We start from the raw sequence: 72,089 nt of genomic DNA, 5'->3' as shown, positions 1-72,089 counted from the left end.
TTTTTTTGGTGAGATAGCTGGGGTGCCTCCACGAGGTTTTCACCCTCACTGTCTACCCTGGGCACCTCTAAGAGGTTTTCAGCCAAGGATATTTTTATTCCATTTCTGTCCTTTTTTTTTTATGCTCAAGGTCTGGGTGGAGTAGAGACAGGGCCCTGCTCCACTACCAGCACTGATTTTTCCAAAGTTTCAATGAACTCCTGCCTCGAAAGGGGTTTCCTGTAGATTTTCAATCGATGCCCATTAACGAGCATGGGGATGACTTCTTCATCAATGGTCCTGATAAGGACTAAACCATTGTCGTTGGATTTCTCCACTATGTATGGTCCTAACCACCTTGTCCTCAGCTTCCCTTTGAAATCCTTGTATCTTGAGTCATACAACAATGCCCAATCTCCTGGTTGGAATTTCTTTTCATTAAGGTGCCGGTCATGCCATATCTCTCTCTAGAGTTGAACTACTTCTGAGTGGAGGAGGGCCTGCATTCTCTGTTCATATAATCCATTCAACTTCAGTAATCTTTCCCGTTGCGCATGGTTGAGATCTAGGTCCAATTGAGCTGCCACCCTCAATGTGTTGTACTCGAATTCTATGGAGAGTAGAGCCTTCTTCCCGTAGACTAGCTCATAAGGTGTGAAACCTGTTGTAGTTTTCCAAGTGGTGTTGTAGGCCCAGGTGGCCTCAACCAGGTGATCTACCCAATCCTTTCTGCTGCTGCTCACCACCTTAGTAAAAATCTCTTCCAACGCTCTATTAGTGACTTCCACCTACCCATTTGCTTGTGGGTGATAGGGGGTGGAAGTTCTGTGCTTGATCTTGTGATGAGCGAGTAGGTCTTCAATCAGGTTGGAGGTGAATTGGCTTCCTTGATCGGTGACTAACTCTCTTGGGTAGCCAAACTTGTAGAAGATATTTTCCCTTAAAAACTCAGCCACTTTTTCTTCTGTCACTGCCTTGATTGCCTTTGTTTCTACCCACTTTGTCAGGTAGTCGGTGCACACAATGATGTAAGACCGTTGCTTTGAAGGAGGGTTGATAGGACCCACAAAATCCATGCCCCACTTCTCAAAAGGCTCGAAGGTCACTTTAGGTTGGAGGGGCATTTCATCCCTTGGAGTCGGTTTCCCCATCCTCTGACATCGGTCACACTGGCTGATGTATCTTCTGACATCTTGATGAAGAGTAGGCTGATAGTAGCCTGCCTGTAGAATTTTGAAGGCAATCCTTTTTGCTGCAAAGTGGCCTCCACAGGGCCCATCATGAAAGATTAGGAGGATGTCAAAGACTTCCTCCTCCCTAACACCACCTCAAGATCTGATCTGGGCCAAGTTTAAACAGGTTGCCTCTGATCCATGTGAATGGGGCACTCTTCCTCACAATTTTTCTCTTCTCCTTTGAGGATAGGTGCGGAGGGAACTGTGCTGAGACCAAGTAATTTGTTATATCAGCAAACCATGGAGAGAGTACTGAGATAGAAAAAAGGTGTTCATCTGGCATCTGGTCATCCACCATCCCTTCCTCACCTGTAGGCAAATCCAATCTAGATAGGAAGTCAACAACAACATTTTCCTTACCTGGCTTGTCGACAATGGTCAAATCAAATTGTTGCAACAAAAGTAACCATCTAATGATACGAGCATTTACTTCAGGCTTATTCATTAAATATCTAATCGCAGCATGATCAGTGTGTACAAATGTTTGATAACCAGTGATGTAGTGTCTAAACTTGTTTAGGGAATGGACTACAACCAGGAATTCTTTTTCGGTTACGCTATAGTTCATCTCTGCCTTGGACAGGTTTTTGTTGACAAAATATATGGCATATGGTAGTTTCTCCTCAACTTGTCCTAAGGCTGCCCCTATGGCTTTGTTCGAGGCATCAGTGTGGATATGGAAAGGTAGGGCCCAGTTTGGACCTCTCAAAATCGGGGTGGACACCAGCTTATCTTTCAACTCATCCAGAGCCCCTTGATAGTCGCCAGTCCATTTAAACTCAACATCTTTCCCCAAGAGGCCAAACAATTGTGAGGCTAGCTTACTGAAATCTTTAATGAATCTTCTATAATATCCTACTAAGCCTAGAAAACTTCGAACATCTCTTACCTTTTGAGGAGGTGGAACCTTTTGGATGATAGAAATTTTGTTGGGATCCACCTGTAATCCTTGTTGAGAGATTGTATGACCTAGCACGGTCCCTTCAGTCATCAAGAGTTCACATTTTTCAGGACTGAGGGACAGGTTCATTTCAATACACTTGGTTAAAACTTTTCCCAGGTTAGCCAATGCTTCTTGGAAGTTGGACCCATAAGGAGTAAAGTCATCCATATAGATTTCCACTGAATCGTGAACCAGCTCAGAAAATATGCTCAATACTGCTCTCTGGAAAGTGGCAAGAGCATTGCATAGCCCAAAGGGAAGGACCCGATAGGTAAAGGTACCCCATGGACAAGTGAAGGTGGCCTTATCTTGGTCCTCCTGACTGATTTGGATCTGATTATACCCGCTAAAACCATCTAGGAAAGAGAAGAACTTCTTTCCTACCAGTCCATCAACACTTGATCTATGAAAGGCAAAGGGAAATGGTCCTTCTTGGTGGGTTTGTTAAGTTCACCATAATCTACATAGATTCTCCACTTCCCATTTTTCTTGGGCACAAGCACCAGAGGTGATACCCACTCACTGTCAAAGATAGGGTAGATGAATCCTGCATCTAACAATTTTTGCAATTCTTCTTTGACAATGTCTTTAAGGGCTGGATTCATTCTCCTCTGAGGCTGCCTGACTGGTTTACAATCCTCCTTAATGTAAATGTGATGGGTACAAACCGAAGGGTGGACTCCTTTCATTTCCTTATAACTCCAAGTGAAAGCATCCAAATGGTGGTTCAATAAGCTACACAGCTCCTTCTCCTGAGAGGGAGATAGGGATGAGCTGATCTTTAAGGTTCTTTCAGGGCCGAATTCCACATTCTTAACTCTGGGTGAGGTCGGATCAACCACACAGAGGTCCACTAAAGCGCCGGCTTGGGTACCTTCCACCAACTCCTCTAATGACAGTGCATCGGGAGGTGGATTTTGAATCAAATTCTCAATCAAGTCATCCTTGGTTTGAGGACCTCCCCTGGTGGCTTCCATGGTGCACACTGGTGCAGAGTAGACTTCGTCCTCATCTTCCTCCTCCAACCAGAGAGGTAATTCGTGCTCAAGCAAAGGTTGGGTAGGAGGATAGAGGAATAGCTATTTGGACATAGGCCCATTCTTGATGGTCATACTCCCAACTCAACAACTGATGTAAGCATCTGCAGTAGCTAACCAAGGCCTTCCCAAAATGAGGGGATATCCAGTGAGTTTTGCCTTTGGCTGAAGGACCAGGAAGTCCGCAAGGTAATTCCAAGAATCAACAGAGACAAGGACATCTTCCACAATCCCTTCTGGAGTCACAGTGGAGCGGTCTGCTAACTGCAGTACTGTTGAGGTCTTTCTTAAGGAAATCTGAAGGTTAAGTTTGAGCATAGTGTCCCTGGTCATCACATTAATGGCAGCCCCTAGATCAATCAGGGTGTGGGGGATTATGGTGCCATTGATGTGGACATCAACTACAAGACTTCCAGGGTCCAAATATTTTGGACAAATCACTTGCCCCAACATTAGATTGGATAGTTGTCCTATAACATTGATAGTAGGGGCATCTCTCTTGCGCCTGCCTAGGTGCCTGAAACACTTCTTCTTGATCAATTTGTTGTAGATTGGTACATCTTTTATGGCCTGGAGAAGTGGTATTTTCACACACAACTGCTTAAGTTCTCCCAGAAGTTCAGTCTCCTCTGGGTTTGTTTGCATGGTTACTATTAGTCGCTCAAGAAAGGGTGGAATGGCTTTGGGTTCACTTTCTTGTTTCTATTCCTCATCCTCCGGGGGAGGAGGTTGGTGATCTGGAAGGACCTTCCCAGATCGCAGGTTGATCTCCTGGATCTCCACAGCATAGGTAGGGCATGTTGTCTCCCCAGTGTATACCTACTTAGCCTGTCTGTTGTTGGGGTTTAGGTTCAGTTGAGCAGGCATCTAGGGTTGTCTTGGAGGAGCAGGAGGTAATGGTTGTGGTTGAGCAGGTGGTGGAGGCAGAATGGCGGGAAGAGAGTTGTATTGGGGCCTCCACCCCGGCTGAGGTGCATTCCACTGAGGTTGTGGCTGGACATGTGAGTGAAACGAATGAGCAGTAGGTTGAGTATGGTATTGAGATGGATAAGACCACGGAGGAGGTGCAGACCAGGAAGGATGAGCAGGGGGACCCCAAGAGGGTATGTGAGTGGATTGGTTGGGGTGGTAATATGCTTGGGATGTCCCTGGCATCCCTTGCTGGTAAGGTCTGGATCCATGTGGCCTCCTTTGGTTGAGGAAGTAGAGTGGTTCAATGGCTCCTTCAGCCCCTTGGTACACAGCTTTAAGTCCTGGTAAGGTTGGGCACTGGTTTGTAGGGTGGTCTTCCTCACAAACGAAACATACCTCTACTGAGTGCAATGGACACTCATTCTTAGGGTGCTTCCTCGTACATTTGGGACAGAAAATGGCCAAATCCCTCTCATCTTCCTCTTTCTTTTGTTGGATTCAGAAAGTATCTAGTTGGATGGCAATGGTCTGTCTCATCTCACTTTTGAGATCTTCCATCTGATTAGCAAACTCTTGCTTGGAGAAGGTGGCACTAGCTGAAAGTGGATTTCCCCTACCACTTTTCCGAGCTGCCCTAGAATGGTTTCTAAACACCGTCTTTATGTCCTCATAAGGTATTTGGTAGATGTCTCCCCCAGCTAGAAAATGGAGGGTATCTAGAAGGTCTTCAGGGACTCCTTGGAGCAGAACCAGCTTCAGAGATTCAGGGTCAAGTGTGCACCTAGCCCGCTTATAACTAAGTTGGAACCTTTCTTCATAGTCTTCTAAAGACTCATCACTTCCCATGGTCATTCGAAAGATCTCTCCCTTTGTTTATTTTGACCTACAGTAGTCCCGGTATTTGCTGTTAAAGGCTTGCCACATCTGAGCCCAAGTTGTGATGTTGTTTCTAGGTAACCCCATGAACCAGTGTAGTGCTGCATCCTTGAGGGTAGAAGGAAAGAGTTTCAACTTTTGCTCATCCTTTGCATAGTCATAAGTTCGACAAAGGACAGCAAACTCAAACAGGAAGGTATCTGGGTCTTCAGTGGTCAGTCCATGGAAGTGAGGTAAGGTTGAGGGACTTATGTTCTTTATTTTCATGTCCTCGTTGGTCTCTCAGATGGGAAAGGAACCTTCTATTCTCTCCTCATCTCCTATACCGTTTCTGTGTTCAGCCATGGTCTCGAGAGGGATGTTCTCTTACTCTTCTTCTGTTATAGGATCTTCGTATATCTCAGGAGGTTCACCTATAGGTTCTTCTGGATCATGGCCACCAAAGAAGAGAGAAGGGTGACTTAGTGATGTGGTGGGGGTGTTGGGTAAGAATTTTACGATATTGTCTCTGTTCCTACGAGGAATGAAATGAAATATTTTTGGCTGCTTTTTTTTTTTTTTTTTTTTTTTTTCTGCTTGTACCTGCAAAACTGAAATAGATTGAACTACAACTAACTAAAATCTATCTTGCTGAAATGAAAATGCGGAATTGAAATGAAAGCAGGAAAGGACTAATCTATTTTGCGGAAATGAAATTGCAGAAATGAAATGCTAAGCTACGCTTGTAGAATGGAAATTGCAGAATTGAAATGCTAATATATGAAATCGGGAAATGTCTAATCTACTTTTGCGGAAATGAAATTGCAAAATGGAAATGAAACAACTACTCTACGCTTGCTGAAATAAACTACTACAGAAGGTTGTAGTAGAAAATAGAAGAAAAGCAGCAATCACAAATATTCTGACGCTTCCTCGGCAACGGCGCCAAAAAGATGGTGGGCTCTAGTATTGCAGCAATAATGTTGCAACTCCTAGGACTCCCTTCTTTACTTTTATCAACCTGGTAGTTCGTAACAAACTTGGAAGCGATGGTGCTATATGCACAAGTACTAGCTCTTGCCGCGGTTGTCACTTGATCAGTTGGCACAAGTCCACTAGGCGCTTAAGCCAAATTCTATGAGCTCTTAGAAGAAGCTTTTAACTGTGATGGATGAAGGTTAACTCAAAGGAGGCTAATCTACTTGCAGAAAGAAACTAAGAAGCTGAAAGAAATGCAAACCCTAACAAACCCTAGTTTTACCAACTAACCCTACTGGTGCAAGGAAGAGGATGAAAGCTACAGAAAGGGATGCCATTGATTCTAACAAGGTAAAATGCATGTGACTAAGCTACCTCTGAAGTGAAATATGGAAAAAACATCTTTTTGTACTTTTGAGCAATCTTGTAGAATTGTTATGCATGCATTTTAACTGTTTTGACTGTGCAGAGGTGAAAGGAAACGGAGTGGGTGCTTGCAGGAGGTTGGGAAGGTGAGAAGAGGGCCTAAGGGGTCCCTAGCACCCTTCCAAAGAGTTTCACAATGATTGGATCTCAAGAAACTGCTTTCGTGAGCTTCTACAAGAAGTCTGCAGGGGTTCTACAAGATGTTCTATAGCTTCTACAGGATGTTCCGAAAATAGGATTTTGGAGGGTTGATGGAGGAAGAAAGGTGAAGAGGTGGGTATGGAGGTGAGGTAAGGGTGTGAGGAGGTCTAGGACTTGGTGGATGGAGCTGAGGAGTGGTGAGGATGGTTGGATTTGTTCAAGGAGGGGTAGAGAAATGCTGCACAAAAATATGGAAATTAGGTCAAAGTGAGGGAACGTCGCAAATGAGGGACAAGAATCTGAGTTAGAGGATGAAGCAGGTGGTATTGATGGATTAGGGGTAGGAAAAGAGGTATTACAGGTGCTCTGCAAGTTATTTTCCAAACTAAGCAGTCATGAACCTGAGCATGTAACCACAACTGGTATCAACTTCTACAAATGAGAATCTAACACTAATAATTGCATGATGAAGCAAAGACAGTGTTTTTCGTGGCGGCAAGGACACCTTGGTCTCATCTCATGGTCCCACTGAGGGAGAGGTGAGATTAGGGGTGCTTGATAGCCTTTTTCTGAAGATCTTCTCTATTATCAGTCTATCAAATCAATCTGAACATGAAAAACCTGTGTAATCATCAACAATGACCTAGGTAACCAAGCAAGATGTTAATCTACTCAACAGAAATTATTTTTATAAAGACATCAAAAACATATAACAATACACGAAGGAGGCCTTGGCACTTGGGTTGGGCCCAACCCCAAGAGCTACAGGCTCCTAAGAGGAAGCTCAGAACTGATACCAAATGAGATTGCTTTCCATTACTCAAAAATAACCATGTCACAAAGAAAGTTTTACAGCAGAAGCTACAAAATGAGCTTGAGAACCAGCAGCACTATAGTGCGTAATACAAACTGTTCAAAAAGTAACCTACGAAGGCTGGAAGCCTTCCTTCTTATACACTACGAGGGCCTCCAACAGCCCTCCTTAACTCAAGGGGCTCGACTATTCAAACTGCCAGTAAACAGTCACTTTTCACAAAACTGCTCGGCTGCCTTTGGGAATCATTTTTGGTGGCCTGCTGAACTCCGAGCTGAGGATGGAGAATTCGAGGAAGGGGCCATTTAGTGCAGGAGACACGCTTCCTACGAATCCTCACCCTTGTTCCCACGTGCTTGGCTGTCATCCAGCTCATAAATGCTTGGCCTTGGTCCAAAAGTTGTCCAAAAATCTGCGATAACCACGTGTTAGCCTTCCTAGTAAAGTGACTATCCTCATTCGTTCAACTAACATAAATATACTCAAAAAACATGCATGAACTATGAAAAATGGTGGATTAAATGGAGAAAAATTAGGCAAAATGAGCTCAATAAGTTACCCAATGTTGGGGCTCATCAAGTCTACCTGACTACTGTTGAAGTGTTGTAATCCCTTGATTCATGGCCCACTTAGTTGCATTCCATATCGTTTTCTTAGCCCAATTAACTGCGTTTTAAACACTCCCGTTTAGTGACTGGTGGCATAAATAAACTAAAATAAATGATAGACAGTCCCATTGAAAGATCTCGGCAAAAAGAATCCCGATATTTCCTCTACAATCCCTCATCGTATTAAAGAAACGAATTAGATTTTTACTTACCTCCGTTCTCCACAAGATTCTTGCTAACTGACTCCACTTCCTCCATCAATCTACTCGACTTACCCTTATTATCTCTCCAATTCCTCAGCGCTATATTCTTACCTCTATTTCCTTTGTCAAACCATTTTACTTCTCTCAATTGCTTTCCAATGGCATCTACCATCTTTCCTAAGCCTCCAACAGCTATGATGGAAAAAAAAATTACGGTTCTGAGGTATCTGGCTTCAACAATGGTGGAGCTCTTCTCTGTTAAATGCACAGGGTTTGTTTTCTGCTTGTTTCAAAATGTTTTGACCGTTTCACTATTTGGTTGCTATCCTTTGACCATTATGTCGTGTATAATCCTCATTGGACAATGCCCTCGTGGTCGTCCCTTTGACCGGATGCCATGCATATACCATCAAAATGATAGAATGGAACCATTTATAATTATTTGAACCATGCTGTCGACACTATATAGTTTATCATTTCTACATTTGCATTCAGTTTTATTATGATTTTAGCTTAGGTTCACTTATTATACCTCCATCTATTTGCCTTACCTTATGCTTGATTCATTTGAAGCCGTCCTTCAATCCATACCATGGCTGTCCTCCTACATACCAACTCACCCTACCTTTGACTATTATATGTATTGTTTGTTGCCACGTCACTTGCATGAATGTCATATATCACTTTGTGGGTTATTCATTCATCATGTTTTTCGTTGGGTTTGCAATGTATTGCCACCGCCTTTACCATAATGACCTTACACCATTGTATTATCATAAGGCTTGGTATAATAACCTTGCACCATCACATCGTATTTCCATAAAGTTTGCTATGATAATATCGTATTACCATTTGCCATGATAACCTTACACCGTTGAATCATATTACCATCTCATGCGCTATGATATGTTTAATACATTAATTATTTTGATTTTGTATTTTCTTGCAATATATTTCATAATGCGCATATCCCTTATGTTTTACAATGTATCTCTTTAATTTTAAAATGACCATTTAGGTCATGTTTAAAATTATCTCCATATTACTAATATTTGATTTGTTTGTGCAGGTTCAACTTGTTGCATCCTTTTTAATCCCTTTTGCTTTGAGGAAAAATACTTAGGGTTATGGAATTTTAGGGTCATGGATTTAAATATAGGATGTATATAGGATTAGGTATAGGGTAAATGTAGAATGTAAATGTAGGATATACATAGGATAATGGGTATAGGATGAAGGTAATGTAATGAATATGCATTCAAGTACTAATCTTAATTTTAACAAGCTTTAAAAATTTCCAAAAAAAATCAAATTTGCAAGAGCAAAATTTTGTACTCACAATACTTGTACTTCCTTGACAATATTGGATGATGTCTTCTAATCAAATGTCTTAGATAGATTGAAACATAGAATTTATTTATGCCTTCTATTCTAGCATTCTTCATTGATTATGGTTCTTTTATTGCCGATGTCGTTCAGGCCCCTCTGCAATTGATTCATAATAACTCAAGTCCCAACTTTCATGTACATTTGTATGCAATATATACATGCTTTTGGTAACATTTCAGGTCCCTCTGTAATTAATTCATAATAACTCAGGTCCCAACTGTCATCCAATGTATACATGATTTTTTAACATTTCAGGTTCATGCAATATATACATGTTGTTTTCTAACATTTTAGGTCCCCAACTGTCATCAATTTCAAAATATTTCAGGTCCCAATTGACATTGGTTTCAAACATATTTCAGTTCCCAATTGACATTGGTTTCAAAAATATTTCAGGTCCCAACTGACATTGGTTTCAAAAATATATCAGTTCCCAACTAACATTGGTTTCAAAAATACTTCAGGTCCCAACTGCAAACAATACAAGTTCAGTCATCAATTCAGCTGCACAACTAAGTTTCTTGTGCGACCTTCCCCCTTGCTTAGCTGAAGACTTGTCCTCAAGTCATGTTTCTTTGGAGGATTTTCTGCAAAACAAAGCTGTTGTAAGAATAGAACAAGAAGTTGTGAATTCATATAGTCCAAAACGAGTTGGTTTTCCTCTATGAATTCTTGTTTCCTTGGTGCCAGTTCACTGGATTTCACTAGCAAATATATATATATATATATATATATATATATATATATATATATATATATATATATATATATATATATATTATTCTTCTAGGGTACTGGAAGGTCCATGGCTATGTTGTTCCATTACTTCGAGATATTTCTCTTGTATCAGTTGTTTCATAAATTCTTCTTTGTTGATAGGCTTATTGTAAACTTTAAGCCTATGTCCATTTACCAAAAATGATGTAGATTCTTGATCAATTGTTTTGATTTGAACAGCTCCATTGTCAAAGATTTCCTCTATCTCATATGGCCCTAACCAATGTGTTGTGAACTTGGCCTTGAAATTTTTGAATTTGGAGTCAAACAGTAATGCCCAGTCTCCTTTGTTGAATGTTTTGTTCTTGACGAATTTTTCATGCCATTTCATTCTTTGTTGTTGTACCAATGTTCTGTGTTCTATTGCCTGCTGTCGATGTTCATCCAGTTGGTTTAATTCCATTATCCACTGCTGTTGTGCTTTAGACAGTTCTAGTCCTAGTTTTGTTGCTAACTTAAATGTGTGTATTTGAAACTCTATGGGCAGTAAGACTTCTTTTACATACACTAATTGGTATGGACTAAACTCAGTTGTGTTTTTCCATGTTATTCTGTATGCCCATAGTGCATCTCTTAACTTTTCTGACCAGTCCTTCATTTTCAGCTGTACTATTTTTGTCATTATGTTTTCTAGAATTTTATTTGTTGCTCCCACTTGTTCGTTTGCCTGAGGATGATACAGTGTTGATTTCCGATGCTTTATCTTATACTTTTTAGTAAGATCTCGGAAAAGTTTTGAAGTAAACTGTGCTCCCTAATCAGTTATAGTCTGTCTTGGCATGCCAAATCTCACAAATATTTCCTCAAAGAGGAAGGTGACCACTGTATTTTATATTTCCTTTGTGACTACTTTTTCTTCCACCAATTTAGTTACATAATCTGTACATACCAAGATGTACTTCTTTCCATTTGATGGTGGATTTATTGGTCCCACAAAATCTAGAGCCCATTGCTCGAATGGTTCTATGAGAACTTGTGGTTTCAGTGGCATCTCATTTGATACTATTGGTCTCCATATTCTTTGGCAATTGTCAGATCTCTTGACATAAGCCTTGGAGTCTTTGAAGATTGTTGGCCAGTAGTAGCCCAATTGCAACACCTTATAGGTTGTTCGCTTGTCTGCAAAATGACCACCACATGGTTCATCATGACATGCTTTCAAGATTTCTAATATCTCATATTCTCTCACACATTTTCTTATTATTAAATCAAAACTAGTATAAAATAGATCACCATTTACCCAACTATATATAAAGCTTTCTCTAATGATCTTTCGTTTTTGTTTCTTTGTAAACTGAGTTGGGAATTTTCCAGAGGATAGATAGTTTGCTATGTCTGCAAACCATGGTGTTTTTACTGTTATTTCAAACAAATGTTCATCTATAAAATTATCTGCAACAGGATTTAGATCATTGGGTGTATGTAATCTTGAAAGAAAATCGACCACTTGATTGTCTTTCCCTGGTCGATCTTGAATTTTAATGTTAAATTCTTGCATTAACAGTAACCATCTTGTTATTCTTCTGTTTTTGATTGATTTGTTCATTAAGTATTTGATTGTTGAATGGTCTGTATGAATGAATACTTGGTATCATGTTATGAAATGCCTGAATTTGTTCATTGCATGTACTACAACTAACATTTTTTTTTTTTCTGTGACAGTGTAGTTCAATTATGTTGGTGTTAAGTTTTTGCTTATGAAGTATATAGCATAATTGAACAAGTTTTCCTTTTGTCAAAGTGATGCACCTATAGCAGTATCAGATGCATCAGTTGAAATGTGAAAGGGAAAAGACTAGTTTGGTCCACAAAGAATGGGTGCAATTGATATTTTTTCCTTCAATTTCTGAAATGCATTTTGACAATGATTTGTCCATTGGAATTCAACATCCTTTGCTAGTAACCTGAATAGAGGTTGTGCTATTTTGTTAAAGTTTTCTATAAATCATCTATAATAGCCTGCATAACCCAAGAAAATCCTTACTTCCTTTTGAGTTGTAGGTGGCATTAAATTCACAATGACTTGTATTTTAGTTGGATCCACCTTAATTCCTGATGAGGATATATGGTGTCCCAAAACTATCCCTTCAGTTAACATCATGTAGCATTTTTCATTACTCAGGGACAAATTTGTTTCTATGCATCGTTTTAAAACTTTCTCAAGATTTTTAAAGCAATCATCATATGTGTTTCCATATACCGTGAAATCATCCATATAGACTTCTACACATGCATGGATTAGATCAGCAAATATTGCAAGTAATGCTCTTTGGAAAGTTGCAGGTGCATTACATAGTCCAAATGGAAAAACATTATATGCATAGGTTCCCAATGGGTAGGTAAATGTTGTTTTGTCCTGGTCTTCTGTTGCTATTCTAATTTGATTATACTCACTAAACCCATCTAGGAAAGAGAAATTTTTTTTCCCAGCTAATGAGTCTAGAACCTGGTCAATGAATGGTAGCGGAAAATGATATTTTAATGTTGCTTTGTTCAATTCCCGGTAGTCCACACATATTCTCCACTTCCGATTTTTCTTTGGCACAATCACCAATGGAGAAACCCATTGACTATTTGAAATAGGATAGATGAACCCAACCTTTAGTAGTTTCTGTAGTTATTCCTTCACTATTTCTTTCATCAAGGGATTCATTCATCTTTGAGGTTGTCTTACTGGTTTAATATGTTCATCTATATAAATGTGGTGAATACATGTGTTGAGATAAATTCCTTGCATATCTATATAATCCCAGACAAAAGCTTTTGAATATTTTTGTAGTAATGCTATTACCTCTTGCTCTTGTGACAATTGTAAATGGTTCCCAATGTTCAAATGTTTTCCTGGATATATCTCAATTGTTTTTGTTCTTGAATTGGTAATTGTGTTTATGGGAAAAATGTTAGTAAAGTATTCTTGCAAAGGATTGGATTGTACAAGTTTCCCAAAAACACTGATTCAAAAGATTACTTGCAACTTCATATTGAATTTCTCTAAGCTACTCTGAAATATTTGGTTATGAGATGAAAAGATCCATTAAATCTTCATTCTCTTCTTCTTCTTTAAGATCAAAGACTTGATTGATACTTAAAACTAATTTGGTTTTCTGTTGTTCTTGTTCTTCAAACATTGATTCTAAAGAAGGTGATTGTGCAGGAGAATAAAGTGTATTGTGTTTCCTCTCATCTCCATGTGCAATAATCATACTTCTAGATCTGCATCCTATAAAGGAATTAGCAGTGGCTAACCATGGTCTGCCTAAGATTAGAGGATGTCCTCCCAAATTTGTTTTTGGCTGCAAGATGAGGAAGTCAACATGATATTCCCATGAATCCAAGGAGACTGTAATATCCTCTAGTATTCCTTCTGGTACAACTTTAGATCTATCTGCTAACTCTAGGATTGTAGAAGTAGATCTAATGTTGTTTAAATGCAGATACTTCATTGTCTCCATAGTCATTACATTGATAGCAGCTCCCAAATCTATGAATGTGTTTGGAACTGAGAAATTATTTATTGAAATAGTAAGCATAGGGATACCAGGATCAATATATTTTTCTACTGCTATTTTTGTAGACATGAGGCTTGCTAATTTTCCAATGACTTGGATTGTAGTAGGATCCTTCTTCTTTTTACCAGTTTTCTTGATGCATAATTCCTTTATTGTTTTAGCATATATTGGTATTTATTTGATTTCTTTCAATAAGGGAATTTTTTACATAATCATTTTTCAATTCATCCAAAATGTCAAATTCAGGAAGGTTCATTTCAACTTGCTGCTCTACTAACCTCTTAGGATAAGGTGGTGTTTGAGTTATAATAGTTTTTCCTTTCTGAATGTGATGTTTCAAGTTGTTCTCCTTTCTCATTTGGTTCTTCTATGATAGGAGGAGAATACTTTTTAAGCACCTTTCCAGACCTTAAATGGACATCATTTATGGGAAGAATAGAATATGTTGGAAAATATGTTGCTTCTTCAACATTGTATGTAGGTTTATCCATTTTATTGCTTGGATTTTCCATTGGCTGGGCTGGTAATTGAATTTTTCTAGGTTGGTTTAAAGGTAGTTGTAACTGTTGTGGTTGTGTTACTAGTGGTGGAGAATTCTGTTGCAGAAATGGCATGGATAATGGATATGTAGAATTCTATTGCGGAAATGGCATGGATTGTGGACATTATTGGTATTGTTGGTATGGAAATGGCTATTGATATTGTTGTTGGTATTGTTGAGGTGACTGATTTCCATAACCATATCCTCTCCAACCTTGTACAGGTTGGTTTTGATATTGTTGTGGAGGCCAAGCTTGCCATGTCATTGGAGTATTCCAAGAATTTTGAGGTGGATACTGACAGTTGTTTTGAGGGAATTGTTGTAGATTTTGTTGAGGAATACTTGGTTGCCAAGGTCTTCTTGGTGCCACATAGTAGAAACCTTATGTTCCTTGCACTTCTTCCATTGGATTCATTTGCAATTCCTTCAACCTTAGACAATTTTCTGTTGAATGATTTTCTGTACAAAGACCACACACTTGAACACTATCCAAAGGACATTCTCTTAATGCATGTTTCTTTCTACATTTGGGACAAAAGATTGCTAAAATTTGTTCTTGTTCTTCTTTCTTTTTGTTTTCTTTTAGAACATCTACTTGTGTCCCTAATGTACTTAGGAGATTAGTTTTGAAGTTTTCTAGAAAGCTTCCTATCTCTGCTCTTGTTACTCCTCCTACTGCTGATTTTGCTGCTTTTGAACTAACATCTCTCCTTCCAGTTTTTGATCTTCCTCTAGAATATTTTTGACATAAATATGCAATTTCATTAAATGGCAAGTTTGAAATGTCACCCTTTCCCATTACATTTAGAATGTCAAGGTATTCATCCCTTATACCTTTGAGAAAGATTGTTGGAATGGTGTCCTGGTTTAGAGAGTGGTGTTTAGAATTTTGGAGATTATATGCAAATCTTTCTAAGTATTCTTCTAGACTTTCATCTTCTTGTTGTGTCATTTTGAAAACATCCTCTTTTGAGTCTCTAGGCCTACAATAGGCTTGATATTTTTTAAGAAATATTGATTTCATTTCATCCCAAGAAGCTATTGTTTGTTCTCCTAAACCCATGAACCATTTTAAGGTTGCTGCTTTCAATGTAGTAGGAAAGAGACGAAGTTTGTGTATGTCATCGGTGTATCCATAAGTTCTACACAAGATATCAAATTCAAACATAAAGGAATCAGGATCTTCCGTTGACATTCCATAAAAATTTGGCAATACAGGTGGAATATTTTTCATTTTTACATCTTCTCCTAATACTGCACTTGTATCCAATATTGGAAAGCCAAAAGCAGTTTCCTGATCACCACCATCTTCTTGTCTTTTCCTATCCTCTTCTCCTTTCCTATCATTTTCTCATTTTGCCTTTTCCTCTCTGTGTCTTCTCCACTCTCCTTTTTGTCTTTCATATTCAAGTCTTTGTTCAGGAGTAAGAATAATAGATCCATGTCCCTATTCTGCCATAGCTTCAATTGTTTCAATGTCAAATTGAGGCTCAAGTTGTTCAAAAATGGGTTGATCTATGGATTCAAAAATGGGCTGTTTTTCTTTAACAATTTCTTTTTGTTTTCTTCAAATAGGTGCTGTTGTTGAAGGTTGTTTTGTTTTCACCTCCCAGGCTAACAAAGTTTGCCTTTCAATTAAAGTTAAGCTTTGTCCTGTTCTTTGTTTTTCTTCCAATTCCTCAATTGTTGGTTTACCAACAACTAGTGTTGTTAGCTTTGATGGTCCTACTTATATTGATGGGGGGTTTTGTTTAATAAATCTACCTTGAGGATCTCTATTTCTAGGCATAAAGAAACATAACCAAAAGAAATGTATCTTAACTAAATTTTTTTATTTTTGTTTTATCAAATTTTTAGTGTTTTTTTTTTATCTTTCTATTTGACTACGATGATAATTTCCTCCCTGGCAACAGTGCCAAAATGTTGAGCTAATTTATTAACACAAATTAACACAAGTATTCATTATCAATCCAGGTTTGTAAAACTTGGAGGCAAGTCCATAGTATATGGATATCAGGTATAGCCAAGCTTAGAAGATGAATTTTGAAGAACTAAAGAACTGCATATTACAAATATAAGCCTATATCAACAATTTCTAACTCACTTTTACAATGTATGAAATATGAAGTGGCTCTTAACCTAAGAGATCCATTTGTGTCCTTCTCTCTCAATTATCACTTAATGAATAGAAATCAGAAATCATGAATTAACAATAGTTTAAGATGCATAAATCAACAATGAAGGAGACTCTTAACTTAAGAGATATTTGGGCATTTGTCATCATAATTCATTCATCATTATGCTATCATTGGAAAACTGAAAATACATAAAAAAAAAAACTGCTTGCATGTAACAAAGATGAATTCTAGTTTTGATCTATTAACTCAATAGAAGGAGAATTCAAATTGAACATTTTGTTGTCCCTTCTTATTAAAGTGATAAACAAACTAAGATTCACCAATAATATAAATCATCACACATTAATTCATAAGAAAATTTGAAACAAAGCAAGTAAACAAATTCTAAAGTAACTAGTGCATGACAATTAAGTTAATCTAACAATGAAGTGTACTTAGCTTGGAGTGGGGGCCCTCCACCCTTGCCTTACACACTTGAGGTTTCTATCAAATTCTGAAACTTCAGTCACTCATCCACATCAATGAATAGAAAAATGAAAGTAGAACAGGTTCTTCAAATTAATCTCCAAAATCCAAATGTCTCAGCATAAAGCTATACAGAAATTACATATCATAAACCTTCAAAGTCTTGGCTTAAACAGAAGTTTATGAAACAAACTGATCTAAAGCCTCTCTAACAATCATATCTATTCATATCCATCTATCTAAGTCGAATTCATTAAATCATCCAAAGAAATATGGAAAAACCCATGAAATCACAAAACTGCCCTATTTCCTAGGGATTTTCTGGGTGATTAGTCATGTTTGACTAGCTTTGACCAGGCCTAATAAAGCTTGTTTTGATCGAACCAAGTGGAATTAGTTCAATCCTAGTTCCCAATCTTTCCATACATGCATCTAACTAGAGCCCAAGTGTCCTTATTATAGACATATTTGGGAACTACAACCCCAATCACATATGTTGATAAACCAAGGGCTCTTAAACCCCTAAAAGTGTTGTTTCACACCCTAAAGGATCATGGTCAACTGATTATATCATTTCCCAGAAGTTCCAACTAAAAAACTACTCAGAAATGGCCAAAACTCGACCATACTGACTGCTCCTTGCTCAAGGTGGGATGCATCTCACCTATTACACACGAGGGGTGCGATTGTTATCGGGAAAACTAGTGTCCATTCAGAGTTGCTAATCCCACTAAGACAGGTAGCTATCTTAGAAACAAACAAACTAAAGTTACTTGCATTTTCCTTTATGAGAGATAGATGAGAGAGAAGCAGAGAGTACCAACCTCAGTCTTTCACTTGGCCCCTTGCTTGTTTCCTCCCTCCTTTGACGGAGCTTCACCACTCCTTTCTTACTTGTCCCGCTTCAAAGAACACCTGTAGAGTCTGTTATCACTGACAAAATTTCAATGACAAATGTCTTACATTTGTTTGATGGTAAAGAACATAAATCCTTTTTATCAGTTTCGCAACGCAACATCTTTTAGGTGATTTCGTAGCGCGCTGCGAAACCCCTGTAGCAGCCTGTTTTAGCAGAAAAACTCTGTTTTCTGCTTTTACTAGTAAATTTCTAAAAGCTTTCCTGAGCAGCTGAGAACTTAATTTTTCAAACTGAAAGCGGCTTTTCTTCCTAACATACTTCACTACAAAAACCTCTTTCAGTTTATTCAAATTCGTTCTGAGGTGGGAGGAATTTATGGTTAAACTTGCGCTACGAAACTGCAGAAAGTCAAGCTTTGTCTACTGGTTTTAGCAGTGTTTGTCAAAATCAGTTTCTGGTCACATGAAAGGCTATTTTGGAATTCTGAAGGAGGTTTATCTTCATCAACTCTCCTCATACAATAACCTATCTCAATTTATTAATAAGTGTTTTCAGTTGGGAGATACTAAGCTTTCATTGAGACCCTACTTTCAGAAAACGGATTTTTTCCTGTTTGCCACGTGTTTTTCAAGGACAGATTCTGAACAGCTGGAGGAATGTTTTAAAAAACCAGGAGAGGTTTTTGTTCTAGACAACATGGGCTACAAAAACCTCCTTCAGTTTCGTAAAATGTGTCATGGATGAAGAGATAAAGGCTCTGCAATGTTCAAGGATCTAAACCTAAAAACAGGGAAACATGTTCCCTAATTTCTAGGGTTTGTCATCAGCAGTTGGGTGACCACGTGGGAGGCTTCATCAAGTTCGACTTCATGGAGTCTTAGGTGTCAAAGAATGTTTTAAATGTTTAGATAAGGTTGTTTTAGTCATAATAAGGAGTTACACTCCTAGTTGTATTAGGTCTCTAGGACTCCTAGTTAGCTGTCCTTTGCATTTAATAGTTAGTTTTGAGTGTCATTAGGTGTCAGGTCAGGAGGAATTCGAATTCCCCTCATGCTGGAGGAAGGAATCTACATGAACTCTATATATGGGAGAAGAACTGATGTACAAAGGGTTGGAAAATGTTAGAGAAAAAGACTACTTTTGTAAATGCTATGCAGGGATTGATATATACAGAAGCAGTTGGACTTTTCTGAAGCTGAGATTCTTAGTGTACTTCAGTGAGCTTCATCTTTTATCTTTGATATGCTTTACTTCCATAGTCTTAATGCTTATTACTCATAATTCATGGAGGAACATGCTCTGACTTCCTTTAAGTGTTAAACTATGGTGAATTGAGTTTTTGAGTCCTATCTTTGGATGTTTTTCTTCAATGTTTTAATACTTATTACTCAGAATTCATGGTTACTCATGCTCTGACTTCCTTTAGGTATTAAACTCTGATATCACTTTAAATTCTGTCCTTTTAAATACCTTGATGTATCATTACTCAGAATTCATGCCCACATGCTCTGACTCCTATGAACATCAAGTTATTGAGATTTCTTGAATGTGTCACTCTTTCATTGAAGTATATACAAGCCTCAGTTTTATAAGAAGAGCTATTTGTTATCCTTATCCCTGTCACTGACTCCATAGCCCAATGGTAGCAAGTCTTCATCTTCCAATCTACAAACATATAAAATCACAAACCATAGAGTTAGCCATCTATCCATATCTTTAATCAATATCATTAACCCTTTGAGAGAACCCTCTCAGGCTAAGGCTAAGCCTTAGCTAAAAGATTGGTTTGAAATAGTTACTTGAAGTCTTCCTGGTCTGCAGCCTTCCAGTGCTTGATTTTGAGATAACATTTTGGTGCGTCTGCCGGGAGCCTGAAGTCTATTCATTCTCGAAATCAATGGTTGAACTTCTGAAGGTAGCAGGAGCTCCGACATCTTTTTGAGGTTGCAAAACTACCTTGGCGACTCCACACATCAAATAACAAATTAGAAGGTGACTCCACTGCTAGAAGATCAGTAGCTTGATGAAGTTTCAAAATGAGTTCCACTGCAAGAATGAATGCCAGGTATGCTCCTATGAATCGGTCTCATATCCCTGGTTTTTCAAATCCTATGCCAAAGGTTGATTGGTTAGAGGATCTTCCGATATTCAAAGATGAAAAGAAAGACAATGCTTCTCTTCATTTGGTTAGGTTTCATATGCATGTACGCAGTCTTAAGGTTCACTTTCCTGAGGATTGTCTCATGAGGATGTTTATGGCCACTTTAGAAGGAAAAGCATGGCCTTGGTATAAAAGTTTGGAAAATGGTTCATTATCTTCTCTTGCTGATTTCCATGATGTGTTCTATGACATGTATAAAGAGTGTCATCCTTCCTTATTGTTGCTCAAAGATTGTTGTAGACATTCTTTAAGTCTTATTCAGTACTTGGAGGATTGTTATGATGATGATGAGTTTATGGATGAAGAAATTTTAGAGGCTCTTCATAACAATGCATTTCAGCACCAAGAAGAAAGTACAACATCTCATGAAATGCAGCATGAAGATCAGCAAGGGTTTACTTATGAAAACCATGTTCAATCCTCTGATATTGATGTAGAGATGAAGCAGACTTGTCAGTCTTCGGATCATTATCAAAATGAACATGATTACAAACAACAAGAAGAAATGTTGGAAGAAATTTTTTATGACCCTCAGGCAGAGGAAAAGATTGTTCATTTTTGTAATTTCTTGCAGCAGCTTACACCAAAGAATGATGATAATAATGAGGAAAATTCCATTGTTTGTGGGCATCATGCAGAAAGGCAGTTGGATAGCACATCAAAGGAATTTTGTGTGGCTAAGGATCAGTTGTCTAAAGAGATAGAATGTTATGATGATTATCAAACTAACCATGTGTTTTTTGACCCTATAGCTGACTACATGGAAAAGATTTACTGTTCAGGCTTCCAATTATATGTTCATCTTGAAGAACAGTTGCACCTCATGCTTCCTTGGTTATTTCAGTATCTGGTTTATTTATGCTTCAAGCACAGTAAGGAGATCCAAGTTTCAAATCAGATTGATGATTGGCTTCATTGGAAGTTTCATGTTCCTTGAGCTACAATTGGAGAATGCAGCTGATAGGGTAGGTAGGAATATGCAAATAAGCTCAAGGTTGACTGAGCATTTTTTCAGTAGTGGTAGATTTCTTTTTCCCACAGTCATCATCAAGCTTAAGCCCGAGGTGAAGGCTCAAGAAGCTGAAAGAAGATGTTTGTCAAATAAATTTTACAAGGCACTGGAACTGCAGGTTCTTAGTGTACCACAAGGGCACACTATCCCAAGTGGAGCCACTGTTATCACTGACAAAATTTCAATGCCAAATGTCTTACATTTGTTTGATGGTAAAGCACATAAATCCTTTTTAGCAGTTTCGCAGCGCAACATCTTTTAGGTGATTTCGTAGCGCGCTGCGAAACCCCTGTAGCAGCCTGTTTTAGCAGAAAAACTCTGTTTTCTGCTTTTACTAGTAAATTTCTAAACGCTTTCCTGAGCAGCTGAGAACTTAATTTTGCAAACTGAAAGCGGCTTTTCTTCCTAACATGCTTCACTACAAAAAACTCTTTCCGTTTCTTCAAATTCGTTCTGAGGTGGGAGGAATTTATGGTTAAACTTGCACTACGAAACTGCAGAAAGTCAAGCTTTGTCTACTGGTTTTAGCAGTGTTTTTCAAAATCAGTTTCTGGTCACATGAAAGGCTATTTTGGAATTCTGAAGGAGGTTTATCTTCATCAACTCTCCTAATACAATAACCTATCTCAATTTCTTCATAAGTGTTTTCAGTTGGGAGATACTAAGCTTTCATTGAGACCCTACTTTCAGAAAACGGATTTTTTCCTGTTTGCCACGTGTTTTTCAAAGACAGATTCTGAACAGCTGGAGGAATGTTTTAAATAACCAGGAGAGGTTTTTGTTCTAGACAACATGGGATACAAAAACCTCCTTCAGTTTCATAAAATGTGTCATGGATGAGGAGATAAAGGCTCTGAAATGTTCAAGGATCTAAACCTAAAAACAGGGAAACATGTTCCCTAATTTCTAGGGTTTGTCATCAGCAGTTGGGTGACCATGTGGGAGGCTTCATCAAGTTCGACTTCATGGAGTCTTAGGTGTCAAAGAATGTTTTAAATGTTTAGGTAAGGTTGTTTTAGTCATAATAAGGAGTTACACTCCTAGCTGTATTAGGTCTCTAGGACTCCTAGTTAGCTGTCCTTTGCATTTAATAGTTAGTTTTGAGTGTCATTAGGTGTCAGGTCAGGAGGAATTCGAATTCCCCTCATGCTGGAGGAAGGAATCTACATGAACTCTATATATGGGAGAAGAACTGATGTACAAAGGGTTGGAAAATGTTAGAGAAAAAGACTACTTTTGTAAATGCTATGCAGGGATTGATATATACAGAAGCAGTTGGACTTTTCTGAAGCTGAGATTCTTAGTGTACTTCAGTGAGCTTCATCTTTTATCTTTGATATGCTTTACTTCCATAGTCTTAATGCTTATTACTCAGAATTCATGGAGGAACATGCTCTGACTTCCTTTAAGTGTTAAGCTATGGTGAATTGAGTTTTTGAGTCCTATCTTTGGATGTTTTTCTTCAATGTTTTAATACTTATTACTCAGAATTCATGGTTACTCATGCTCTGACTTCCTTTAGGTATTAAACTCTGATATCACTTTAAATTTTGTCCTTTTAAATACCTTGATGTATCATTACTCAGAATTCATGCCCACATGCTCTGACTCCTATGAACTTCAAGTTATTGAGATTTCTTGAATGTGTCACTCTTTCATTGAAGTATATACAAGCCTCAGTTTTATAAGAAGAGCTATTTGTTATCCTTATCCCTGTCACTGACTCCATAGCCCAATGGTAGCAAGTCTTCATCTTCCAATCTACAAACATATAAAATCACAAACCATAGAGTTAGCCATCTATCCATATCTTTAATCAATATCATTAACCCTTTGAGAGAGCCCTCTCAGGCTAAGGCTAAGCCTTAGCTAAAAGATTGGTTTGAAATAGTTACTTGAAGTCTTCCTGGTCTGCAGCCTTCCAGTGCTTGATTTTGAGATAACAGAGTCAAAGTAGAAAAATACCATCAAAGCATAGAGATCTATAATCATAAGCAATATAGGATCAGATGTACATTAACCATACAAATGCATACACAAATACAAGATTCAGATATATACAAGTATATGGAGGAAAAATCAAATATCTTTATTGATAAAAGTAGTAGAAGAGAGGATTACAACCCATTGGTCTGACCCAGTGCCATCCTCCTAGCATGAAATCCCTCTTCACCTCATGAAAATCTTAGATCACCCAACAATAAAATGTTTCACAGAGAAACCAACAAAACTTCCTTACAAATTACAGAATTCCAGCCTTTGGATCTCTAGGACGAGGGATCCATATATAGATATTTGCAGGTGGGTGATTTAGCTTCTGGGATTTTGATTAGTGTCATCTCTTTGATAGTTCTTCGTTCCACTTGGAGATTTCATGATCTCTTACTCATCCTTGGGCGAATTCAGAGAAGCAAGTGTCAAATGGGCAGTTTCTAGAAGATTCTCTGGGTTTCCACCTAGCCATCTGCCTCTGCCATTTGTCCGCTCTCGCTCATCGCACCCTACAGAAGGGATTTTCAGTATGCATCGCACTTTTTGCATGTAGCAGGTGAGATGCATTGCAACCTTAGCACAGAGCAGTCTGTATGGTCCAGTTTTGACCAGTTCTTAGTAGTTTTTCAGGGAGAACTTCTGGGAGATGATGTAATCAGCTGACCTTGTTCCTTTAGGGTATGAAACAATACTTTTAGGGTCTTAGAAGGCCTTGGTTTATGGACATATATGATTGGGGTTGTAGTGCCCAAATATGTCTATAACAGTTGCCGCCTAAAGCATGAGGTCGTAAATCTTCTGATGTCGGGTGAAATGTTTTATCATGAGGATCCAAGGTTTTTCGAATTGGAAGGTGACCTGTAATAAGATATAATACAATACATTATCTTCATAACATTTTCATGATCTATCTGAGGCGAGCATTCCCATGCTCAGCGTTATAAATTCATTTTAATGTACATATGACAGACAACTGTCTGTGTGGCAGACTGATGATTTTGGTAGAGCCATCATCCCTTAGCTTGGATGATTATCTGTGCAGCTATGATGTACATTTTATGTCTTTATTTCCCTGAATATATCGCAGCCCAGATGGATGAAACTAGATCTAGGGTCTTCAAACTTGTTCAATCTTCGCCCGAAGTACAAGTCAATCCATGTGAAAAGATGTTCTGGCGTCGAACATGGAAAGACATCGCCTGATTACTAGCCAATGATGTAAGCTGTTAATAGGTGAGAGAGGAATCACTGATAATGATAATGACCCTCAAGGTACTACAATATAATTCACGTGGTGTGAATACATGAGTTGATGTCGAACACCATCCAAAATCTTTCGGTCGAAGGCCATTGATGTAAACCTATCGCCGGAAGTGAGAAACTTGCCATTGAGGCATGCAAGCTTCAAAGTACTGAAAGGGTTGTTCCTAAGTCGACTTCTTGGATAATGAGCTGATGTCGACAAGAAGTGACCCATCGTAGGAGGGCCTTAATGAATCCTACATCTATGACATGGAACGAAGAAAATGATTTTGCGGAGGTGAAAATGATCTGATGATACAAGGTTCAGGGTGGCAGTCATGAAAGAATGAAGTGTGAAGGTATTGTAGCAGATGAGATGTAAGCTGGGTTAGTCTGAGCGACTTCTCTTGAACATATCGGTGACACTGAAATGGATTGGTAGCGTTAACCCCAAAAATGGATGGTACAGAGGACCAATGGTGATATGACCGGTGAACGGAATAACCCAACCCGACTCAATCATGGTGATGGAGTGAAAGTTTCATGTTCAAGAGTGACCTACTATCAATAAAGTTTCTTCAAGTTTTCTCCCCAATTTTTCCCATGTCATTGCTGACCAGTACCTCTTTATTTTTGTCAAGCTTGAGGAGGATAACATATGCTTTTTCTATAATTTTCCCTTCAGGCAAACTTGTCGCTATGTTTTAGCGAGCCTAGTGACAGTGAAACTCGCTCTTGTCTACATGGACAAGTTTGTTGCTATTGTTTTAACGAGTTTAACGACAAAGATAACTCGGTCCTTTTTAATTTTAGAGAGTCTAAAAAGAGATGGAAAGGAAACTCCAATATTTCTTTTTTGTAATATAATCCCTTAAATCCAAAAAGGTATAAAATAATACGAAAGGGATGAATTTTCGATAGTTTTAACGAGCCGAACAAGACAAACGCTCGATATTTTTTTGTAATAATCCCTCAGGTCCAAAAAGATTAAAATCTAGAGGAGGGATGGCACTTCCAATCACTTTAACGAGCTAGAGAGGCCAATTTCTCGGCAATCTTATTATATTTTATAAGTCTAAAAAGATCTTAAAAGAGACTCGTCTTTGAGGAACGAGTGATATTTTCGGGTAGCAGCTAGTTCCAAGTAAGGTTTGGAGATTTTCAATCATGGTAGTGTAAATAAGGTGGCTAATAGAATCACTCGTCGCAGTTGTTCCTCAGACGGGTAAACAAACAAGTGGAGGCGTATGATCTACTAAAAAGTGGACGTGATGGTAAGAACACGACCAAGGCTCAAAAGCTGACAGTAATGCAATCACAAAGGTTATTTACTGAAAGGTGGGTTCATTTTTTAATGAGCTTAAACTCTAGGGGAACATATGCTCATTGCTAGGTTTATTTTTTAACGAGCTTGAACTTCGCGTAAACCTGCTTGTTGCTAGGTTTATTTTTTAATGAGCTTGAACTTCACGTAAACCTGCTCGTTTTTGGTTTCATGTTTATACAAGCTTAAAACGAAAAAAATATGCTTGTTATAACTTCGCATGCCCCCAGCATAATGACGCAAATCGAGATGCATGCCCCCAAGCTTCATTTCATTCAACGCGGTGGTTGAAATGAAGGTTTACCTTTGAGATGTTTGAAAGACTCGACTTGGATTTTATGAGATCGTAATCAAAGACTCACTTTGGAAAGGGATTCGTTTCATTTTTTTAATGAGGTTGACATAGTAAAAGTACTATCCTCATGACTCCTTCTTTCATTTTTTACCGAGGTCGACACAAGATAAGAACCATCCTCGGTGACCCATAGTATCAAAATGGTCAGAGTTCTTCTTAATATTTGATGATGTAGAAGATATCATATGGCAGGTTTCCACAGTGGCCACTTCCGCCAAATTACTTGGAGGCAGGAGGGAAAAAGTACCCATTAAGGAAGGGTCTTTTAGGAGACCTACTCTGACATTTTGAAGTGATTGAGAACTTCCATGGATCAATGGAATGTTTCCAGTAGCTTGTGAACTGTTGGGGAAAAAGGTTAGTTGGTCAATGATTGTAATTCCACCTTGGAAGGGAAATGCAATCTTTCTAAAATATGTTGACACAATAGCAGCCATAGCATAAATCCAGGGCCTTCCTAGTAAGATATTGTAGTCAAGGTTTCCATCGATTACCTCGACTTCAATTTCTACTGTCTTGCCCCCCAGTTCAACTTGCAAGTTACTTAAAATTCCATACAGGGTGTATGTTCGTCCATCGAATGCTTTTAATGACATTGATGATCTTGACAAGGGTGGTGATCCTAAAGTTTTCCAGCAACTCATTGACATAATGTAGGTAGATGCCCCTGCATCAATGATTATTCGATGAACAGTTTTGTTGAGGGATTTCTCTTGGATGAGGAAAGCGAGTTGAGCCAGTAACTGAGGTTCATATCCTTTATGATTAAAGGCCACAAGATTGGAATCCGCTGGGTCAATCCCACCTATTGCTGATAATAGAGCCTACTTTTGGGAGGGGCAATTTTGCAGTACTTCAAGTGTCGACATAGCGGACAGTAATTGGGCTAGGTCCTCTACTATATTATAATTATGTGCTGCTTGAGCATAAGGATTGAATGTCGATTTGTGTACTACTCCCTTTGGCAGCTTTATTGTTGGCTCAGGAATGATGGGTGGAAAAACTTTGGTCAAAGTTCTTGTCGAACTACTAGGTTGATTTGCAGCTTTGTTGTTCGACAGCTTTGGATTCCCATAATCTTTATTCCTTGTCGATATCAAAGCATCATTTTGCTGTTTCGAAATGGAAAACATAAGCACTTGGGATGGGGAAGCTAGATCTATAGCAACCAGGTTAGTTTCTAGGTTTGGAAATGGATCAGTCAACACCATTGAGGTAGTTGAAGTCTTTAAAAATTTCACAACCTTAGCTCGATGTGGACAATCTTTCATCCAATGGTCCTCATCACATATAAAACATGGATGACTAGGTTTCTTTTGCCCAGAAAGGTTTCCAGAAGATTTTTCAGGAGACGAATCATCCTATTTCTTCTTTTTTCTTTTCCCTTTCTTCTTACCCCCTGGTTTCTTCGGTTCTTTGCCTTTGTCGATTGACCCGGCATTAACCTCCGAGGCAAGAAGTTTGTCATTTTCCTTTTTAATAGAAACTGCAAGGGCTTTTCCAGATGGGGCCTTTGTGGTTTACGTGCTTGAGGTGCCAATCACGCCGTCGTTGGCTTGAGAGTCCCTGTTCGATTTAGTAGGAGGAGGAATGGAAAATTCTAGTCTAGGAGCATCAGGAATTTTGTCATAGAGCGTGCTAGACTGAGTATAGATCAAGTCTAGATATTGTGCATGAGAAATAACTTGCTCTTCAGTGACAACTCCTCCCTTGGCCACATCTTCTATAATAGAAGGTAACAATGACTTAATAAACCATTCAGCTAACAGATGATCAGGAACATATGTCTTTACCATTCTACGACAACATCGCCACTCATGAATATGATCAGATATGTGAGTGGCTATCGTCTACTTAAAATTGGTAAGAAGCTCCATTCCTGTTTCATACCTTATTGGTAACTGAAAATGGGTTAACAAGGTGGTGGCAAGGGTGTTGAAGTTATTGAATGAAGCTCTAGGCAATTTGATGTACCAGCTGCCGGACTAGTTAACGTTCACTGAAAAAGGCGAAGCCTAATCGAATCATCATTGAGAGTGTTGGATGAACACCACAGATGAAAGGTCATCATATGATTTGATGGATCTTATCCCGGATTTCCATTGAATTTAGGAATATCTAATGGAAGTTTATCAGGAATCGCCAGCCACCAAGGGGCGTAAGCAACTGGATCATTTGCTAGCCGATTCAGGTCTGGTAATTCTAAAGTGGCAATGAAAGGCAACTGTTGATTCAGGTTTGGCGAAGCATACCCAGGATAAGATGTGATCGCCTGAGCAGTGGGTCTTTGCATACTAGCATAATGTATTTGATGTTGATAACTTTGATAAGGTTGATGGGCATAACCATTATGATATGATTGATGGTGACCATTTTGAATATACGGCTGCCCATTACTTGCAAAGCTTTGTTTCTCAGGTCCTCGGTAAGCTTGCTGGAATTATGGTTGTTGATATTGCACCAACCATGGTTGTGAAGCCATTTTCTGTTGTCCAATACTGGATGTTTGACCAAGATGAGGGGTGATAGTACTCGTTTTAGCCTGAGTCGCTCCAGTTAAGGAGCCACTAATCAAAGATTGTGCTTGTGTCATGGAGACAAGAGGCTGTTGTATTACGACCTGAGAGACTTGAGGTTGACATACAACAGGTAGCGCTTGTACTTGTGACACCATCACAATAGCCAGCGTAGTGGGAATATTCGACATAGGTAGATTTGGTTGCATTGAATATACAACTCTTGGCTGTTGAGGCAGTATTGGCACCCAACCACTGGATGCAATTCCAGCTTGACCTGAATTCTATTGTGAACTCTCATATGGTTGTTCTCCTGGAGGAAACAATGAAAAGGCATAATGCCCGCCATATGGCAGCAACCCAGTGTTTAATGGGAAAATTGGCCTTTGTAGACTAGACTGCCCAAATTGATACTATTGTGAAGGATCAATTTGTTGAGACTCAACATAAGAAATTCCAGATATTATTCTGGATGAACAAATGGGAACAGAACATACTATCGAAACAGTCCCTGGGTGGACTTCATCTAGCAGTTGAGACCTAGTTGGGATAGATGGTACACCAGTGAACATTGTTGGAGTAGTAGCAGGAGGTTCTACTGCTGCTGTGTCGGACGACATAGTCTTAGATGTCGATGGTTGTTCAGACATATCGAGTCCATCCAACAGACTTCCTAGTTATTCTACAGGAACTTGGGATGAAGGGAGACTAACTTTTGTAGTAGAAGGATATAGGTGGATCCCAGTTCCAAAATGCAATGGAGTACTGGATGGAAGATCCTCCACAATCTCTTCTATAGAAATCCATCCAGGTGGAAGAGGTAGACCGTCAGGTTCGTAAAATATTTCTGGTACCGAAGAAGGTAAAGACTCTGCAGCGACAAATGCTGGAGGGGTGACACCTTTTGAATCAGCCCTAGATGGAGTTGGTTCAGGAATAGAAGTGTTTTTTGTTACACTAGGATCAGTTCTAGTGTCCTCTTGTAACTGCGGAACTTCTTCTGTAGAGGCAGGGATACCAGAAATAGTTGGAGTAACTACAGTCTCTGAGGATGTTGAAACACAAGTTTCAAACAAACCGGGAGACTTTGACCCAGTTGAACGAAATCGCTTGGCCTGGAATGGTTTATTTTCTGGAGTCAAAGATGGTTGACTCGTTAGTCTCTGCGAACAACAAGGTTTTGATTAACTTTCTTCCACGATTGCAGATTACTTGATCAACTCAAAATAAAAAGGGAAAAATGTGATTCCGAATTAAATGAATTTTATGGCGCTTTGTCACAACTTGCTTTTTCAATTTTTAAGAGTCGAGAAAAAGCTAAAGATGACTCTAGTCACCTTCGATTTTTAATAAGCCTGAAGTGACAAGTGCTCAGATGGACCCTTTATTTTAAGGATTCTGAAAAGGAACAAAAGTGACTACTCTGGAAATCTAGACAGAGGGATTACCAAACTAATCACAAAACTGCAGAATACTTTTTAAGTTACGACAGTCAATCTTCCCGAATGTTGTGTTCAGTGCATTGCGATCAATAGGGCGGCAGACATGGCTTCCTAAGGATAAAGGATATAGCCTATTGTGGTCTCCCAATATATACTCGACGGTATGTGGGAGCACAAGTCCGTACTAGCACTTGTCATCTCAAAGAGGAAGAATCACCCAACCTACGATGAAAGCGATAGTTACCAGGATTTACAACGCCGGAATACATCCCTAGCCTAGACTTCTAGATGTTGTGCGTTAGGTTCCAAAGAATTTTTATGTTCATTGAGGTTTATTTTATAGTTGATCTTTCTTAAGAAGTTTTCCTTTAAGGTTCACCACGTCATGTAGATATACAATTCCTAAATATGCAATCTGAGATGATAAATAGTCATTTACTTTCTTTTTGCAATGAAAATCCTACCTACTAAGGAAACAGAAGTAAAATTCTTTCAACATAGAGCATAGAGCACACACTAAGATGCACTGTCCTAAATGAATTCTCGCATGCAGTCTAAATGCAAATGCACATCTATTTGTTTTCCGCTCTCTTAATGTGTGAATGACAAAAAGAATGCTAAGTACAGATCTAAACTATTTTTATTTCAAAGCGACGGTACTAACAATTTTCTTTTCAAAAAACAAAAGGAAGACTAAGACGACACTTTGCAATTTCGAATTCAAAAAACGAAAGGAATATTAAGACGACACTTTGCGATTTCGAATTCAAAAAACGAAATGAAGACTAAGACGACACTTTGCGATTTCCAATTTAAAATTGCTTTCGACACTTGAAATACTATTAATTCAAGTTAAATACAATGGAAAAAATGTAATCGACTATCAACAAGAGGAAGACTTTAAGACACTCTTTTCTTTGACTGAAAACGACACTTGCGACACTTTCAAATGAAAAGACGACAATTTGATTAAGCTACTGTTTGCAAAGTAGAACTGTAAATGATGAAAAATACATAAAAACATTCACAATTCTTTATCAATGGAGGCTGAATAATGCAAAGGAAGGGAGTTTCAACAGTGATATACTAATCACAAACAGCAAAACTACTGAATAAAGCTAAAGACAATGAAGAGAAAACCAAAATCTAGAGGCAGAAACAGTCTTACCTAATCATCACACCTGTAACACAGGGAAATAGGGATGCATCTCACCTACAGCACACGGGAGGTGCGATGCATCTAGACTACCAATGAGAGACAGTGCGATGGTCCAGGGATGAGACTGAGCTTGGTTTTTTCTCACAGTTTGTAGCTTAGTTCAGGGATTTAGGTTGAGCTAATGATAGGCAGTAAACACAAAGTATAGGGGCTGATCTAATGAGGTTACTTGAGCTACCACCAGGGCTCTTAGGATGTTTGCAAGTCAGTTGTTGAGTTCATAAACAAACCCAGAGATTGACTGAAGCAACATTGATCTACTTTGCAGTTGCATAGCAAAAGCAATTCGAAGGCTAGCTGGCTTAACTTCAAGCTCCATCTATAGTTTATAAAGCAAACAAATAGAAACAAACAAAAATACTATTTGATCCCCAGCAGAGTCGCCATTTTGTTATTGGGAAAACTAGTGTCCATTCAAAGTTGCTAGTCCCACTAAGACGGGTAGCTATCTTAGAAACAAACAAACTAAAGTTACTTGCGTTTTCCTTTATGAGAGATATATGAGAGAGAAGCAGAGAGTAACAACCTCAGTCTTTTGCTTGGCTCCTTGCTTGTTTCCTCCCTCCTTTGACAGAGCTTCGCCACTCCTTCCTTACTTGTCCCGCTTCAAAGAACACCTGTAGAGTCAAAGCTGGAAAATACCATCAAAGCATAGAGATCTATAATCATAAGCATTATAGGAGTAGATGTATATTAACCATACAAATGCATACACAAATACAAGATTCAGAGATATACAACTATATGGAGGAAAACTCAAATTGCTTTATTGATAGAAGTAGTAGAAGAGAGGATTACAACCCATTGGTTTGACCCAGCACCATCCTCTCAGCATGAAAGCCCTCTTCACCTCATGAAAAGCTTAGATCACCCAACAATACAATGTTTCACAGAGAAACCAACAACACTTCCTTACAAATTACAAAATTCCAGCCTTTGGATCTCTAGGATGAGGGATCCATATATAGATATTTTCAGGTGGGTGAGTCAACTTCTGGGATTTTGATTAGTGTCATCTCTCTGATAATTCTTGGTTCCACTTGGAGATTTCATGATCTCTTACTCATCCTTGGGCAAATTTAGAGAGGCAAGTGTCAAATGGGCAGTTTCTAGAAGAGTCTCTGGGTTTCCACCTAGCTAGTTGCCTCTGCCATTGGTCTTCTCTCGCTCATCGCACCCTACAGAAGGGATTTTCAGTATGCTTCGCACTTTTTGCATGTAGTAGGTGAGATGCATCGCACCCTTAGCACTGAGAAGTCTGTATGGTCCAGTTTTGACCAGTTCTGAGTAGTTTTTTAGGGAGAACTTCTGGGAGATGATGTAATCAGCTAACCTTGTTCCTTTAGGGTATGAAACAACACTTTTAGGGTCTTAGAAGCCCTTGGTTTATGGAAATATATGATTGGGGTTGCAGTGCCCAAATATGTCTATAACAGTGATGCATACTGAAAAGGCCTTATGTAGGGTGCGATGAGCGAGAGCAAACAAATGGCAGAGACAGAACTTTGCTAAGTGGAGACCCAGGGAATCTTCTAGAAACTTCTCATATGACACTTGCCTCTCTAAATTCGCCCAGGGATGAGTAAGAGATCATGAAATCTCCAAGTGGAACCAAGAACTATCAGTGAAATGACACTAATAAAAAACCCAGAAGCTGACTCACCCCCCGACAAATATCTATATATGGATCCCTCATCACAGAGATTGAAAGGCTGGGATTTTGTAATTTGTAAGGAAGTGTTGTTTGTTTCTCTTTGAGACATTATATTGTTGGGTGATCTTGCTTTTCATGAGGTGAAGAGGGCTTTCATGCTAGGAGGATGATGCTGGATTAGACAGCTGGGTTGTAATCCTCTCTTCTACTTCTACTATCAATAAAGTTATTTGAGTTTTCCTCCATATACTTGTGTATTTGTGAATGCAATTGTATGGTTAATGTACTTCTAATTCTACATTGTTTATGGTATTATAGATCTCTATGCTTTGATGGTGTTTTGTTGCTTTGCCTCTATAGGTGTTCTTTAAAACGGGACAAGTGAGAAATGAGTGACAAGCTCTATCAAAGGAGAGAGGAAACGAGCAAGGAGCCAAGCGAAAGATTAAGGTTGGTGCTCTCTGCTTCTCTCTTATCTATCATACATAAAGGAAAACACAAGTTACTTTGAATTGTTTGTTTCTAAGATAGCTACTTGTCTTAGTGGGACTAGCAGATCAAATAGACACTAGTTTTCCTGAAAACAAAATGGCGACTCCGCTGGGGACAAGATGGTTTGTTTGTTTGTTACCGTTGTTTTCTTTATAAACTACAGATGGAGCCTGAAGTTAAGCCAGCTAGCCTTTGAACTGCTTTTTCTATGCAACTGCAAAGTAGATCAACGTTGCTTCAATCAATCTCCAAGTTGGTTTATGAATTTAACATCTGACTTGCAAACATCCTAAGTGCCCTGGTGGTAGCTCAATAACTTCATAAGATTATACCCCTATACTTGGTGTTTACTGTCCATCATGACTTGGCCCAAATCACTGAGCTTAGCTGCAAATTTTGAGCAAAAACCAAGCTCAGTTTCATTCCCTAGTCCATCACACTGTCTCTCATTAGCAGCCTGGATGCATCGCACCTCCCATGTGTTGCAGGTGAGATGCATCCCTATTTTCCTTAAGAACAGGTACGATGACTAAATGACATTGTTTCCTTCTCTGTAATTTGGTTTTTTCTTCATTGTTTTCAGCTTTATTCAGTAGTTTTTCTGCTTATGATCAGTATATCATTGTTGAAGCCTTCTTCCTTTACATTATTTAGCCTCCATTGATCAGGAATTATGAATGTTTTTTTATGTGTTTTTCATCATTTACAGTCCTCCTTTGTCAAGAGTAGCTTAATCGGACTGTCATGTTTTGATTCAAAGGTGTCGTAACTGTGGTTTTGAGTCAAGAAGAAGAGTGTCGTAAAGTCTTCCTCTTCTAGATACTCGATTATACTTTTTCCATTGTATTTTATTTGAATTGTCAATATTTGAAGTGTCGAAAATAGTTTTCCATTCGAAGTCAAAAGTGTCGTTTTAGTCTTCCTTTCATTTTGAAAAGAAATTGTTGAAGTGTCGCTTTGAAGAAAATAGTTCAGATTTGTACTTAGTTTTCCTTTTTGGCATTCACACATTAAGGAAGCAGAAAAACAAATACATGCATGTGCATTTTCATTTAGACTGCATGCGGAAAATGATTTAGGAAAAGTGCATTTAGTGTGTGCTCTCTACTCTCCGTTGAAAGAATCGTACTTTTCTTTCCTTAATAGCTAGGATTTTCATTGCTAAAAGAAAACAAACGACTGTTTATCATTTTAGATTGCATATTTAGGAATTTTACATCTACATCACGCGGTGAACCTTGAAAGACAAACTTCTAAGAAAGATCAACTCTAAAATAAACCTCAATGAACATAAAAACGCTTTGGAACCTAATGCACAACATATAGAAGTCTAGGCTAGAGATGTATTCCGGCATCGTAAAACCTGGTAACTATCATTTTCATTGAAGGTTGGGTGATTCCTCCTCTTTGATACGACAAGTGCCAGTACGGACTTGTGCTCCCCGTACCATCGAGTATATATTGGGAGACCACAATAGGCTGATATCCTTTATCCTTAGGAAGCCGTGTTTGCCGCCCTATTGATCACAATGCACTGAACACAACATTCGGGAAGATTGACTGCCGTACATAAAATCCTTGGTAATTTCTCTTTAATTTACCACCAAGGTGTATATTGCAGTTTTGTGATTGGTTTGGTAATCCCTCTGTCTAGATTTCCAGAGTAGTCACTTTCGTTCCTTTTCGACTCCCTAAAAGAAAAGGTCCATCTAAGCACTTGTCACTTCAGGCTCATTAAAAATCGAAGGCGAAAAGGAACGAAAGTGACTACTCTGGAAATTGAAAAAGCAAGTTGTGTCAAAGTGTCATAAAAGTCATTTAATTCGGAATAACATTTTCCCCTTTTTAATTTTGAGTTGATTAAGTAATCCGTAATCATGGAAGAAAGTCAATCAAAACCCCATTGTTCATGGAGACTAGCGAGTCAACCTTCTTTAAATCCAGAAACGAAACCATTCTAGGCAAAATTGTCTCGTTTAACTAGGTCGAAATCTCCTGGTTTATTTGAAACTTGTGTTTCAATGTCATCAGAGACTCCAGTTACTCCGATTATTTCTGGTACCCTTGCCTTTATAGAAGAAGTTCCACAGTTACAAGAGGACATTAGAACTGATCCTAGTGTAATGGTAAACACTTCTATCCTTGAACCAACTCCCACTAGGGCTGATTCAGAAGGTGTCACCCCTTCAGTATCTGTCGCTGCAGAAACTATACCTTCTTCGGCACCGGAAATATTTTACGGACCTGACGTTCTACCTCTTCGACCCGGATTGATTGCTATGAAAGAGATTGTAGAGGATATTCCATCCAGTACTCCATTGTATTTTGGAACTGGGATCCACCTATATCCTTCTACTACAGAGGTTAGTTCCTTTTATCACCCTTCATCACAAGTTCCTGTCGAATCGCTGGGAAATCTTTTGGATAGACTAAATATATCTGAAAAACCATCAACATCTAGGACTATGTCATCTGATACAACAGTAGTAGAGTCTCCTGCTACTACTCTAACAATGTTTGTTGGTATACCATCTGTCCCAACTAGTTCTCAACCACTAGACGTAGTCCACCCAGGGACTGTTTCGACAACATGGTCTGTTCCTATTTGTTTATCCGGAATCTTATCTAGAATTTCTTATGTTGAGACTCAGCAAATTGATCCTTCACATCAGTATCAATTTGGGCAGTCCAATCTCCAAAGACCAATTTATCCTTTGAACACTAGATTGCTGCCATATGGGGGGCAGTATGCCTTTTCATTCTTCCCTCCAGGAGAACAACCATATGAGAGTTCACAACAAAATTCAGGTCAAACTAGAATTGCATCCAGTGGTTGGGTACCAATACTGCCTCAACAACCAAGGGTTGTATATTCAATGCAACCAACCCAACCTGTGTCGAATATTACCACTACACCTACTATTGTGACTGTGTCGCAAGTACAAGCACAACCTGTTGTATGTCAACCTCAAATTTCTAAGGTTGCAATACAACAACCTCATATCTCTACAGTTTCGTCACAATCTCAGATTAGTCCTTCCTTAACCAGAATGACTTAGGCTCAAACAGGTGTTATCACCCCTCATCTTGGTCAAATATCCAGTATTGGGCAACAACAAATGGTCCAATAACCATGGATGGTACAATATCAACAACCACAATTCCAGCAAGCTTACCGAGGACTTGAACAAAAAAGCTTTGCAGGCAATGGGCAACTGTATTTTCAAAATGGTTACCAACAATCATATTATAATGGTTATGCCCATCAACCTTATCAAAGTTATCAGCATCAGATACATTATGCTGGTATGCAAAGACCTACTGCTCAGGCAATCCCATCTTATCCTGGGTATGCTTCACCAAACTTGAATCAACAGTTGCCTTTCATAGAAACTTTAGGATTACCAGATCTGAACTAGATAACAAATGATCCAATTTCTTACGCCCCTTGGTGGCTAGAGATTCCTCATAAACTACCCTCAGATATTCCAAAATTCAATGGAAATCTAGGTGAAGACCCATCGAATCATGTAATGACCTTTCATTTGTGGTGTTCATCCATCACCCTCAATGATGATTCGATTAGGCTTCATCTTTTTCAGTGAACGCTAACTGGTCTGGAAGCAAAATGGTACATTGAATTGCCTAGAGCTTCATTCGATAATTTTAGCACCCTTTCCACTACCTTTTTAACCCACTTTTAGTTACCCATAAGGTACGAAACATGAACAAAGCTCCTTACCAATTTTAAATAGACAATAACCACTCACATATATGATCATATTCATGAGTGGCAACGTCATCATCGAATGGTAAAAACATATGTTCCTGATCAGCGTCTAGCTGAATGGTTTATTAAGTCGTTGTTACCTTCTATTACAGAAGATGTGGCCAAGGGAGGAGTTGTCACTAAAGAGCAAGTCATTGCATGTGCACAATATCTAGACTTGATCTATACTCAGTCTGGGACGCTCTACCACAAAATTCTTGATGCTCCTAGACCAGAATTTTCCATTCCTCCCCCTCCTAAATCTGACACGGACTCTCATGCCAGTGAGTGCGTGATCAGTACCTCAAGTACGCAAACCGCAAAGGCTCCATCTGGTAAAGCCCTTGCAATTTCTAGTAAAAATGAAAATGAGAAACTTCTTGCCTCAGAGGTTAATGCCATGTCATCTGACAAGGGAAAAGAACCAAAGCAACCAGGGGGTAAGAAGAAAGGGAAAGATAATAAGAAGAAATAGGAAAATTCAACTCCTGAGAAATATTCTGAAAACCCTGCTGGGAAACAAAAACCTTGTTATCCATGTTTAATATGTAATGACGAGCATTTCACGAGAGATTTTCCACATCAAGCTGAGGTTGCGAAATTTTTAAAGACTTCATCTACCTCAGCGGTGTTGACTAATCCGTTTCCAAACCCAGAAACTAACCTGGTTGCTATCGATCATGCTTCCAAATCCAAAGTGCTTATGTTGTCCATCTTGAAAAAGCAAAATGATGCTTTGATATCGACAAGGAATAAAGATTATGGGAATCCACAGATGTCAAACAACATGACTATAGATCAACCCAGTAGTTTGACAACAACTTCGTCAGAAGTTGTGTCGCCCATCATTCCTGAATTAACTATAAAGCCGCCAAAGGGAGTAGTACATAAATTAGCATTCAATCCCTGTGCCCGAGTAGCACAAAATTATAATATAGTGGAAGATTTGGCTCAATCGCCATCCACTATGTTGACACTTGAAGTACTGCAGAATTGCTCCTCCTAAAAGAAAGATTTATTATCAGCAATAGGTCGGATTGACCCAACATATTCCAATCTTGTGGCCTTTAACCATAAAGGATATGAACCTCAGTTACCAGCACAACTTGCTTTCCTTATACAGGTAAAAGCCCTCAACAAAACTGTTCATCGAATAATCATTGATGAGGGGGCATCTACCTGTATTATGTCAATGAGTTGCTGGAAAACTTTAGGCTCACCACCCTTGTCGCGATCATCAATGACATTAAAAGCATTCAATGGAAGAACTTACACGCCGTATGGGATTTTAAGTAACTTGCAAGTGAGCTGGGGGGCAAGACAGTAGAAATTGAAGTTGAGGTCATTGATGGAAACCTTGACTACAATATCTTACTGGGCAGGCCCTGCATTTATGCCATGGCCACCATTTTGTCAACATATTTTAGAAATATTGCATTTCCCTTCCAAGGCAGAATTACAATCATTGACCAACTAACCTTTTTCCCCAATAGTTCACAAGCTACTAGAAGCATTGCACTGGTCCATGGAAGTTCTCAATCCCTTCAAAATGTTGGAGTAGGTCTCCTAAAATACCCTTCCTTAATGGGTACTTTTGCCCTCCCACCACCGAGTAATCTGGCGGAACTGGCCACAGTGGAAACCTGTCATATAATATCATCTACATCATCAAAGTTTAAGAAGAACTCTGACCATTTTGATAGTGTGGAACATCATGAGGTGTTGCCCCCAAGCCCCATAGAAATTTTGTAGCAATCAATTTTCTGGGCCTGGGCAGCGAACCCAAATCAACACTCAACAAGTGTTTTGGTAGATAGGTCTCTAGAGTATGGTACCTCTTCTGATCCTTGGTCTCATAGACATTCTACAGACGAAGGAATCATTCAATCGATGATGATTGGAGAGGCACCATGGGAAGATTTCCACCATCATTCCCATCTTCAAGATAACAATGAAGATTATTCAAGTGACCTTAATCATCCTTCAGTTTTAGATTTTCTATCAAAAACTGTAAAACAAGGACCCCTGAAGCAAAATTCCAATCGAGTCTTTCACTTGATCTCGTAAAAGAACCTTCATTCCATCCACCTCATAACCATGAGTAGTCTGGTGAATGAAATGAAGTTTGGGGGGCATGCACCTAGTTTTAAAGATAAGTTTCCTTGTAGGTTATGTGATTGGTCTGCCACATCAGTCTGTCACACCATTCACCTTTGTCTATTCTAGACAAAGCCATCCTGCTTCACCACAGTGATTTCCATCTGGTTATAAGAGACTCTCCTTTTCATCATGTTGGGGGCATGCAAACCATGTGAGCAATGTTTCCACAATGTTCAAGCTCGTTAAAAAATAAACCTAGCAGCGAGCAATGTTTCCACCACTATGATTGAGTTGGGTTGGGTTATTCCATTCACCGGTCACATCACCATTGGTCCTCCGTACCATCCATTTTTGGGGTTAATGCTACCAATCCATTTCAGTTTCACCGCTATGTTCAAGAGAAGTCGCTCAAAGAATTCACCAACCTAGCTAACACCTCATCCACTACAATACCTTCACTCTCCATTTTTCATGACCACCATTCCTGAACATTGTATCATCAGATCGTTTTCACCTCCACAAAATCATTTGCTTCGTTTTGTGTCGTAGATGTGGGAATCATTAAGGCCCTCCTACGATGGGTCACTTCTTGTCGACATCAACTCATTATCCAAGAAGTTGACTTAGGAACAACCCTTTCAGTACTTTGAAGCTTGCATGCCTCAATGGCAAGTTTCTCACTTTCGGGGACAGGTTTTCATCAATGGCCTTCAACCGAAAGATTTTGTGTGGTGTTCAACATCAACTCATATATTCACACCACGTGAATTGTACTGTAGTACCTTGAGGGTCATTATCATTATCGGTGATTCCTCTTGCACCTGTTAACAGCTTACATCATTGGCTGGTAATCAGGCGATGTCTTTCCATGTTCGACTTCGGAACATCTTTTCACATGGATCGACTTGTACATCGGGAAAAGATTGAACGATTTTGAAGACCTTGGATCTAGTTTCATCCATCCAGACTGTGATATATTTAGGAAAATAAAGACATCAAATGTACTCCATAGCGGCACAGATGATCATCCAAGCTAAGGGATGATGGCTCTACAAGAATCACCAGTATGCAATAGCAGACGATTGTCTATCCTATGTACATGAAAATGAATTTATAAAGTTGAGCATGGGAATGCCCGCCTTAGCTAGATCATGAAAATAATATGAAGATAATGTATTGTATTGTATCTTATTACAGGTCACCTTCCAGTTCGAAAAACCTCAGATCCTCATGATAAAGCATTTCACCCGACATCAGAATATTTACGACCTCATGCTCTAGGGGGCAACTGTTATAGACATATTTGGGCACTGCAACCCAAATCACATATGTTGATAAATGAAGGGCTCTTAAACCCATAAAAGTGTTGTTTCACACCCTAAAGGATCATGGTCAACTGATTATATCATTTCCTAGAAGTTCCACCTAAAAAACTACTCAGAACTGGCCAAAACTGGACCATACTGACTGCTCCTTGGTTAAGGTGTGATGCATCTCACCCATTACACACGGGGGGTGTGATGCATACTGAAAAAGCCTTCTATAGGGTGTGATGAGCGAGAGCAGACAAATGGCAGAGACAGTTTGCTAAGTGGAAACCCAGAGAATCTTATAGAAACTTCTCATATGACATTCTCTGAATTCACCCAGGGATGAGTAAGAGATCATGAAATCTCCAAGTGGAACCAAGAACTATTAGTGAAATGACACTAATCATAAACCCAGAAGCTGACTCACCCCCTGCAAATATCTATATATGGATCCCTCATCACAGAGATCGAAAGGCTGGAATTTTGTAATTTGTAAGGAAGTGTTGTTGGTTTCTCTTTGAGACAGTGTATTGTTGGGTGATCTTGCTTTTCATGAGGTGAAGAGGCCTTTCATGCTAGGAGGATGATGCTGGATCAGATAGTTGAGTTGTAATCCTCTCTTCTACTTCTACTATCAATAAAGGTATTTGAGTTTTCCTCCATATACTTGTGTATTTGTGAATGCAATTGTATGTTCAATGTACTTCTAATTCTACATTGTTTATGGTATTATAGATCTCTATGCTTTGATGGTGTTTTGTTGCATTGCCTCTACAGGTGTTCTTTAAAGCGGGACAAGTGAGAAAGGAGTGACAAGATCTATCAAAGGAGAGAAGAAACGAGCAAGGAACCAAGTGAATGATTAAGGTTGGTGCTCTCTGCTTCTCTCTTATCTATCATACATAAAGGAAAACACAAGTTACTTTGAATTGTTTGTTTCTAAGATAGCTACCCATCTTAGTGGGACTAGTAGATCAAATAGACACTAGTTTTCCTGGAAATAGTCCTGCGAACATGTCATCCACATAGCTATTACGAGAATTTTTTATTCTGTCAAAATTTGCACTTGAAATCAAATTTTCATAAAAACTTTAGAAATTGAAAAATTAAAATTAAATACTTGAATATGCATGAAATACATCAAAATGGAATGGATATAATGGAAAATAGATGGAAAATATAAGGATTAAGTAAGTTTCCTCAAGCAAAAATAGACCAAAACCGAGGGCCAACAGGCAAAGTGAATGGTAGCGGCTTAAAGCCCTACACGGGTGGGCCGACTATCTGACTAACTGACCGAAGCACAGTCTTTGCGCTACAAGGATCCGGGCAAGGGTGCAGGACTATAAACATATACAACAGATACCGGTATATATGTATCACGTAGTTCGGATACAAAAGTCTCAGAACAACATACGCAACAGGTTTAGCAAGTAGCAGCTCAGTGCGTTGTAGACGTCAACACAGTGCGAGAACAGTTGGAGGGACTCAACACCAAGATTGCCACGCTAACCGAGTGACTCGAGGGTGAGTCATGATGATTGTTTTGGGGGCTTGCTCAGCATGGAATCCCCCCATGGCATGTTTTGGGGATCAAAGCCCAAGTTTTGACTTGATATTGTTGTAAAGACTCCGCGAATTGTGGGCACGGAGCGTGAAATGGATGATAGAGTCATAGGGTTGTCTGCCCTAATCTTGTAATATAATATCAGCCTACCCATGGTCTGTGGACCATGGGATTTTATAAGTAGAGCGAGGCTCTAAGTTGTAAAGATACATCTAATAGAATAAAAGATGCACATGAAAGGTCTTAGTGATTAAGTTGAAGTGTCTAAGTGTGTCTTCGATTGTAGAGTAGGAGAAGGCTCTGCAGCTGAGTGCATAGAGGCCTAGTATTCTGTAGCTGAGTGCGCAGACCCTTGCAACTGAGTGCGCAGGGTGGAGTTGAGTCTGTAACCAAAGAAGAGATTAATAAAGAGAAGGTTTATCAGAATTCTGTGTATTTTTTCCTAAGTTAATACATGTTTATTGTAAGTTGCAAATATATTGTTTGTTTACTACGTGCACCTGTATAAATGATTTATGTTGTTAAGCATAACTTAAAGCACACAAGTAGGCTAAAGTAATCAGCTAACATTGGAATACTAGTAAAGGCTTGAGTAATAACAGCATTTGGCCCCTAAGTAGGGCTATGTTAAGGAAGCGCCTCAGGCTGCGAGGTAGGGAAAAGTGCACATAACAACGTGCACACAGGGTCGAACTGTAGACCACTTGAACTCATCGGACATCTCCAGGGTGTGGAAACCTAGTTCTAGAACTCTCCCATACTACTTTGGCTGAGACCTTAGTCCACGCTTCGCGGAATGTTGCCGAAAGGGCCAGTAGTACCGGGATTTGTTTGGCTAAATCAACTTTGAACCTGGGTCAAGCCCCATCAAGCCAACAACTATCAAATGCCATGTATTGTACTCCTATTTTTGTTGCGACATAAAAAACATATTATTTCTCATGGATGCCATACATTTTCCACATATCGTTGTATTGATCATGCATAGATGCGAGCACACTTGTGTGCATTTGTAAAAGCCATGTATCATTATTATTTCATCCTTTTGGTGCATTTATCATGGAGAGATCCATGGTGTCTAGCATGTATTGTAAAAGTTTTCAAATTCAAGTATGTATGGGCTATTGGGTGTCAAAGTCTAGTTTTACATGTCATTGACATAGCCCATGTTGCATTGAGAAATTTGATTGAATGATGTAAGTTGGGTCCATACAGTCATTGGTTGGTAATAGGTATGGTTATATAAGAGTCACATATTAGTCATATATACTTATCACAACCATGTATTTTCCACATAGAGCATTTCTTTGTATTGTACATCATTGTATATCAATAGTAAAAGTTGGTTGAAGTCTTATTCCATGAGTAGTCTCTTTCACTTGGAAAGGAACCTTATTGCAGAGAAGCAGAAGTGTTGCTACAACAAAAGATAGAGTATGATTATATCTCTATTACATGTTTAGGGGGGCATGGTCAGTATGTGAGGATGCATTTTTTTGGTTATAGGCATGCTTCGAAATTGAGTTCATTGTTTCACATGATTTTCTTGCGGGAGAAACATCTACTCTTATCACAATATCAGTTTGTATCAGCTTTGTAGTCAGCATGGTATTGAGGATTATATGGGGAGTACTTCTATTAGTTCCCACAATGTTTGAATTGTACCTTGTCATTGATAAGTATTTTATTTTGGCATTGCTATGAATTTCCCTTTTCCATTGATGTCAAAGGGGGAGAGAGTATAAAGATCAACTTCAGTGGTTAGGTTCAGGAGGGAAGATCAGACTCAGGATGAAATCAATGCCAAATGGGGAGCATGTTGGAATTGTAGTGTTGGCATTGATGTCAACAAGGAATCGACACTATTTTCCTTGTCATGATGTCTTTTATGCTTTGTATTACGTTTTACGTATGCTCTTCCATGGTTGTAACAAGGTCTAAGCTTGCACATTAATGTCCTAAAGTTGAATTGCAAGTTAGGTGGAAGAAGGGATTCTTGTATGAGGTAACACAACTAATAAGTTGACCCAAAGCATATAATGAACCCTAGAGAATTTATTACCTATGTTATAATGTATTTCCTGAAATTAGAGGGTGCCTTACAACCTATAGGTGGATTTCCTAAATTGTGTGCGCACTCCATTTAATTCCATGAAAATTTTCTATGGTATTTTCTCAATAAGGTCAAGGAATTTTATTCTTCATCTAGAGAGTGGTTAAAGTTAAAAATATCCCTTATTGTAATTCCCTCTCCCACATTTACCCAATTTCATAAGCTTGCCAGGGTAAACGTGAGGTGACTGACCCTATGACATGACCTGACCTCTAAATTCCATTTATGGAAGTGGGACGACAAACTAAAACCTTCGTGACATATCTCAGGGGCTAGAGAACACTCAGGGGCCAAATGACCAAGCCAGGTGGACAATCCCTGAGATGGGTGTTGGCTCAATTTGGCCTAACCTAGGTTCGGAAGAATTATTTAGCCAAACAAATCCCACAGCTACCAGCCCTTTCAGTAACAGTCCATGAAGTGCGGACTGAGGTCTCACCTGAGGTAGCAAGGGACGATGCTGGAACTAGGTTTCCACACCCTTGGGATGTCTAGCTGTGGTCTTGGGGCTTCGTGCACTTTTCCGAAGCTTCGCGCTACTTCTACATCGCACCGATCTGAACCTAGGACTTTCTTTCTTACTTACTACTGTGTTGTTTATGTATTTGGTTTACTTATTACGGTCTTTAAGCACACATTTATCAGATGTAACCCCTTTGTGTATTTAAAATAAACATATATTCATAACTGAGATAGATTCATAAAGAGTAAACAGTAATAGAAAGCCAAATCGCGATAACTCATATTTTAACACAGAATTCCAAAAAACACTTATCTTCATTAACTTTCTTCACCAATACATCCAGATCCACCCTACGGACTCAGTGGCAGGGGTCTGCGCACACAACTGCAGGCTTTTCCAGGCCTCTGCACACATAGCTGCAGAGCCTCTACCTACTACCCAACCCTTCGACTCAGACTTATAGATGCTTTCCGACTTTCTTCCTCAGATACCCATTACATAATAGATTCAAGATTTTACCACAAAAGCAAAAACTATCTTTCCCCCATAGACCTTCGCTCTATTTATACCTATCTATGGTCTACAGACTAACTTACTATCCAAATACTTTATATTATTTTTTGGGCAGATAGCCCTTTGACTCGACCTCTTACCCTTACTGCTCCGCATATTTTGGAATTTTACAATATATTTATTCTAATTTCTAGGTTAACAAACCCAAAATTGTTACGCGGGACCTTCACTACCCAACAATCCCCCAACATAATCATCGTGACTCGTCTCGAGTCACTCGTTGATGCGGTGAAACGTGCTGCCCTGGCTTCGTGGTTCACTTTCCTCTGAGTGACTCTCGTCATCCTATTGCTTCCATGTTGTCTCCTACAGCGTGTCTTCTGGCTCCTACTTCAGTGTTTTGACTCCTTACTGCGACCAATGATGCTCATTTTGCTCTGCTTGGTTAACACAGAACACCCTCTCTTAGGATTTTAGCTCGAGCGGGGGAGCCGCATATGGGACCTTCACATACCATCATAGCTACTTCCAACATTCATATCTGCTCTTCACCCTATCCACTATAGCTTGTGTTGCAATTTTCCAAGACCATGGCTACTACCATGAGACCCGTCTTCCTTCTATCTTTCAGAGACTTCTTAGTAACCTCGTTTTCACCTGTGGTCATTGTTTTTCCCTTCCTTTGGTGAATTAGTGTAATTGACCAACCAACCTGTGGCATCCAGACCACTTTTGCTTCGTGTTTCCCTGCTTCCTGTGTATCCAACATGTCCGCAGCAGTCATCATCATGCTGGTTAGAAAGTCTAGCTGATTTAACAGCCATATTACCACCTTTGAGCTTACTCCTGGTGTAGAGATAGTCACCGGAGCCATGGTAAGAGTTAGCCTATAGTGTGTGGAATTGTAGTTGGGCTGGTAGATGCTCCTCGGTGATTTATAAGCACAGTAAATTTCAAATCCCCTGATTCCTGCCATTTCCAGCATTCCTGTGGGTATCTAGCTCGTGCCATATTTGGCTCGTACCCTTGCTCTTAATTGTTTGTCGCCCGCTCTATGTCGCTATAATGCAAATGTCTTGTTGTGAATAGTGATTCAAACGGTCACCTCTACTCGGAGTAACGTAGTAGCGCACATCTGACTGCGAGACCACGTTTTCACTGACGAGCCTAATCGATGCATATCCTGGCCTTCGCACCCCGTATCCCCAGACTGCTTTACCATCCCGTGCTCTCTTTCAACTGGTTGGAGCAGTGAGATTGTCCCTTGAATGGCTAGTCAGGCAGATCGCCCACCGGTATAGAGCTTCAGGTGACTGCCATTCACTCGACCTAGGAAGGGATCCCCATTCATTTTAGCTAGCTGAACTATGCCCCCTTCGGTGACTTCTTTGACGACATATGGTCCCAACTAGTGCATTTGTAGTTTGCCAAGGAATTTCTCAAATTTACTGTCATATAGCAGTACTAGGTCATTCTCTTTGAAAGTGTGTGCCTTAATATGTCTATCATGCCATGCTTTTTCATGTTGTTTCTACACTTGTTGGTGGAAGCTAGCCAGGAATTGTTCCTCTTCCAATTTTTCGAGCTATGCGAGCCTCTCCTCCAAAGCCCCGCGGTCTACCATACCGGTAATTGCTACTATCCATAGACTAGGCACAATATATTCCATAGGCATAACGCCCTCCTGGCCATACGCTAACTGAAACGGTGTTTGGCCTGTCAACTTCTTATATGTGGTGCAGTATGCCCATAGCATAGTGGGGATGTGTAAGTCCCAATCATTTTGTCATGCATTATAGACCTTGGTCAACGCGATCTCCAGAATTTTGTTGAAGGCTTCCACCATCTCATTGGCTTGCAGGTGGTATGGCATACTCTGTTGGTGATATATCTGGAATTCTTCAATGAGGGCACTGATTGTTTCATTCAAAAAATGCATTCCTCGATTGCTCATGAGAATTTTGGGACATCCAAACCTTGTCAGGACGTTCTCAAACAAGAACTTCGCAGCTATGGCTTCTATGAAATCCTTAACTGACTGTGCCTCTACCCATCGGGTCAAATAGTCTGTGGCGGTAATGATGTAGCACGCTCTAGTTTTACCTCGCGGCTCGATAGGTCCCACGAAGTCAATGGCCCACTTTTCAAAGAGCTATACCATCAATTGTGGTTGGAGTGGAATTTCATCTCTTCATGATGATTTCCCCATCCGTTGACAGACATCACAGGCATGGCAGTATGCTTTCGAATCCTGATACAGAGTAGGCCACCATAGTCCTGCTCGAAGAATTTTCTGGGCTGTGGCACAACCCGCGTAATGTCCGCCAGCCACCCCTCCATGTGCTTCGGCTAGGATCTGTCCTCTCTCGAACTCTGGGACATATCACCGCAAGATCTCGTTGTTGCCCATTTTGTAGAGGTGGCCTGCAATCACAGTAAAGTCCACGACATGTATCACTAATTCCTTCTTCTGTTGAATGGAGTAACCCTGCGGTGAGGTTCCTGTAGTTAAGAAATAGATTATATCCTCAAAGTGGCCATCCGCAACGCAGACCACATATAGTTGTGCATCTGGGAGTCCATCCTTTATATTTGTGGGCTCTTCGCCGGTCTCGATTTGGGACAAGAGATTTGGGCCTGCATTTAGACATCCTGGTTTGAAGATAACCTCAAAGCCATACTCCTAGAATAACAGCAACCATCTACAGATACGCCCCCCCCAACATAGGCTTGTTCACTAGATATCTTAATGTTGAGTAGTCGATATACATCTCAAAGTGGCCTCCAAGCAGATAGTGGCAGAATTTTTGCAGTGTGTATACCATTGTGAGCCCCTCACGCTCAGTAGTAGAGTAATTTTTCTTTGCTTTTGATAACCAGTGACTCGCGAACGTAATCGAGTGGTCAACTCCTTCCGCTCTTGGTTGGGTAACTACTTCTCCTAGCATGATACATGACGCATCGACATGCACATGAAACTTGACGTCCCATTTTGGGAAGACCAAAATAGGAGCTGATGCCATCTTTTCCTTAAGCATCTCTAGACTTTAGTCACATTCCTCATTCCAGCAATAAGTAGCGTCCTTCTTCAGCAATTGTTCCATTGGAGCTGTGATCTGGGCATAACCTTTGATGAACTTTCGATAGTAGCCCATGTGTCCTAATGTGGCATGTAATTGCTTGACACTTCACTGTGCTTGCATATTGAGTATGACGGCGATCTTGGTTCGGTCCACCATCAAGCTATGCTGACACACTACATGGCCCAACAGTTTTCCGAACGGGACTAGGAAGGTACATTTCTTCAAATTAAGCGCGATCTGATGTTGGCGACAAGTATCCAGCATCAACCGTAAGCTTGCGACATGCTTCTTAATCAATCCAAAAACGGTCCAATCATCCAGATAAACTTCTAAGAACTTGTGGATAAATTCTTTAAATGCCGCAACTGCTATGCGTGAAAATATGGCCGGTGCATTCTTTAGTCTAAAAGGAATCACCATGTACTGAAAGCATCCCCATTCGGTAGCAAACGTCTATTACTCCTATCCTCTGGTGCAATCTTGATCTGGTGGTATCCTGAGAACCCATCCGTGAAGGATTAGGCTTCCTGCCTACCCACATTTTCCAGTACCTCATCTGTGAATGGTGTTGAGAATGGATTATTGACACAGGCGTCATTGAGCTTCCTAAGGTCCACGCAGATGTGAATATTTCCCTTCTATTTCTTCTCCTACACAACCATCAAACTTACCCAGTCAGACTCCTCGACTGGTTCAATGATCCTACTACCAACATCTTGTCCAGTTCTTTGAGGAACTTTGCTTTATATTTTGGGTTCAATCGGCAGGGTTGCATTTTACCGGTTTCGCGTCGGGTTTTAATGTTATCTTCATCATGCCTAAGTCTCCTAGGATCCCTTTTAGCTCTGCAATCTTTGTTAGAAACAAATCTTGATATTCCCTCAACAACTCGACAACCTTCTCCATGGTGGCACCGTCCTAGTAGTCCCCAAGCGTTGCATACTTTGGTTCTTCCTCTGTCCTGATATTTACTTGTTTTGTTTTTAGTGGCGCTGTGACATCTGGGTCTTTGATTTTGGGTCCACGCACTTCTTGGCTCTCCTCTGATTCCTGAATATTGACATTCTACAAATTATCCTCATCATCTTCTATCTAGACATTATAGCATTCGAGGCCTTGGGTCAGCTGTTGCGACCAGTTGGGCTACATAGGTTCCTTTTGTTCTAGCGGTGTTTTGAATATGGTGGCTTTCACCAGCTGTAGCACTTCATCTACAAGTTCCCATTGATCCTCAAACAGGAAGGTCGACAAGAATTCTGCGCACAAGATATCCCACTCACTTGTGTTGTGCCGAAGCTCTGCCTCCATGTACCAGTTTCTGGGAATGACATCCAATGTGTGGTAAAATAAGTGCACCCATTCTGGCTGAGGTTATTCTCCATAGGCTTTGCTCCTTTTAGTAAGGTGCATGTGTGGATCATCATGTTCATTGTACTTCTCTGATATGCGTAGTTCCAGCTTCCCAAATCTGAGCTTCGTCATGCGCCTGCAGGCGCGCCAATCTTCGAGTGTTCCTTCACGTGTACCCCACCATCTCATAGGTGTTGCTCGCAGTGCCCATTTCATCGCATCAAACTATTGGTGCTTTGGGACTGTGATTTCGAATTCGACTAGGAATTAATCTATCATGGTCAACCCATCATACTTTGGCATTTCGTGATCCTGGGCTCTTACACAATACAGCGCTTTAGTTAACGAGTTGTGTCATCGCTCACCTTCTAAATCCCGAGTGTAGGATTCTGCATTACCCTATGATATTCTTTCGTCCTTCGTTGTCTCCATCCATCCTTGCACTTGGTCAGACATCCTGTAGCTACATGTTTCGTCATTGTTGCACCTTCTGTTGTGCCTAGGTTCACTGTGGCGCGAACCTTCAGCCGGATCTAGTGGAATGATTACGCGGAGCGAGTCTGTTTCGAATATCATTGTCTTCTTCTTTAGATCAATTACCCCATTCATGTTGGCAGCCCACTCTATTCCCAACAATGCAGGATAGGGCAAAGTTTCATCCATGAGCTCAATAACTTCAAAGCCCGTTTGAGTTCTTGCGCCATCAAGGTCCACCATGACCCCTTGCAGCCTTCCCATGGGCAGCACCTTTTGCTAATTTGCCATCCTTAGTTGGATAGGGGACCAATGTAGTGTAGGCCTACCCATGCTCTCCCAGGTTTGTTTCGGCAGTACATTGGTATATGATCCTAGATCCAGGACGACTTATTCCATTTCATAATCGTCAATCTGTGCCATTAACCACAACTCCCTTCCAGTTTGTAATGCGTGTCTTCCCAATTTTCGAATGATGCGAGGCTCGCTCCATCCAGTGCATTTATTTACCAGCTCTTGTAAGATTTTGACTACCCTATTGTCATGAAGCAACCGTAAACATGTTTCTAAAAAAGGTAGTGATCATGGAGAGGTCTTTGTTCGGCACAGGTTGGTCCCAGCTACCCGAGGTAGAGACCTCCGCAAGGCTCTCCTGAGCTCCTATATATGTCTCCTTACCACTTTGCAAGCTTCCTTCACCTGCTCCCGTGTCTGCCCTACTTTTCCACACCATGTTGACCTTGGGATCTTCCTCACAGGGTTCAGACCTCATCATTTTCACATTCTGGGTAGTTGTCGGTTGCACTGCCCTTTTCTCATGAATATACGTTATTAGTGTAGGACAATCAATCAGCTCATGATCGAATTGCTCACCGTAACTGCACGAAATTCTTGATGGGTTGGTACACTCCCACGCGTAATGTCCTAGTCCTCCATAGTTGTAGCAGATTATTTGGCCGCGACCTCTTCCGGGACCCGTCCCACCTCGACCTCGTCCCCGACCCTAGAACCCACCGCACGCAATCACTGCGGTTGGATTCTGACCTCTCACCTCGATATGCATTCTGTACATAGGTGACTGGTCTGTTAACAATTGGTAGCTACAATAGTCTCTTTCCTCATGGCCCACCAACCGACAGAAGTTGCAAAATAGTTACTGGGGGGTCTGGTTGTATTTGGGTAACAGGTGGCAATTATCAGCGTTGTGCTTTCCTCCCACTTGACAGATTGCACACCAGAGCAGAGTTGCAATGCTAGATCCTATCTGTGCTTTTGGTTGCAATAGCGTTGGTCCCCCCGTCGCCACAAAACTAAAACTGGGCAGTGATCTTTATCGTATCCTTGGCTCTTACACTTTATACACCATACTTCTTCCTGAGCTTTAGCTCGCAACGTTGGTTCTTGTTTCAGCTTCTTCTTTTCGACGCATAACTCTTGGATTTGCACTTGGATTTGCTGCACTCCCAACCCTAGGTCTTGTAACAGAGTTTCGTGTAACCTCATTGTTGTCTCTAGTGCTTCGGCCTGGGTTCAGATCTTATGTTGCGACAGAGCCGCCCTTAGGTGTGGTGGTAAGGATGCCATAAACCAAGCGCAGTGTTGTGCATCCGTTAATTTCATGTTAGCCTCATGAATGGTATCCTTCAATCTTTGATCCAGATCCCATGGGGTTTTGCCAGGCCTCATCGTAATTTCCTTGAATCCTATCACCACCTATGTCTCTGACTTCGGCAACTAAACTCCTGCTTCAATGTGGTCTGGATGTCTTCTACCCCCGCCGTTGGATTCTTGCTTGAGTATTTTATGTACCAAGATAGTGCGTGGTCCTGTAGCACACTGACTAAGGTAGCCTTCTTGATATTCTCATTCACAATTTTCTGTGCATTCCATACTGATGTTCGCACAAACTAGAATTGTTTCGGGTCTTCGCCTCCTGCTCCCTTGAATACTGGCAACTGAATTGCGCTAGCCATAGTTACCCCTGATCTACTACCGCTCTCTTTTATAAAGTCCCCATGTTTCATACTAGACACCCCTTAGGCAGATCCTGGTCCCAGCAACGAAACCATTTGTTGGCTCAATTGGGCCTAACCCAAGTTCGGAAGAATTATTTAGCCAAACAAATCCTGCAGCTACTGGCCCTTTTGGCAACAATCCGCGAAGCACAGACTGAGGTATCACCCGAGGTAGCAGGGGAGGGTGTTGGAACCAGGTTTCTGCACCCTTGTGATGTCTAGATGTGGTCTTGGGGCTTCGCACACTTTTCTGCAGCTTCGCGCTACTCTACGTCGCGTCGGTTTGAACCCAGGACTTTCTTTCTTACTTACTGCTGCATTGTTTATGTATTGGGTTTGCTTATTACGGTCTTTAAGCACACATTTATCAGATGTAATCCCTTCCCATATTTAAAATAAACATATATTCATAACCGAGACAGATGCATAAAGAGTAAACAGTAATAGAAAGCCAAATCGTGATAACTCAGATTTTAACACAGAATTCAAGAAAACACTTATCTTTATTTACTTTCTTCACCAATACATCCAGATCTGCCCTGTGCACTTAGCTACAGGGGTCCATGCACATAGCTGCGGACTCTTCCAGGCCTCTGAACACATAGCTGCAGAACCTCTACCTACTACCCAACCCTTTGACTCGGACTTATAGATGATTTCTGACTGTCTTCCTCAAATACCCATTACATAATAGATTCAAGACTTTCCCACAAAACCAAAAACTGTCTTTCCCCCATAGAGCTTCACTTTATTTATACCTATCTATGGTCCGCGGACTAACTTCCTATCCAAATACTTTATATTATTTTTAGGGCAGACAACCCTTTGACTCGATCTCTTACCCTTCGCGCTCCGGATATTTCGGAATTTTACAATATATTTATTCTAATTTCTAGGTTAACAAACCCAAAATTGTTACGCGGGACCTTCGCTACCCAACAATGGGGATCCTTTTCACTGCTTTGAGTCTAAAACTACACCCACAACACTGCATGCATGTAGTTATGAGGCTCCAACTGAATGCATAATCCTACCTCTATGAAGTTATGACCTCAGCAGCTCAATTCCATGCCTGCGATTTCGAAATCTGTGCCACTTTTTAGGCTAACATCTAGACCACTGCGTAGAACTGCCTGTAACTTTCCAGAAGCATAAATAACATGATAACAAGGCTAAACAAACAAAACTTGAACAATTTCTTGAAAAGGACATGCCTAATACATGATAAACATTTCACCAAACATATGGTAAACATGAAATCTATAGGTCAAGAATGCATATCTAATCATACACTTCTAAAATCCATTTGAGAATCACCAAGAAGGTTCTATGACCTCTCTAGATAGCTATAATAACACTTGTTAGTTCATGCATTCATCAACCATTCATAAAATTATCAAAACATGTTAAAATACATAGGTATAATACATCATATAAATATCATATAACTAGCTCATAACCAGAATAGAAACCATGGAAAAGAAGCCATAAGATAACAATCATAATCAACACATATGCTCATATATCACAATAGGAAAATATCTCATATTAACATATGAAAATGCAACAAAGTTAGGGACTTCTGCGTAACAGTAGACCATAGATTGGGCTAAACCAAATTTCTCTTTCAACCAATCACCCCCATACCATATTCTAAGCATGAATTTGGGATCTCATGGAATAAACTAATACAAAACCAACGAGGGCTTCCATAGGTGAAATCAACTCAACCCTCAACCATAGTGATTCCATCTCTATGGTCTGAAAATCACTAACATCAACTAGATCGATCTCTACCCAAGCTATCTAGGGCTCTAGGATCTAGTAACTCAACCCATAACCTTCCAGTGCTCTAGAGTGTTCGTTCAAATCATGGCTCCGGGAACTAGTAACTCAACCCACCAAGGGATCTAGAGAATTTGTACCAAACTATGGCTCTACGAACTAATAACTCAACCTAAGCTATTCCAGGGCTTCCAGGGCATTTGCCAAATCCACAACCATAGGGAAAACTGAGCACCAATCATAAAAAAAAAAGTGGGGAAACCCACAATACAATGGTTATCCAAGAAATGGCAAGGAAAGGCTAAAACCAATATAAATCTAGATGAATATCCATGTTAATGACAACACATAACCAGGAAATCACATGGATATACCATGCATCCAAAAATCAACAAGGAGATCATACATGAAACTTGTTATCTGCAAAGTAATCCAACTATAGTTGTTGATCCCACTTTGTCCTTGTGCTTCCTTTCTCTTCTTTCCTTACCCTTTGCTTCCTTTCTCCAAATCCTAGTGAATGTTATAGTGCTCCAAGGATGCTCCAAGAATGTTCTAAGTGTGCAAGAGTGTATGAGAGAGAGAATAAAAGGAAAGAGCCAAAATTGAACTTACAAAAGTTTAGCCAAAAGATGTGAACTATTTTTTTGATGCCCTTTTATCATTGAGTCCTCTATTTTCTTCATTTTCCTTCATTTTTCCTCTAATTTCCCTTGCATGCAAATTTATGTTTGTTCATCTCCCTTTTCTCCTATTTTCCTTTGTTTTCATAATTAAATGTAAATTAATGCCTCTTTTCCTTTGCTAATGCCTTTTCCAATTTCCATAGCCATTAATAAGCAACAAGTGATGTTTGTTATATTGTTTTTCCCACCATTCAACCTGGAATACATGTCCCATGACCTTTGTTTTATTTTATTTACATGAAAAATCAACCAGAGGCTATTATACTTATTCACTGAAGATCAACGAGGATCAAGTTAAGGAGGGGAAATATTTAAAATACTAAACTTGTCAAGAGTGTATGAATAAATATGATGAGTGATCCATTGCTTATAATGCAATTATTGTTTTAATCACTCTAGAAAATTATTTATTGGAGAATTATTTGAGGAAGTGAGGTTGGTTGAGCTATTGAGTGAAAAGAAGAAGAGTGTGCAAGTAGAGAAAACTATGAATATTTTCTGAAGGCTTAAGATTTTCTAAAGATGTAAAAGGTAACAGAAGCATGGTTCAACCAACATCTTTAGTAGAGATCAAGGAGACAGAGCAAAGGGATTATTTAAGATATATGTACACTATTTTGTTTTTGCTGATGCGTTTACCAGATTATCATATGTAGTGTTTATCGTTGGAGCTTAGCTTGAATATGAATGAAAGTGTGCTTCTGAGAGTTTGGGGTAGTTTGGGTCTCTCTTTAGTAGTGGCTGAAAAAGAAAGGAAGAGTTTCTCCTTGCTTGTAGTGGCAATATGTTGAGATTGCAACAAGATGATGGAGCTTAGTGAAAAGAGTCGCTTTCACTAAGTGGGCCCGCAGGCTATTTTTGGCGCAAGTCTATTTTTAGACTATGTCTATTTTTAGACATATGGATCATGTCTATGGATTGCAGGTTGTTGTTTATGGATGATTGATCAAGTTGGGAAAAATAGATGGACTTCTATTTTTGATGAAAGTGTGAGTGATCACAGTGTGAGTGATCAAAGTCTATTTTTAGACTGGCTGTCAAAAATAGAAAATTCAAATATTATTATCTCACAATAATATTTGGACTATAAACTTAATCTTATTCTCTTGGAGCACTTCAGTTTGAGCTACAGAAGTGGCACATGCAGCTGTCAGAAGGAAATACGCTTTTCTTATGAGTCAGTTGAGTTGTTGCATGCATGACTTCAGTTAGAACTCAATCTGTTGAGTTTGGTGGAGTTGATTGTGGAGTTGATGGAGTTGTGTTCAGTTTAGCTTTGTTAAAGTGGTTGTATTTAGTCTAACTGTCAAATAGACTAGAGATGAGTTGGGTGAATTAGTTATTAATTAATTCAAAAGTTATTAACTCATAATACAACTAATGAATACATCAGTTAACTCAGTTGCATGTCAGTGCATGTTCAGTTCAACAGGGACAGGTGGTAGAGAATCACATTGCTATCAGTTGTGACTATAGTTGTGCACCAGATCTTGCACAATCAAGTGATTGAGTATGCCAATGAGTTTGCTCACGTATTTGACCACATTATAGCTTGTGCTCACGTCCAAAAAAGCGTGAGTGACTATTTTGCAGGTGAAAAATGAGTTTGGTGAGCCATTCTCATCAGTTCTTGAGCAGGTATTGAGCAGTGGAGGCAGGCAAGCAGTGGAAGAGATTTGGAGATCAGATCTGAGCTGTATTGTGTGTAACAGAGTGTTGGGTTGTGTTATATTCTTTCCACGACTAACCGACGTAGTGAAACTGGGGGTTAGAGGGGGGCGGAAGCCCCCCTTTGTTGCGCCGATCGCGCAGCGGGGGGGTCACAGGGGGCGCGGCAGCCCCCCCTGTCCGAGGGGTTTGAGGGGGGCGGGTAGCCCCCCTCTACGGGGTCCGGGGCAGCGCCCCAGGAAATTTTTTTTTCGGACCCTATATTAGGTTGGGCGAACCTACCTATGGTTTTGTGCATGATTTTCGCACATGGTATTGGACGCGATGGTTTTTCGGTCCATGGTATTGGATGCTTAGGCATGTATAAATATGTATTGTAACATTGAAAGGAACATAATGAAAAATCAAGCTGGTAGTCCCGGTTTTGGGATCCAGGGAATAATATCTGTGCATATGTGTTTTATGGGTTATGCTCTCGCATTGTTTATTTTCTTTGTTTAAGAATTCGTATGCAGGTAATTTCTGTATAGGGTTAAAACCTACACAGAGGTGGAGATACTTGTGAGAAGTATTATGTTGTGTAATGTTACATGACTCAATCATTAATATACAGATAGTTGGGGTTTTTAGCGAGATGCTTTCCCCGGGATACATACTGTGTTAATGTGTGAATGCTCTTGATGTTTTATTGTTATTGATGCTGCTATATTGATGATCAACGTAGAGGAGCTTATGTATTGTGTATGTTTTCCGCAATAGTACATGATCAGGATAATCTCCATTGAATATGTGTTAAATTATTCAAAATTTCTACATGGTATCAGAGTGAGCTAGATAATTGTAGAAAACGTTTCTACATGGTATCGGAGCTGTTGATCATCAGATCTACTATTCAGGAAGTGTTTACATTCTATTTCTTCAGGCAGAGTCTGTAATCGGGCCAGGTAGCCTCTGGATTCATCCTTCCTTTGGAAGGTGAGATATCCGGTGAATGCCCATACAGTCAATCTCTGTATGAGAAATATTGTGTTCTCACGAATTTTAGATCGGAAGCAGTTGAGTTTGAGCTGGTGGAAATCGAATTTGCAGCAGTGTTGTTGAAATGTCTTTCAACGGATTGCAAATGTTATTCCAAAGCAAGAGCGACCTGGCGCTCAAGGATAAACTCAGAAACAATAAAGGTGAGAATGGATCTTCATCAAAGGTATCTGATGAAGAGAATTGTGCTTTGGCTACCAAAGCAAAGAAAGGGAAGAGTAAGAAAGCTTCTCAGTCTGGTGCGAAAGGCAAGAAGCAGGATATGTCCAAGGTGAAGTGTTTTCACTGTCACCAGCACGGACACTATGCCACAAATTGTCCGCAGAAGAAGAAGAACAAGCAAGCTGCTAGATCTGCAGGGGGAGAGGCCTTAGCTTCTCAGTTTGAGCTTGATTTTTCATTGATCGCATGCTTGGTTTCAAGTGTGATGGGATCAGTGTGGTTCTTGGACAGTGGTACGTCTTTTCACATGACGGGAGATAGAGATTTGTTCTCTGATTTGGAGGACAAAGATCTTGGAGTGCACATCGAGATGGGCGATGATGGTAGATACAGTGCGACCGGTATCGGTACCATTTCCTTTGAGAGGGACTCTGGTAAACCCTTTGTATTGAAGGAAGTTATGCATGTTCCAGGATTGAAGAAGAATCTCATCTCAGTGGCGATGCTAGAAGACAAGGGGTATGATGTTGTTTTCAGTGAGGGAAAGGCCTTCCTGCGCAGCAAGGCAACTGGTGAGACCCGGAAGATAGGGGTTCGAGTGAGGAACCTTTATCAGTTGCATGTAGATGGATGCGCAGCAATGGCAGGCAAGGCAGAAGGATTGGTGAGCTGGGATGATGGCGAGTTGTGGCACAGGAGATTGGGTCACCTTCACCATGGATCCTTGAAGATACTGCAGCAGATCACTACAGGGCTTCCTAAAGGCACACTTGCGCAGTCAGATCAGTGCAAGGGGTGTACCTTGGGGAAGTTTGTGAAAGCCACCTTTCACGAGAAGGATAGTCGCGCCACGATGATCCTTGAGAGAATTCACACAGACGTGTGTGGACCTTTCTCAGTTGCTTCGACAGCAAAACACAGGTATTATGTGATTTTTGTTGATGATTTCTCTCGTAAGTGCTGGATCTTCTTCATGCAGAAGAATAGCGAGACATATTCAAATTTCTGTGAATTCAAAGCACTAGTCGAGAAGGAGTCGGGGAAGAAGGTGAAGGCTCTTAGGAGCGATAATGGTGGTGAATACATCTTGGACGAGTTCAAGGATTTCTGCAAGACAGAAGGGATTCGTAGAGAGCTCATAGCTCCCAATAACCCACAGCAGAACGGGGTAGCTGAGTGGAAGAACAGAACGATTGTGGGTGCTGCACGGGAAATGTTTCATGATCAGGGCCTACCCCTTCACTTGTGGGCGGAAGCATGCAATACAGCAGTTTATGTGCAGAACCGTTGTCCTCATAGGATACTTGGCATGAGTACACCTGAGGAGACTTATTCTGGTAAGAAGCCTAATCTTTCTCATTTGAGGATTTTTGGTGCTAACGTTTACATGCATGTGACGAAGGATGCCAGGAAGAAGTTGGAGCCGACCGCAGAGGTTGGGATATTTGTGGGGTACACTGATACGCCCCACAACTATCGTGTGTATTTTCCAGACAGTGGTAAAACTGTTGTGCGACGGGATATAAAATTTCAGGAGGAGAAAGCCATGAAGTGTTCGCTTGAGAGGGAGCTACACTTGCATGCAGATGAGGAGCTATTAGTTCCTAAGAATGAGCTTCAGGATGTGGATCAGCCACAGGACGAGGTTCATGGAGTGGAAGAGACCACTCATCCAGTGCCAACCATCAGAGGGCGAAAGTGCTTGACAGAAGCTGAGCGACTGGCTCAAGATGCAGAGAAAGTTGTAGGACCACCTACAACCCAACGCAGGCAGAGACAGTCACCTGATCGGTACACTAGATACATGGCTCTTATGAGCAAGTGTGTTGTGACTGAGCCATCCTCTTTCGAGGAAGCTGTGGAGGATCCCGCATGGGTAGACACCATGGTGGAAGATGATTCTATTGTCAGAAACAGTGCATGGGAGATTGTTCCTAGACTGAAAGGGAAATCAGTGGTAGGTTCGAGATGGATCTACAAAGTTAAGTAGGCAGCTGACGGGAGTGTGGAGAAGTACAAGGCAAGATTTGTTGCCCGAGGCTTTTCACAGATTGAGGGGATCGATTATGAGGAGACCTTTTCACCTGTCGCAAGGTATTCTTCCATACGGACGATTCTTGCTCTCTCAGCGCAGATGGGATGGCACATTCATCAGATGGATGTGAAGACTGCGTTCCTCAACGGAGTCATTGAGGAGGAGGTGTACATTGAGCAACCCGACGGCTTTGAAGTCTTCAGCAGCGAGTCGCATGTGTGCAGGCTCAAGAGAGCGCTGTATGGGTTGAAGCAAGCACCACGTGCTTGGTACACACGGATAGACAGCTATTTCATAGGACTTGGATTCTCCAAGAGCGAGGCGGATCCGAACCTATACCAGATTGTGGTGGAGGGTAAGTTGCTTATCATTGTACTGTATGTTGATGATTTGATTCTAACGGGTGATGAGCTATTGATACTGTCATGCAAGAAGGATCTTGCTACAGAGTTTGAGATGAAGGATTTGGGCCTCCTTCACTATTTCCTGGGATTGGAAATATGGCAGCACAGTGGTGGACTGTTTGCTTCTCAGGGAAAGTATGCTCGGGAGATACTGGAGAAGTTCAACATGCATGGCTGCAAGCCTGTTGATACTCCTCTTCCTGGAGGTTAGAGGAAGGAGGATGCCACTTCGGGAGAAGAAGTGGATGCCACTGTTTATCGACAGTTGGTGGGGTCGCTGATGTATTTGGTCAATACACGACCTGATATATGCTATGCAGTTAACCAGCTTTCACAAGCTCTGGTTAAGCCTACCAAGCTCTTCTGGAAGGCGGGCAAGCATGTATTGAGCTACTTGAGAGGCACATCGGGATATGGATCTTGGTACAGACAGGAGGATGTAAATTGGGCAGGGAGCTCAACGGATGACATCAGGTACCATCATATCAGAGATTGTGTGTAGCGGAGGATCATGTTACTTTCGTACATTCCAATGGAGGATCAGGATGCTGATATTCTGACGAAGGCTCTCACCAGGAGCAAATTCGAGTACCACCGAGGCAGGATAGGGGTTGCTGATAATCCATATCTTGTCGAGAGGGAGTGTTGAGATTGCAACAAGATGATGGAGCTTAGTCAAAAGAGTCGCCTTCACTAAGTGGGCCCGCAGGCTATTTTTGGTGCAAGTCTATTTTTAGACTATGTCTATTTTTAGACATATGGATCATGTCTATGGATTGCAGGTTGCTGTTTATGGATGATTGATCAAGTTGGGAAAAATAGATGGACTTCTATTTTTGATGAAAGTGTGAGTGATCACAGTGTGAGTGATCAAAGTCTATTTTTAGACTGGCTGTCAAAAATAGAAAAGTCAAATATTATTATCTCACAATAATATTTGGACTATAAACTTAATCTTATTCTCTTGGAGCACTTCAGTTTGAGCTACAGAAGTGGCACATGCAGCTGTCAGAAGGAAATACACTTTTCTTATGAGTCAGTTGAGTTGTTGCATGCATGACTTCAGTTAGAACTCAATCAGTTGAGTTTGGTGGAGTTGATTGTGGAGTTGATGGAGTTGTGTTCAGTTTAGCTTTGTTAAAGTGGTTGTATTTAGTCTAACTGGCAAATAGACTAGAGATGAGTTGGGTGAATTAGTTATTAATTAATTCACAGGTTATTAACTCATAATACAACTAGTGAATACACCAGTTAACTCAGTTGCATGTCAGTGCATGTTCAGTTCAACAGGGACAGGTGGTAGAGAATCAGATTGCTATCAGTTGTGACTATAGTTGTGCACCAGATCTTGCACAATCAAGGGATTGAGTATGCCAATGAGTTTTCTCACGTATTTGCCCACATTATAGCTTGTGCTCACGTCCAACAAAGCGTGAGTGGCTATTTTGCAGGTGAAAAACGAGTTTGGTGAGCCATTCTCATCAGTTCTTGAGCAGGTATTGAGCAGTGGAGGCAGGCAAGCAGTGGAAGAGATTTGGAGATCAGATCTGAGCTGTATTGTGTGTAACAGAGGTGGAGATACTTGTGAGAAGTATTATGCTGTGTAATGTTACATGACTCAATCATTAATATACAGATAGTTGGGGTTTTTAGCGAGATGCTTTCCCTGGGATACATACTGTGTTAATGTGTGAATGCTCTTGATGTTTTATTGTTATTGATGCTGCTATATTGATGATGAACGTAGAGGAGCTTATGTATTGTGTATGTTTTCCGCAATAGTACATGATCATGATAATCTCTATTGAATATGTGTTAAATTATTCAAAATTTCTACACAATAAAAATGGTATTTTGGTAGTGGTAGCTCCATCCAGTGGTGGCTTCCCATAGGTGGTGACCTGCAAAGTCATGTGAGTAGAGACTTCCTATCAAGTGGTGGCCAACAATACTATTAGAGTAGTGACTCATGTGTAGTGGAGGATAGTTGAAATATGTAAAAGATTTTATTGATAAAATAATAAGGGAATGAGAAGCAGCACAACAACAATTGGTGAATTTTGTCCTTTTGGAGTATCCACTACAAACCAATGGTGTCTCATGTGTTTATTATTTTTTATGGTTTTGTGTTGTTGATGAGACTCATCGTTGGGTGAATATATGGACCTTAATACACCTCCAAAGCTTACTAAAATCAACTCTTCTCATGATTCCTTACATGTTTAAATTATATTTTTCTTAATGAGATGAATCAAAGTAAGATGTTATGTCTAGTGGTATAATGTGCATTGATTGCACATTTGTGGGAGCAAATTATGGCTAATTAAGGTGCAGGAACTCAAATGAGACAAGAAGGATAGATTATAGGAGATGGATCTTCCTCATTAAATCCTCACTCATTCAAAGATCCCTCAATCAAATCACACCAGCTCGGAGTTGCAGGTAGCCAAGTCATGAGGATCATTAGTAGCCGAGCCAATAATAGTTAAGAACCAATTTATCTTGAGATTGGGAGCAAAGTGTCCCTAGATTTAAGGAATTCATTGCCAACTTCAGTTGTATAAATAAAGCGGCCTAGAGCCTCATTAGGATTCATATTTTTTTTATGCAAGATAACTAAGCACTTTCGTGTTGAAGGATTGTGGCAAAACATTGTTATGTATTTTTTTGATATGTTGATGAAAATGAGAATTTCCTTGATCCAACATTGAGTTGACTTAGAGGGATGAAGCTCTTGGGTTAGGGCCCAACCCTAGTAGTAGAGGTTCCTCTTACTATGCTTGTATGCTTAGGTTATTTCATAGATTACTTGTTGAATTGGTTTTGGCATTGTTTCATTGCAAGTATTGGTGAATTTTATTAGTTTGCTTCCATTTGTGCATTGCTTTAGCAATAGCTTTAGAGAGATAAATAAATACCAAAAAGGTTGATAATAGGTGGATCTTGCCTCAGTCCTCCCTTCAGGGACCATGGTTTGAGGAAAAACTCCCATTCAGCCCCAAAAAGATAGAATTCTGATTTCTTATGAAATTTAGGGTTTTCTACTAATTATGCTAGCATCTTTCAGTTTTCAAGGATAGGTTGCAGTTATTATTTCTAATATCTCCAACTTTGCATTAGATTTCATGGTGTTTCACAATAGGCTGCAAGAATTTCCATGTGTTAGTGCCTGTTAGTCATGTCAATCACCGACGATCAAATATGCTTTTACATAGTTATTTTTAGGGTTTCAGGTCAAATTTGTATAGTTTCAAAAAAAAATTAAATAAAACATTTGATCACCGGTTAGGAAGGTCAGTATCTACTATTCCTTTTAGTCTCATGGTTATAGGATACCATCTTGGTCAAGTCAAATCATTGTTAGTAGAGTCTCATAATAATTTTGTTCAAAATTCACCCAATAAGCCTATGTTAGGTCACCACTAGGTCACTAGGTTTAATCCCTGAAATTTGGTCTTTTTACCATTAAATTTCATTTTATGAGGAATAGTAGAGATCAAGTTGGTAATTAAAGTTCAAAGTCATGTTTTTTTATTTCATTTTCTTAAAATGAAATACCATCATAAGATCATGAAGTTGAAGTGTCAAATTCCAAGTCATAACTGTTATGGTGGGTCCACTACCATTTGCAAAGTTTTGAAGAAGAAAGTTTAATTTGAAAGAAGTTGGGGGTCCCACTTATTTCTCCATAAATAAATATCTTTTCAAGGGCATAACTCATTCATTCTCATTTTCAAAATATCAATCTCTCCATCTCATTAAGATAAAAATCGTTTTTCCCTGAAAGTGCTACACTTTGCCTTTGGACGTTGCGCTTTTCCCTGAAAGTGCTACACTTTGTCTTTAGATGCTGCGCTTTGCCCTGTATTGCTGTGTTTTTCCTTGAGTTGCTACGTTTTGTCCAAAACAAAGAAATTTTGTCTCCAGGTGCTCCAAGCTCATCTCCAGGTGCCTCCACAGCGTGACAACATAAATTGGTTTTCATTGGCAAGTAGGTGTCATACTCTTAGCTCACTCTTCCTCTGGTGATTTAAATTTATGGTGTGAATCTTCCTTCAGATATTGATTTTTTTTTAATTGAAACCTTAGTTTCCTTGCACCCTATCCATTCCCTTAGCATTTTATACCATTCCTCTAAACCCCTACATACTCTTTCATTTTCATACCCAAGAATTCCTCTTAAAAACCCTAAATCTACATTCCCAACTCACATCCCTGTAATTAAATTCCCTAGCCTATCTCCCTAAATCTTTTTCCCTTTCATTACTTCCCTAAGCTCTCTAATTCTCTTCCCCACTTCCCTAAATTTTCCCCTAACCTATACCAACTCCCTAACACAATTATCACACTCCCTTTCCCTTCACCTTTCCCCTAATGTTTCTAAACTAAAAAAAAACATGATGGAGGAAGAAAGGAATGTTACAGAAGATGAAGGAAATACCACAGGTCAAGATAAGAAAACATACAAGAAGGGAGGGAAATTCTTGAGATTGGAATGAGTAGACACTAAAGAGTTGTTGGCCTCACCCATGACAATAGTCTGTTTCAAACATGTAGGTTGTTTTGACTTTTTTGAAACAGTTCAAAGAGTAAAGCATAATCCAGTTTTGACCAGGGTTTTCGTATCAAATCTCAAAGACAACTAGGTGACCATTGCAGGGGTAACTTTCACCATCTCCAAAGACATCATTGCTGCAGCCATAGGGATACCCAATATGGGTGAAAAATGGTTTAAGACCAGAGATATAGATACCCAGTAATATGAACCATTTCTCAAGGCACAATACAAAAATGACATAAAGAAATTTTTTCCTTTTGGTCAACTTCTGGACAAATTTGCTCCCATGATGAAAATCAGCATGAAATATTTCACTTGTGAGGGCAGATTTTCTAGGCTGTACACCTATCACATCAGGTTGCTTATGCATTTCACTAGGGTGAAATTTCTCAACATCCCTTACTATTTGTACAGGAGCATTGAAAAGATGGCTTACATTCTACAAAACAAAGAATATGAACAACAGACGAATAATCTTTGCCATCACTCTCTAATCAATATAATTATCCTTCATCACCTCAATCAGTTAAATATTGCATGGGAAACCTTCATTCAGAATGATATCTTCACTACACCACCAACTCAGCCTGTTAGACCTATTCCATCACCATCATCAGTGCCTCAAAGGGAAGTAGGACCATCTAGCAGTACTGCAGTGAAGAAAGTTAAGAAGAGAAAAAAGACTAAAAAGGATAAAGAGGTCAAGACATATTAGAGAGGACCTAGGCTAGTGTTTTCAGTAAATAGGCAAGTGTTTGCTCCATAGATTGTGGAAGGGGCCTTGCCTTCTACATCAATAAAATAGGGATCACAGGTACAGGATGAGGAGCTAATTGAACATGAATTTGAATTAGTTGACTTGGAGGCAGAAGATGAACCTTCAAACTTGCAACAAATTATCAAAGAGAAGGATTCTCCAATCATAGAGAGCACGAACAATATGTCAAGGGAAAGATTCATCATTTCCTTCATTGAGCAAGAAAATAGATAACTTAAGGCCAAACAGCTAACCATGGAGAAAGAGCAATCCAAGATGTTGCAGCAAGGAGGCAAAGGTAAAGAATTTTTAGAGCCTGGTGAAGATGATGAACAAGAGAAACAAGTTGGAAACAAGAAACCAAGGACTAAAGGACTCAAAAGGGGATTGAAGAAAGAAAAAGGACATAACCTACTAGATGAATACTTGGACATTGAAGATAGAGAGTATTGGCTAGGTAAGGTAAATGGTAACTAAGAGCATATTCTTGATAAATCCAATAGGGACAACCAACTATTGAGGCACATGGCCCACCATTATCAGACCAGGAACATGATTTGCAACATGAGGGTCAAGCATTTGAAGAAGAAGCTCAAGAAAACCCTAACAAGACAAAAGGACAAGGAGAATCTTGATTTACTTGATGAGGCATCCCTCATGGCATAGAATATCATATTATAGCTTCACTCAGCAATTTTCCGAAGATTTGAAGAAATTTTTGTCATTTTCAAATTTTGATGGTTTTTTACTATTTTAAAAAACACAGTGTAAGTTATAAACGCAACGACCTGGATGCTATGCTTAGTGTGGAGACCTCCAAATGGAAAATGGCTTGCATATTTGGATTCAGAATGACCTCTACATGCAATTTTGACTATTGGCACTCCAAAATTTGAGCTTCTAACAAGTAGAAAAGGCAAAAAAAACCCTCAAAAAATGACCTTTCTGCCTCCTTTTTCAGATGGATGCTGTGCTTATAGAGCTACCTTGGGAGAATCAATTTTTGAAGGCCTTCCCATGGGTAATTTTTAAAAATTCAAGATTTTATAGAAACTATATAGGAAAGGATAGTTGACCATTCTCTCAAATTCCAAATTTGACCTCCGGACAACACCTGAAAGTGGCCTCAAAGTTGGCATTTCGCTTATGACAAATTTCTGAGTTTTTATTAAAAAATTTCACTGTGTAATTTCTCAGGTTTTTAGTTTGACTTGGTCAAAGTTAAATTCATGATGTAAATTCAGTAGTTCGAGGTTTAGATGATGTAATAATAAATAAATAGGCATGATAGGTTGTTTTTATGCTTAATTAGGCCTCACAAATGTAGCAAAACTCAATTTGAATTCTAAAAGAAGAGTTTGTGTTTGACCTTCTTACTCTCTCTGGTTTGTTGATAGATTCTTGGTAATTTTTCCTCCGCCTAAGGATTCAAACCTTGAAGGTGGGTAAATGGTTGTTTTGAGTCTATATGTATGATTTATCATTCACTGAGAGAGGTTGGACTTTTGTGGAGAGACTCGTACCTTATGTTTTCGTACAGTTAATCAAGAAGCAGTGCAACTATATTTCAGGAATACTTGTTCAGTGAGTCTCTAGTGTTAGTTTCCTTTAAGATCAGTTTCTAATTGATGAAATCATCTCTCTTTTCATGATTTATCTTCTTCTTATGGTTTTCCTTGTAGTCATATAGACAAAATTTTTAGATTTAAGCTCTGTTTATGTGGAAGATCATGCTTGTGTTTCTTTTCTTCTATGACTAATGAATTCATGCTTATACATGCTCATTATGTTCTCTTAAACTCTCAGACCTATACTACATTGATAAAATCTCAAGTTCACCATAAAACAATGATATCTAGCTCCTATTTATGACTGTTAATGTACGCTTGGGTCCTTGACCTAATTTTGGGTAGCAGAAACCCCGTGTAATGGTCATGTGGCACAAAGCCTGAAATTTTGGGTAGAGATAGGGTAAAGACTCCACAGGATGCAGGGAGCACAAATAAGTCAAGTCAAAGGGTTGTCTACCCAAAGATGATGTAAAGGAATGTAAGTGACTCGACTCACCCATGGTCCGCGGACCATGAAAATGTATAAATAGAGTGAGGCTCTATGGCTAGGAGTAGTTAGTTTTTGGGGATGAATGATCTGAATTGATCTGGATTCCTGAGCTAAGAAGTTTTGGAGCATATGTAAGTTTGAGTCAAGGGTATTGGGTAGTGGATATAGGCTCTATAGTTGTGTGTGTAGGGGCCTGGTAGATTCTATAGCTATGTGTGCAGACCCCTGCAACTAAGTGCGCAGGGTAGATCTGGATGTATCGGTGATAAATTGAAAATAAAGATAACTTGGTTTTGAAACACTGTGTTAATTTGAGCTATTGTGGATCTAGTTAATTGATGATTGATATTTCTATTGAATCTTTATGCATATGCTTATGTTCTGAGTTAATGCAAATCTATATCTCTGTTAAATGCGTGCACTGGTTATCTTGATTAAATGTTTGCTTAAAGACCATCACAAGTAGATCTGATCTATAATAACTCCTTAAGTAATTACTATTGAGGAAATAGCCCTGTCTTGGATTTGCCCAGAAGCAGAGCAGCATGAGGTTACAGAACGGTGTGTGAAACATCTAGACCACATCTAGACATCCCAAGGGTGTAGAAACCTGGTTCCAGCACCCTCCCCTACTACGTCAGGTGAGACCTCAGTCCGTGCTCCATGGGTTGTTGTTGAAAGGGCTGGTAGCTATGGGATTTGTTTGGCTAAATAACTCTTCCGAACCTGGGTCAGGCCCATATAAGCCAACAAATGGTTCCGTTGCCAGGACCGGGATCTGCCTAAGGGTTGTTTGATGTGGGAACGCTGGAACCCTACAAAGAAAGAGCTTGAAGAGTGGTTGGAGCTGAATCTCCACGAGTTCTTCGTTCAGAAAAATAGAAACCTGCGGATATCAGAGGAAGATTGGTTGGACTGCTATATATACACAGATATCCATGAGATCTTCTTCGTGACATTTCTGATAGAGTTGTACGAGTGGATCACAAGGTTAGCTGACAGCGTGGGAAGGTGCAGACTAGATCAGCCTATTGTGTGGACCCTAGAACTAGTGCGCAGGCTAGAAGCCACCAAAGATAAAATCGCACACGCAGTAGATCATTGGCTGGATTGGGTAATAGGAGGATTTATCACTGAGTTCGTGATAGATACAACCGTGAGTTATAGTGAAGCGGAAAGGCGATTTCTCCAAGGACTGCGAGGTAAGTATATCAAATCATTGAATACTTGGATTAAGATGTTGTTGTGTGAAAAATAGATTATGCGCGTCTATTGATGTCTGGAGTAACGCAGAGTGGAAGAGGTTACTGAGGAATGGGAGGGGTAGAGAATAGTCCTCTAATTTCTATCTCATGGGAGAGCGAGGAGGAACTCGCGAGGTTCTCACCAGGAAGTGCAGTTTGGTTGATTAAGGAGCGCTTCCCACTAATACCACCTCCGTCCATGCCACCACCCATGTCACCTACATCAAACCTATCCACACCAACACCACCCCCACCACCAAAAGTTGGGATGGCGAGCGCAGTCCAGCTACCGATATTTAAAGGTGTAGGAAATGAGGAACCAAGCTGGTTCTGGTTTGTGATAAGATCTGTATGGGATGCTCAAGGCATCACAGATGATAACATCAAGAAGGCTACCTTAGTTAGCACGTTGCAGGACCATGTGTTGACCTGGTACATGAAATACTCAAGCAATCATCTGAATGAGGGAATAGCAGCAATCTAGGATGCGCTAAACAAGGAATTTGGTCGACCAAGGTCAAAAGCATAGTCGGTGATTGGGTTCAAGGAAATCGCAATGTTTCCTGGTGAAACCCCGTGGGATCTAGATCAGAGGTTGAAAAGCACCATCCATGAGGCAAACATGACACTGTCGGATGCGCAAAACTATGCTTGTTTTGTCACATCATTAACACCACATCTGAGGATGGCTCTGTCACAACAAAATATCTCAACCCAAGCTGAAGCGTTGGAGACAGTAATGAGGTTGTACGAAACCCCAATATAGGATCCAGGGTTGGGAGTACAGCAAATCCAAGCGTAAATACAAAACCTATGTCTAGAAATGCGAAGTTTGAAACAAGGGCAGGCGCCTCGGTCAAAAGTATAGGAAGAGGTGTGGTGTATCAAATGTAAGGGCCAGGGCCAGGGCCACGATAAGGACCACTGTTCGATCTTCGCAAACTATGGGGTAGTGGGGGGACCAATACTGTTGCGACCAGAGGTACAAGCTAGGCCAAGCATGGTGCCCACACTCTGGTGCACAATCTGTCAGGTGGGAGGAAAGCATGCCACGAACAATTGTCATCTATTGCAGAACTTGTGACAACCCCCTCCCCCTCAACAATTATTTTGTAACTTCTATAGGATGGTGGGCCATGATGAAAGAAATTGTCGCAGTTATGAGATGTTGATGGATCGAACACCTACTTATAGGATGCAGATGGAGGTGCACGGGTAGGATCCTGCCACACCACTCACGCGAGGAGGATACCAAGGACGCGGATGGGGTCGTGGGGGAATGGGACCTAGACAGGGACGAGGACAATTAATTTGCTATAATTGTGGAGGACCAGGGCATTACGCACATGATTGCATGAACCTGACTAAAGCCTGTTGCCCTTACTATTACCAATTTGATCACGAAGCAGTCGATTGCCCCACACTGATTGCTCAGATGCGGGAAAAGGGGGTGCTTCCGGCTAACCCTACTCAAAACATCCAAATGATGAAGGCTGAACCACGCGTGGAAGATCCTAACGTGAATATGATGCTTAGAAGTGGTGCCGCTATGGGGGAAGATAAGGGGAAGAAACTAGAGGAGGATACATGGGTCCGTAAGGCCCCCTCAAAGCAACCAGAATTTGACTTAGAGCATGCGAAGGAAACCTTTATGGAAGCTAAGAAGAACTTCGTGGAAGCTTCTACTTCAGGTAGTAAGGATCAATTGGGACCGGAGAAGGATACTTCCATGCTAACCACCTTCTTGGAAACATGCATGAAGTTACTCAGGGATGCTAAAGCGGTGAAGGGACTGCAAGAATTGATATCTAGATGTGCGGGAGCGGACGAACCGCGAATGGTCCAGAAGTTAGGAAAACATGCTTTGTGCACCGGGTAGGAAATGCGATTGACTATCCAGATTGGAGACTATGAGATGGACTAGGTCGTTTTGGATTTAGGGGCTGACGTGAATGTCCTACCGAAACAGACTTGGGAGCACATGGGCAAGCCTACACTACAATGGTCCCTAATCCAATTACGGATGGCTAACCAACAAAAGATCCTACCCATGGGGAGACTGCACAAGGTTACAATAGACATCGATAGTGCTAGCACACAAACCGATTTTGAAGTCATAGAAATTGTGGATGACAATAACCCATATCCAACATTGTTAGGCATAGATTGGGCAATGGATATGAATGGAGTCATCAACCTCAAGAAATGAAAAATGATATTTGAAAAGAAATCTCTATGTTTAGTGGTTTCACTGGATCCAGCTGAAGGGGCGCGCTATACTGAGTTAGTGCACGAAGAAGACAGTGATGGTGAATTGGACTATATCTACCATATCACAATGCAATATCAGGATAGGGTAAATCCAATAGCAGACGGTAGACTCTCATGGAACTATGATAGTCCTTGCACATCGGACTCAGATGAAGAGATTGAACAGTGGCAGAACCAACTGCATGAAGTAACCACACTAAATTGTAACAGGATGGTCACAATAGGGGCAAAGGAGCAGCCAGCTAATGAGATTGCCACGAAAGTAAAAGAACCAGTCGATCAGTGTGAATCGACGAAGTTGAAACCAAACCCACCAGAAGTATCCGCAGAGGCACCACGCGCAACCATTGCTTCAGGAAAGGGTGCAATCCCAAAGATGCAAAGGAAGTGGGACAGATGTCGAAGGTAGGCGCGAACACAGATTGAAGAGAAAAATGGGGTAAGCATCCATCACCGGCATAGGCTGCAGGTCTCTGTTATGCAGACACCCAACTAGCTTAGAATTAGCAGCCCAAAGCCACCACAGCAAACCAGTTCGCCAGCGGCCGGTGACAAGGTCAGTAGGGAACTAGGGGGAAGCACGCACAACGTCCGCCCGATAAAACAACCCAATGGGAAGTTACGGATACTGCAGGTTAGATGGGCCTGTAATAGAAGATGGAAGGAAGCCCAGAAAAAGTAGGGTAGCTGCAGGCCCCACGACGTTAGCAAACCATGGGCACGGCCAAGAAATCAAAGCGCGCTACGAGGGGCAGATTCAGTAGAATGACACGCTGTGATGCTCATGGAAGCCGAGCCACTCTGCACAGAAGGAGATTCATCTCGGTTGGGTATCCCGCCAAACAAGAACGAGTTGTGACCCTGCTATCATGGCTGTGCCCGCACCTATGGAAGAACACCCCCCCCACAACGGCGCATAACGAAGGAACGGATACCCAGGCACTCGAGAGGTGCTCGCAGCCCGGGCTAGTAGGGAAATTGAGAAATTGCACCAGAGGTGCAAACACCTGACTAGCAGTAGAAACTACAGTCTCAGCACCCCAAGCAGTTGAAAGGAGGCGTGGGACTATAAACAAGTCCGCGGGAAGCCGGCGTGGCAAAACGGTTCTTTACCAAGTCACTTAGTCCATATGATCACAACTCCGCCCGAAGCACTGTGCTACCATGCGGAACAGTCGAGAGATGACCATTAGCAACACTATTTATGACAAGAAACTCGGGTTATGTCAGGAAGGAGCGGGTGGCGGGACATTAAGGTGAAAGTTCCAAAATAGATACACAAAGATCTGTCGTCCAGGTGCTGTTAATAAACTAGAAAATGAGGGAAGGGATTTTTTCAAAGTTACATACTTATCTCATAACCTGAGGATGGCACTGGAATATTGGTGCTTTGAACTAGTGAAGAGCAGTGAGCACTCGACTACTAGGCACCCTATGAGTACCAT

Source organism: Pinus tabuliformis, chromosome 1_1 (genome assembly GCF_031772625.1).
Source record: "Pinus tabuliformis cultivar Carrire ecotype Pingquan chromosome 1_1, CPIR1, whole genome shotgun sequence".
Lineage (NCBI taxonomy): Eukaryota > Viridiplantae > Streptophyta > Pinopsida > Pinales > Pinaceae > Pinus > Pinus tabuliformis.
Note: the sequence above shows the minus strand (reverse complement) of the source record.